Below are 72,089 nucleotides of genomic sequence, written 5' to 3'. Positions count from 1 at the left end.
TAGGTGGCTGTCTCTGGGATTCAGCAAGACTTCTCTGTGAAACCTCTTTTGAGCTTACACACATAGCCCATTCTCTCAGCCAGGTATTTAGCATGTTCACCTCAAGAAATAGTCCATCCTACACCTAGAGATGGGAAACAAGAGCATCAGTATCTCAGATTACCATATAGGTTATGTTTTAACAGATTACATATGGGAGTGCCTGGCAGGGGTCTAAGGAATCCTAAATACCAGACTCATAGACCAAGAAGGAGGGATATTAGAAGGAATATATACCAGAAAATCAGCATGGTTAGGCCCAGGGGCATGTACTTTTGAATCTCAAAGTGCTCTAGTTAGGTATATTGACTCCGGTCTTTGCTGAGATGAATCCTTTGCAGGACCTTTCCTTGAAGCCTTCTGTGCCTGTGGTCATCTCACGTACCTAAGCAAGGTAGGCAGGGTTGTCCTGCATTGCTCTTAAATTCTGCCTAGGAGGCATTTCAGGTGCCTTCTACTGCCTGAGAGGTTAACGTTACAAAGTCTAACTACCTGCTACTACCTGAAGAGTAAGAGCATTCATATGTGAAGCTATTCTGGGGCATCTGGCTGTCCTGTGGTCAGTTATTCATGTGTCCCTTCTCTTCTGTTCCTGGAACGAATAAGGCAGCATTCTTCTAGGCAAAAGTTTTCTTGCTTACAAAGTGCTTTTTCATCCCCTTGGGAGCTCTATTTTCTTAGACAGGAACCCTCTGTGTTCACACAGTTCTGCCTCACTGTCATGCAGAATTTCGCTGTTGCAGGGTTTTCACCTACCTACAACTATTTTCCCACCATTTACCAGCTCCTGACAAGAAATGTCTCCCAGAAATGCTCCCCATGCTAGTTCCTAGTTTCAGTTTTTCACCTGCTCAGTCTCTGCTCCCCATGCAGTATCACATCTAACTTTACCTTTCCCACCTGACCAGATCTGGTGTTTCCTCCTGCACTTGCTGTTTCTGAAGGTCTTCCCTATATCAAAGATCAGGAATATCCTTGTATCACTTCTTCCTATTAGCACTTTCCATTTCGAACCTCCTTTTGACTGCAAAAAAAAAAAATGATACCAGGTCCATCTGTGATAATGATGGCTAGTACCATCACTGGAAACAATGGCCTAATTATGAGAACTATTAAAATGAAAAATTTTATCCTATCCATATCCAACTCAAGTAACGTTCATACTTCAGCGGTATGACAAAACATGGAACAAACAGAGCTAAAAAATTCTGAGTGGACCATGATATTTATCTGGTATGATCAGGCTGCAGAAAGAGGATATAGAATTTGTGACAGAGAACACCAAGGAAATTGCCTTCAGGGTTCAGTAATGGGATTATCACCTTAATCCTTTTGAGATAGATACACTGAGTTCCACGTCATTAACTATATTGTGTAGGTCTTTGGGAAAAAAAAAGAAAACCTGTAAGATGGAGGGTTTGGTTAACATAAACGGCTGCTTACATCTGACCTATATAGCCATAAATTGCAAAGTGCTTCATAAAGCACTTCACCTCAGCTCTTACTGCTGGAAAATCCTTAGCTGCAGTTAGACATCTTCTCAAAAGGTGGTTATTGAATACATTGGGACCATGTAGAAGGAATTGTAACATAAACAGTACTAATATACATTGGGAAGAACAGAGAGAGGCATGTGAACTGTTATTAACCTGCGTACTCTGATGATAGCTATGAGTAAAGTGCTGTAACCTCTCACTTGCCACCAGTTCAGTCCAACTATTTACACTCGCATGTGAATCTGGCCAAATACTGAACCACTTGAGCATAATCAGTGGGAGATGTGGCCATTTACTTTCTCCTGAGACTTTCTCAGGATGTGAAGTTGCTCCTGGAAGTAAATGCTTCACAGCTTTTAAAGGTGTACATAACACAAAATGAATCTTTCCTTGGCTACTATTACAACTGACTTTTTAAATAAATACTTACAACTTTCTTTTCTTTTTTTTTTTTTAATATGAAGATTGTAATGGATTTTTTTAGTTATAAAAGTTTGTCATATGTAGCCAGATAAAAAAACCCTGACAATTTAGTGTCCATATTAAAAAAGAAAAGTGGTTGCTGCTCTAACTACAGTTCCAAGTTAACAGTTCCAGTTAGTTGTTATTTTTGTTAAAGAACAAATGTCTAAAAGCACTAATATGAGTTACTTAAAATGTTTGAATTAACTGTTTAAATATTGCAGGTAATAAAAATTATTCTGACATTTCTGAATGTAGGAAAAGTTACTCCTTTTCCTACATTAAGTTTTCAAGGCAGTTTTCAATAGGTTTTTAGTATACCTAGGAATCATTTATGAAAACGTATGTGTATATGTCTGTGCATATTAAACACAGATACTTTATAGTTGAAAGTGGAATGCTTTGTTGTCTTTGATCTTTCACTGCATAATATCACTCTATAAAGCCTCAAGAGAGAGTTAATATGAAAGACCTAATAATTTCATATGTGTAAGCTGTTAATAGCTGTCCGATAGTGTTTCATTCCAGAAAATATTGTTATGCTAAATTATTACAGGAATTACTTAATACTATTTGCCTATTTTTGCCATTATCCACTTAATATATTATTTGACAATTATTTTCATTATTCAGGAACTCTATAATTAATGAAGTGCTATTACGCAAATGATGCATTTAATGAACAACGTTGGTATTCAGTGGAGAGATTCTTAATGATTTACATGGTGTGTCCAACATTGTTTAATACCAAAACAACACAGCAGATGAAAATGCCCAGTAAACATTATTTTGGGGGCATTCTGGTTCTGAGCCTTTTTGAACAGAAATTGAGGTTGCACTTAAAAGTGTTTTCACAGCAATTCAGAGCTCTAGTTTTTACCTGAGAAGTCCCTAAACCTCTCTTGCATTTTGAGTGATTTAAAGACTTTTGACTGTAAAGATTCAATCGATAGTTCTTTCAAAAGCTTAAGGTTCTGACACTTAGATAAGTTCCTCCTGAAGCCAGAGATAAGACAATCAGACAATTTGGAGTTAACAGCTCCTGACTGGCTTAAAAAATGGACAGCGAATTCCTTCCTTTACACCCAGATGCCTGGCAGGCCTGTTCACGGGCAGAGAAAGAACTGGACCACAGTGCTCTTAAGGCAGAAGTGCATAACTATCACCTTTTCAAAGAGGAAAGGAAGGTGATATGTATTATCCTAAAGGAATGTGAAGTCAGCCTTGGACTGGGGTGCCACTCCTTTCTCATCTAATGTGGGAACGCACTCACACTTTGTTTGTGTGCTGTATGTAGTCAGAGCAGTATGGCCTCATAGTTTTCAATATTTTATAAAGCATGCTCACTGCAATTTCAAAAACAACAACCACAAACACAACCCTTTACTAAAGCTCCTGTGACCACCTGTTGTGTTTTAACCCCAGCCAGCAACTAAGCACCATGCAGCTGCTCACTCACTTCCCCCTGACCCAGTGGGATGGGGGAGAGAATTGGGAAAAGAAGTAAAACTCATGGGTTGAGATAAGAACAGTTTAATAGAACAGAAAAGAAGAAACTAATAATGATAATGATAACACTAATAAAATGACAACAGTAATAATAAAAGGATTGGAATATACAAATTATGCACTGTGTAATTGCTCACCACCCGCCAACCGATGCCCAGTTAGTTCCCGAGCGGTGATCCCCCTGCCCCCACTCCCCCCAGTTTATATACTGGGCATGACATGACATGGTATGAAATACCCCGTTGGCCAGTTTGGGTCAGCTGCCCTGGCTGTGTCCCCTCCCAACTTCTTGTGCCCCTCCAGTCTTCTTGCTGGCTGGGCATCAGAAGCTGAAAAATCCTTGACTTTAGACTAAATATTACTTAGCAACAACTGAAAACATCAGTGTGTTATCAACATTCTTCTCATACCGAACTCAAAACATAGCACTGTACCAGCTACTAGGAAGACAATTAACTCTGTCGCAGCTGAAACCCGGACACCATCACTTTTTCTCTATTCCCGCTCAGTAACCACATTTTCTGCAGTACTAATTTACAAATATTTTTTCCTTAATAACTGTTTTTTGGACTAAAATTTTCTGTATTGTTCAAGAATTTCTTCTCAATTTAATTTATGTCTCTGAGTTTCTTCTCTCTTCTTACTCCCCTTTTACAGAGTTCCTTCCCTTTCCCTCTCCCTCCCTTCTTTCCTATACTACTCTTTCCCATCCAGGTACTTCTCACTTTCTTCAGTGCTTTATCATCTAATGTAATGTAATGTAATGGAATCTAATCTAATCTATTTTGCTCCCTAAGCATTTTTCTTGCTATTACTACCTACTGTCACCTCTCTTTCATCTCCTTGGATGGGATCAGAGCATGAATTCCGTCACTCTTTAAATACAGGGGCTGAGAATCTCAGACAATGAGAATATGTGGATGCTGCTCTCCAAAGAGAGTTAGCTGACAGCTTTGAGTATGCAATGACTAAAACGAGCTTTTTGAAAGTATTCATTGGCATGGTGCTAAGAAAATAGCTAAAAGGAAGACAGATGTATAAAACTTTCCTGGATATGTTTTTTTAAGGTAAAATGTATCCTTTCTAGGTTAAATATGATGTAGGAAAAGTGGTAAGAAATACACATACTAGAGTAGTGTATATCTTGAAGGAACATCTTAAAATCAATTTCAATTTAAAAAAGAAGTGTGTCTATGTGTGTGCATACATATAAATATAAAAATACTAGAGAAACTTCGTTGTTAACAAAAGCCTTCAGGAGATATTTAATGAGATCTTCTTTTCCAAATAATTTTTCAAATTACTTCCTAACTTCTTTGAGGGTTGATTTGCTAAGAAATTATGTCTGAGAACATAAAATAAAAAATGAATATTACTATTTCAGTTAAAGCGATAACACAATTATTCTCTTTCAAGATAGAAAATGTGCAGAACCAGCAGTACTCCAGAGTGTGCCCAAGTAGAAGCACATTAAGAAGACATTAGCAGTATGGAGTCCAGAGCCTCATGCCAAGCATGGGGGGCTCAGGGCTTGTGCTCAGGTGGGCTCAGCTCTGTTCAGACAGCAAAGGGCACATGATTAATTCTGAGAGTATAAAAAGGAAATAGTTCTAAGATTTAAAGTAAAATCCAAAAAGGGGGATGGAAAATAACAGATAAATCAATAGCTCTTCAAAACAGCTTCTCACACATTCCAACAAACAGGGTTTGTTTAGGTGAGGTTACATAAACACACATACTTTACAAATACCAAATTCCTATGGGATACATTTGGGTTCTTTCAGACTGAATAACATTTTTTCAGTGCAAGAGTCACAGATGTCAAACAGTCAGTGGCCTGAACATTGGTTGCTGTCTTACCTGTGTTTATTATAAACTTTCATGGAAATTTAAGCTACAGAATGCTTTCAGTTAGAAGGCACATATTTAAAAACACCTTTACATGAGAAATGAGTCAATTACTTGAAAACAGTGCATAATGGAATTGTTGTGAATAAACATGATTCTCAACACAAACAGGGTTGTTATGTATTTCTCTCAAAAGAATAGTGTTGCTTTAGAATGGAGATGGCAGCACAAAGAATGTGCAAGTCAAAGACCTGAAAACCTAACCTATCCTACCCTATGTAGGTTTATAAATTTATTTCTTAATCTCAAAGTGCCTGAACACTTTCCAGAGAAGTATTCATTACTGTGACTATGCATCTGCCATATACAGTTTGTTGTCCTCTCCTCTTCCAGGGGAACAGCACATGTATAGCAGTAGAAAGTAAGGACTCTTACCTTCCTAGAGTTTTAGCCTTCTCTTCCTTCATTGTTTTTCAAAATGTACATCTTGTGATGTATTTGTTAGAGAGGGCAAGGTACAAGAAATGCACTCTGCACTGGGGGCAGCAGCAGATGAGATTTGTGATGGCACATTTTTCTGGAGGGCGCGGGTAGACGGTAGGGAGAATAGGGAGTGTAGGGACTGCATTTTTGCATCAGCCTCTAAGAAACGCATGCCACCTGCATAGATGAATTTTACTGCGGCAGTAGAATGTTCTGTTATACTGGAAGACTAGGGCTGTCACTGATGCTTTTAGTTTCTGAGCTGTAGATTTTTGTTCTCCTGTTATCTGTCTTGAGCATAGGCCATAAAAAACACTGTAGGGCCAAGACCTTGAACTTGATTATGTATTTTGTAGAATGGGCACCAAACTTATTCTCATCAGGGACCAGATCTGACAGTCTGGCACCTGGTGCATACTCCATTTGGCAAAAGTTATTGAAGCAGATACAGCTACTGCAAAGTATTGGTATTTCTGCGTGGACTTCATCTACACAGTCTGTTGCTACTTATGCACAGAAAGCAGTATAAGGGCAGATCAGTGGGGGAGGCCTGATGTGGAAGGTAAGGCTGTTTCATCCAGATGCTCGGCTGTATGAATATGGTTACACTGCTGCGGTGCCAAAACTGGAGTGTCTGCTGAATGATGTGCTCTACCATGTGGATTTATCAGTTTCAGGGTGTGCTATTCTGTCCACAAACTCTGCTGCAAAGATTCACAGAAAGTCTGTGTCCCATATCATTCTTCTATAGGAACACACTGGAAAATGAGCTTGATGTGCTTATGATGGCCTCTGTTGCTAGGAGATACTTGACTGCATTTGGTGTTACTTGGAGTTTCTTAGGCACGGAAGACATGACATCAAGGTACATCAGTAACCACTGCCCAGCTGAGGATTGTGGAAAGCACTAATAGCCGAGGCCAGGATTTTGCCTGCAATATGGGATGAAGCCTACAGCTCAGTAGCTGAGGAAAGAAAGTTCATAACTCTTCAAAGCCTGCTTTCTGACACCAGTGAGTAATGCAAGAATACTCCTGGAGTGTGGTCTGAACTGGTGACATATAGATGCATCCCTGGTTAAATGATCTTTCCTGAGTGTCATTAGGTGATCTTGTTTAAGCACCAGATCATCTTGCTGTTAGCACTATGTTTGTAGTGAAGGACTGATTCCAACACGCACCATTTTCAAATTAGCGACACTTGGTTCCAAGCCATTTAATCAATTCACCTACTTCATCACTGTTAGAATGTTGGTGATGTAGCATATTGAAAATATGATTAATTAATGTGGGAATTCACAGTGGTAGGGAAGAGAGGGAAAGGTTGGAGTGGAGTTTCTTATCAGGTGCTTCCCTGGAGGACGGATTCAAAGCCCTTGGCATTTTCATGTTGACAATTAGACACAGTCCCAGTCTGAATGGAGAGGCTGTACAATCGCTAGGATGAAATGACTTACATGGGACTGACAAGTGCCTTCAGATGTCTGTACTCAGAGGTAGGGTGGCCATGGCACAGCATGAAGGTAATGCTGGGCTGTGAATCCTAGTTTCACAGACACATACTTCTCAGGGTATTTCTTCAGCAGGCATTTTAGTCTGGCAGAGAGATTGCATTTTTCTTATACCCCTCTCTCCCTAATGTCTGTTTTAGCCAGCCACTCCATATGCCAGGAATTGTGACTGACACTTCTCTCTGTTAACTGTACAGTGCCACAGTTCACAAAACACCTAAAAACCTGAAGTACCAAGCAAGGGGAGATGGGAACATTTATGGGAATTTGCTCATAGAAGCAATGTAGGGAAGTCAAACTGATTTGTTTTGGGAGGGGCCATATCTAAAGTGCCAACATTTTAGGCAAAAAAAAATCCTGAAGTGACTAAATTTGTACATGTTCAGTTTGAATTCAATCTAGACACATATACTGTGTTGAAACACGTGTACCAGAAACAGGCCTCTCTGTTCTTAGGTCCTGCAAGGACTCTGCCAGAGATGCTCTGAGATTTCAGGACTCAGTGTGCTTTAAGTTTCACCTAAAAGGGTGGTGGCTTTGCCAGGAATGTTTGCTTAGTAAGGAAGAGATTTGGGTTCCAGTGCTGCTCTGGGGGAGGAATGAATCTCTAAAAGAGTGCCCAGATGACTGGGTTACAGGCTGGCTCCTGGAACAGATGGCCTTTTATCATGTCATCCGGGTCAGCATGTAGCTAGGACTGCAGGATTCATGAGATCAAAGGGGAAAAATCAAGTGATTACGTTCATATCTTATAATTCAACTTGAGGGGGGGAGTTGAGGTGTTATAAGTAATCCCTGGATTATTTCAATTATTTTTATTCAACAGTTGTCCAATAAAAAATATATTAAGAGTCTAGGTAGCTTTTATTGCAACCAGAAGTATGTGTCCGTATGTGTGCAAATGCATATGCACATAATAGACAAAAAAGATGTGTTTGCAACATTGAAGTACATTTCTGAATTTTCCCCAAATTGATGATATAAACAGTTGTTACATTACATTACTGAAGTATCTTAGTTCTGTGGCAGTCAGTTTTTCTGTAATCATGAATTCTCTTTGTGCTGTTCTTTATTTCGGACTGATGGACTTGGGACTGCAACATTTGCTGTAACAAATGGAAGAAGATGGGCATCTATAAAGTGTGGTCTCATTTACCCTTCACTTTACTAAGGGTGCTTCTAGTGAAAATAATACATTTTACACTCTGTTCTGGTAATGAATGGTGATGCTCTGGATGCTTTCTGATGAGAATAAAAATAACTCAAAAGTTTTATCTGTGTCTTCTTATAGTGTATTCTGACAGAACTCAGTTTTAAAAGGCAAGAAATCCCACTACCAGCAAAAACTGTTGCTTGTTTGATGTTATTGTAATCACATGGATAGAAAGTTATGTACTGACATGGCAAGACAGTGAGATAGGATCTTTCTAAGGTCTACCTGATTTCCTGTTGCAATTGTAAATTGATTGCTTTTCACGGTAAAATTAGCACTGGGGTATTTCCTGGGCAAAGAACAACAGTTATTCTTTCCTGACAGCTTGCAGTTGTCTGGTGTTCATTTCAAGCTCAGCAACAGCAGAATATAAATGGCAAAGCACCAAGCTTATTGTCAGCATGTAGCTAGTAATACATAATAATTATTAGTTCAGATGTATACAATGGGATATACATATTTCTCTAAAAGAAGTTTGCAATACTTGCTTGGCAACTGCTTGTTTTAATTACATCCCTATAGGCCCTATGAAGAAAACTGAAACATTAAAGTGAAATATTTAATGTGTATCTCCATGGAGGCAAAGCAAAACATGTTCCTTGAAATCCTGTCCTTGAAATGTGTATAGGTTTGCAACACTGGCTACTGTTAGGCAGCAGTTTCAGTGTAAGAAAACTATCAAACAGAAATATCTCAAAGTAATTTACTAGCCATCATGGGTCTGATTTTTATTGCTTATCATAAAACTACGCTGCAGCTGTTCAAGAGAAGAATGTACTCAGTTTGTCTATGTAAAGGTATCTGCAAAACTCAATCTTTTGTAGCTGTTCCATGTGTGAAGTAACTGATTAGTCCAGGCTCCTTGTATTCAAAATCAGACACAAATGTTTTGCTGCTGTTAAGAGTTTCTTATTGCTCTGCAGATAAAAGTGCTTATGTCTAGATTGCTATCATAAGAATGGAAGAGGCTTTTGAGGCGGTTGAGTTCAGTTCCCTGCTCTCACAGGCTACGTATACGCTATGGAGTGCCTCTGAATGCCTGGCTCTTGGTGCATGCTCTGGCTGAATGCCGGCACCATGCTGGGACAAGATGCAAATACACACCTCCTGTCAGCTTCTTGCTTTCTTCACAAAGGAAGTTGACTGAAAAGGATTTTTAATGTGCTGTGGCTAACATTTTCAGAATGAACCACTCAAAAAATAAGAAAGTGCCTGTGCAGCTTTTATCCTATATATATCTTAAGAGTCTTTAAGAAGAGAGTCAGCAAATAAATAGTACTGCTATCTGAATTTCTCAGTGACTAGGCCCTGATCCCCTCAAATTCTGCATCGAGAATTACAAGTTTACCTCCTGTTGTTACTTTGCTGTTCACATCACAGCACCTGGTATTTTTCAAAACACTAATGAAGAACTTGTCTTCATAACTTGAAGTGAAGCAGGCAACATTGGCTCTGCTTCATTTGCAAGGAACTGAGACACAGAGGAGTGAAAAACATTTACTTAAGAGTCTAGACTTTATTATAGGTCAGTTGTTCAGATCATGATTCCAGTCAATGCCAAGTGCACCCACAAGCATGCAGCAATTCTGCCCATCCTTGAGGATTTTGTAAAAGAAGAACTTAGAATTACAGTTTGAACACACTCAGATTAAGATATGTATTTAAAGCACGATAGCTGTTCCTGGGTAAATTTACTACAGGAGAAAAGTCATTACCACCTGGTGAATACTGAAGTGATTTGCCTTATGTTAGAGAGGAAATCTGGCAGTGACTGGTCATTACAGACTGTCTTCTTCAAGGTGGCATTCAACTGATTTAAACCTGAAAACAGGTAGGCTGACTACTGAAAGTAAGAGAAATGGCAGGAATAAGATCTCTGGAATTATTGAGAGTAAGAAAGAGAGAAAAGATGTCTTTATCCAGCACTCGTGGCCTACTGCAGGATTTTCAGGGAAAGTCCCATTCTGCACAACATGGCCACACACATCTGCCACCGTCAGGAGCTGGGGTATGCTCAGTATATGCTAAACTTTGCTGTCAAAGTTTTAACAGATTCCTGTATGGTATGTATGAACTGAGACTTCTTGAAAGGCTCATGACTTGGTTAAACAAGAGCTGTTTTTCATGTGAATGGTGAAAATCTGATCTCCATCACTTGATTTTATGGCTCTGTTAGTTTCTGAAAGAGAATAAATAAGCTTAACGACCAGAACGTTAATGTGCAAAAACAATTTTTCCTCATCTCACCTTCAGAATAGGCTGAACTATTTCTTTTGAAGCTTTCCAGCTTATTTCAGTTTGAGCCAGGTACTCATCATGAAAAATGTACTTCTAAAGATTAAGATATAGAGAGAAGCAAGATAAAGCTACTGGGAAAACAGACAGCAAAATTCAGAAAAATTTGTGAAGTGCAACAATATTTTTATAGCTTTCTCTTTCTGGAGAAAAGTACTTAAGCACATTTACTTTGATAGAATCTCCTGGGTTTATTGCCTTATTTACGTGAATATTTTCTATGAACAGTGATGCAGAAACACTGACTTCATTAATGATACATGCAGTTAATTTCGTGGCAAAACATTTCTGACGGAACCCATTGCTAGCATTTAACTTTATGCTAAGAAAATCCTTATGCCAAGGAGAAAAATATATCACAGCAAGAAACAATAGCTCTTCTTGTGCTAACCTCTGGTTGTGCTAACTGTGGCTGGTTAGCCTCCCCATTATTAAAGAAAACATATCTCCTAACTGAGCATTAGCCTGAATACCATCCAGTTTAAAAGCAGGAGCCAAACCCAATGAAAATATTTAGATTGTGTGCCAACAAAATAGCAGCACAAAAATTGGCTTAGCTTCAGTTCTTGAAGCTTGGATTTATGTTCATAATCTAAACTATTTTTATGAGATTTGACAACAGTGTATGAATGTAAGAAACCATCACAATGAATGTGCTATCTGTTCAGGTACCTAATGGCCAGATAACTCGCAAACTTTTACTTTATAAGGAAAGGTCTAGCTAGGTTATATACATAACCCAACCCAAAATTCCAGTGGTGCTTTCTGGAATAATGGCGACATAATATATTCTGTTTATAGATTTCCATCCCCAGAGTATTTACTATATAAGCCTCAAACTTATTTTCTGGTTTCACATTAAATAGGGTATTGTTGTGCCTATATTTCTGTCTCAGGTGAATTTACGTCTCTGAATTCTCAACATTTATCATCAAGAATAACCGTGTCACTTATCCTTCACTGAAAAGCTGTGCTTAAGTCCTTTTCACACAGGACTGTGAAGGGCCATCCCTCAAGTGTAAACGTCAACCTTTTTCAAAAGTGGAACCTTGAAATGGTGTTGCCACCCACCATGTAAAGGGTCTTTCATGTCTTTCCATACAATATTTTGTTCATGGTTGTTAACGCTATTGGAGAATAGAAACCATCCCTGCAATAAGAACTGGCCAAGGAAGTTTTTTTTCTCATACTGCTGCCTGAAAGTCACTGAAAACACAATTCCCTACGAAGAACTGAATTTACAATGAGACAAAGAGATGGATTAAATAATATGTGAATTTCTGTGCCTGTCACCATGCAGTATAAATTTCTAGGATTAGTCAAATAAATTAGACATCGTAATAAAGCAGCCTTCCAACCTATTTCAGAGCCTGCAACTTACAATGTCCTTTTTTCTAATTACTTATCCAGTTCAGATTTCAAGCATTCTATGAATTTCCTTGAAAAGCTGTTCCTGTTCAAATTTTTATCTTTATTGACTTTGAAGCTTACACAAGTGTCTCCAGTATTTGCCCAATGAATTGTGCTAGGGCTGTTTCTACGCAGAGTTTCAGTTTGTGGGAGATCTTGCGTGTTTGATATTCTGATTCTTCTCCCCATGAAGTTCTGTGAAAGCCCTGCAATTAAGGCCAGGAGGAATAGGATCTAATGATAAATGAGGATGTTGGTGGAGTCACTAAAAAATAACTTCTACAGCACTTTGCCTTTGTCAGAGAAATAGATCTCCCTTGGTTTGTGTCCTCCAGCCTTTTTGAGCTCATCACAGGGTCTCACACACACATCAGAAAAACATTCTCTCCATCATTCCTAAAAGACACGTCCTTGAGCTTTACTTGTAAATTATGAGTAAAGCTGGAGAAGATAAGATTACTAAACAAAATGTGACAGGGGAAAATCAACAACTAAAGGGGAGATTGTGGTGGACTGTGCTGAAGGAAACTACAGGCCTTCCATTCTGGTGAAATTCCTTAAGGACTTGACTTAGGTCAAGTTGTATTTAATGCTTTTATTAATGTCCATATAAAGCCATAATGATGTGCTAATAATAGTTGCATATAACATCACATTCAAAAAAATAATTCAATATGTAGTAAGTGTAACAATATCATATAGAAAGAACTTGATAATCTTGAGAACTGGAGATGCAGACAGATGAGAAAAATAACATTATTCAGTACAGGGCAAAGCTGTGAAATTTCCTCTGCTTTCAAGAGCTGATTAGATAGAAGCAGCAGGGGAAAAGAAAGAACTCAGTGTATTAGCTGACTACAAGACATTTTGGAAAATAAGACTATGAAAAAGTCCAGTGTTCAATGCTAATATCTCTTGAAATGCTAGATTTTCTCAGCTAGAAGAAAACTGAAGCCAGAACACATGCCTTCTTCCTTCTTTAGCTGTGTTGCTTGCAGAGGTAATGACCCCTCTTCTTTTCCTAGCTGCTAATCACTTTCTCCTTCACATCATGATGTGAGTGCCTTCTAACTTATTTTAGTCAAAGTAAGCCAGGTTGTCTTAAAGAGTTTCAACTGAAGATGAAAATGAGCTATCCCAGCTTATTTTGCTAGAAATAAAAGAGAATAATCACTTAAGCAGCTTGCCTGGCATAATCTATGTGTTAGTCTGTCAGGCTATCCCTGACAAAAAGCAGAGCATAAAATGGAATGGTAACCTCTGGTTACCAATAGTAACTTTTTAAGGTTACCATAAAAATGGTACACTCTGCACTGAGTGTGATTAGAGGTGGAAGATAAGGTGTAGCCATAGCTAACATGTATAATGTACCAAAACACAGCTGCCTTTGCATTAGAGGGTTATTTCTGAGAAACTGTGGAGCATAGATAAAATGTTGGAAGACTGGAAGAAGAACAAATTTTGTAACTATACATAAAAAAGAGAGAAGCCCCTGAATTATAGAGCTTCTAGCTTAATTTCAATTCCTGAAAAAAAAATTTTGACCAAATAATCAAATCTGTTTCTAAGCACCTAGAAAATAACAGAGATAAATAACAGACAGTACTGATTTGTCAAGAGTAAATCATGTCAAACCTGCTTAATTTCCTTCCATGACAGAACCGCAGGAACTGTGAACAGGGGAAAAGCAGTAGATGTTGTATATTGACTTTCACAGGGCATTTGAAATTGTCTCTTGTGACATTCTCATAAGTGAACCCTGGAATTGTAGTCCAGATGAAAACTACCAGGTGGGTGTCAGACAGCTTTGCTAACAGTACCCACAGAGTCCTTGGCAATATTTCACTGTCAAAAAAGAAGGAAAGGTCAGGTGGGAATATACAGCATTCTGTCATGGGTCTAGTTCTGTTCAATGTTTTTATTAACAAATTGAACTGAAATTGAATTGAAATGGAAAATATGCTTATTAAATTTCCAGATGTCATGAAACTGAGAGACATCACAAGGATGGAGGCAGGAATAAAGTTTGAAATGATCTTGACAAATTGGACAAATGGTCTAAAAATTGGATGAAATACAAGGTACAGCACTTAGGCAGAAATAATCTGCAATATGAAACCAGTAAGGGAACAACAGGCTCACAAACAGGTTTCAAAAGAGTGGTCTGGGAGTTACAGGGGAAAACGGGGCAAAGATTTAATGCCAGTATTTGTATGTTGCACTAAAGGAAAAATGTATATCAACTGGAGAGATTATAGTGGAAAACAAAGAGAATGATCAGGAGTATAGAAATAATGATCTAAGAGAAAAATTGAAAGAAATGGGATTATTTATTTAAACTGCAGCAAAGATATAGAAGGAAAATGGTAACTGCCTTCAGGTATTTTAAGTAATGTTGAAAAGAGAAAAGATCTACAATCCTTGTGAACAAGGAGAGCAGGACAGACTGTGGCTTCAGATGCAGCAAGAAGGACTGACTTAAACATAGAGGGGAAAAATCTAATGATCAGCAGATTAAAGCACAGGAATCCTTTGCCCAGGAAGGCTGTGGATTTCCACTCACATCTTAAGTATAGACCATCTGCCAGGAATGGCACATATAGATGACCTTGCCTTGAGAAGGGTCTTGTCATGCCCACTAAATGCAATTTTTGTGTGATACTATGACTATATAGCACAATAAAGAAATATTCTCAGAATTTTTCTTTCATAAGAACATTTCTTTATGAAAAGTCTAAGTCCTCCACTAAAACCCAGTATGTACTTTGACATATGGAGACATCTCATTACAGAAATAAGTGTAGACACAAGGAATTCTCAGAATTAATTTATTAATACTACTATAATCCGAAACAACATAATGTTAATATGGAGGCCTAAGTTAGTGAAATGAAGGAACTAATTGTAACTAAATACAGTAGACAAGAAGTTTTTCTGCAGCCTTGGGAGATTCTTATGGGTCAAACTTAATGCCACTGTCTAAAATTCTGGAAACAGTAATAAGACAATAACTATTTTCATGCACAACAAAGTCTACTGAAAATACTGGGAGAAAAAACATTCAACTTAACCAAAAGGTTAAATATATCATGAAAGCGGTTTTGCTTAGAGAAACTTTAACTTTCAAACCTTTACTAATGTCAGACAATCTAATGTAAGAGCCTCTTGTTAAGTGGTAATGATCTGATTAAATCTCAAAGCTTTTTTTCCAGTTTATGATATAAATGCCATTAACTGCCTGAAATTCCATGGATTTACTGCAAGCTATGACCAAGAGGTACAAGAGACATGGCTCATGATGTGGGGAAAATGTCATGAAGAAGACAGCATATTATAAAATGGTGAGAATAGATGGTAATTTATTATGTAACAATTTTATTTTTCTCCTTAACAACTATTGTTAATGTGGATTTGATTCTAAGGAAGGCTAAATGAAAGGACAATTAATTAACAATTAAATGTTGATAACATTATTAATAGTTTGAGATTTGTGTATATGTTGTTTTTAGCCTCTTACAGATAAACTTAAATAGTAAGAAAGATTAAAAGATTGTATACATCTAATCTATTTCCTTGAAATGATTTAATCTATTTTTACTCAGCTTTTGAAATTAGAAAAGGGGATTCTACTAGTAATACATTACTTTTTTTTTTTTTTTTTAACTGGATTGGAATCTGTACTTTGCTTATTGCTACGGGAATAAATCTGTCTCTCAATATCAATCCTTAGTACTACATCAGCTAACCTCACCATTTCTGGGCATATGTTATTTAAGAAAAAACACTTAATGTTCTTCTGTTCAAATTTTAGAAATTTTTATTGGAATCTCTACCATTGAACCAACATATATATGTATTTTTTTTGTTCTATGCATCAGCTAATTGGTTTCCAGAATGAACCTGAAATAAAGCCTATTTAATCAGGGGACAAATGTGAAAATTTAACTATTGATGACCACCAGCCACTCTGATCCTAAAATACATACTGGACTGTGGGGCCGCAAAGGAAATCTGCCTCAATCCCATCAAAATTTTCTGGAAAACAGTTATAATCATGATAAAATATTTTTTCTTGTAGGGTCAATGCACTTTTTTTTTTTTTCTTTTACAACAGTGAGAGGTGAAACTATCACAGCAGTGAAGTATTTTGCCATAGAGATTACTATAGTCACAGAATCACAGAATAGTTGAGGTTGGAAGGGACCTCTGGAGGTCATCTTGCACAACCCCACTGCTCAAGCAGGGCCACCTAAAGAATGTTGTCCAGGACTATGTCCAAACTGCTCTTGAATATCTCCAAGGATGGAGACTCCACAACCTCCCTGGGCAACCTGTGCCAGCGCTCAGTTACCCTCACAGTAAAAGGGTGTTTCCTGATGTTCAGATGGACCCTCCCGTGTTTCTGTTTGCACCCGTTGCCTCTTGTCTTGTCACTGGCCACCACTGAGAAGAGTCTGGCTCCATCCTCTTAGCACCCTCCCTTCAGGTATGTATATACATTGATAAGATCCCCCTGAGCCTTCTCTTCTCCAGGCTGAACAGTCCCAGCTCTCTCAGCCTTTCCTTGTAGGAGAGATACTCCAATTTCTTCATCATCTTCATGATCCTTTGCTGGACTCTCCATCTCTCTCTTGTACTGGGGTGCCCAGAACTGGACACAGTACTCCAGGCATAGCCTCATCAGTGCTGAGTAGAGGGGAAAGATCACCTCCCTCAACCAACTGGCAACATTCCTCTTCATGCTGCCTAGGATACCATTTGCCCTCTTTACTGCAAGGACCCAGGCCCATTACTGGCTCATGTTCAACCTTGTGTTCACCAGGACCTTCAGGGCTTTTTCCACCAAGCTCCTTTCCAGCTAGTCAGCTTATAGCATGTACTGGTACATGGGGTCACTCCTTCACATCTGCAGGACTTTGCACTTCCCCTCATTGAACTTCATGGGGTTCCCGTCAGACAATTTGTCCAGCCTGTTGAGGTCCCTCTGGATGGCAGCACTACCCTCTTGTGTATCAGCCACTCCTCCCAGTTTTGTGTCATCTGCAAACTTGCTGAGGGTACACTCTGCCCCACCATCCAGGTCATTAACGAAGATGTTGAACAGGATCAGACCCACTATTGACCTCTGGGGTATACCACTAGTTACTATCCTCCAACTAGACTTAGTGCCACTGATCACCGCCATCTGAGTCATTCAGACAGTTTTCAGTCCACCTCACTGACTTCCTATCTCGGCCATATTTATTATCTTCTCTATGAGAAGCTGAAGAGAGAAGCTATGAGAGAAATGATGAATGAGTGTCAAAAGCCTTACTGAAGTCAAGGTTCACAACATCCACTTCTCTACCCCTGTCTACCAAGCCAGTCAGTTCATTGTAGAAGGTTATCAGGTTGGTCAAACATGACTTCGCCTTAGTGAAACCATGCTGAATGTTCCCAATCACCTTCTCTTTTGTGTGCCTGGAAATTTTTCCCAGGATTAGCTGCTCCATCACCTTCCAACATATCAAGGTGAAGCTGTCTGGCCTGTAGTTCCCTGGGTCCCACTTCTTGAAGATAAGAGGGACTTTTGCTTTCCTCCTGCCCTCAGGCACCTCTCCCAGTCACCATGATCATCCAAATATAATAAAAAAATCCTTGCAATGACATCAGCCAGCTCCCTCAGCATTCGTGGGTGCCTCCCATCAGGGCCCATGGATTTATGTGTGTCCAGTTTGCTTTAGTATTGCCTGACCTGATACTCTTCCACTAATGCTAAGTCTTCATTGCTCCAGACTTTTCCTCCTGATCTCAGGGATCTAGGATTTCTGGTGGCCACTCTTGCTACTAAAAGCTGAGGCAATTATTTACTGTTCATAAAGTTGGTATTATTTAAAATGTATTTGAGAGGGTGAGGTTTTTTTACTGTCTTGTAAGAGAAACATGCTTATTTTGCTCATTCCAGTATTGCGAATACTAGCTCTGGATTTTATCTGAGAAGCTGACAATACCTGTAACAGACATCTGTTGTGGTAGACATCCAGACTGACTCTCCCAAAGGCATTCTGTTGTCTGAGTTGTAGCCAGGAAAATGTTAAAATGTATCTTGGTGAACAAGAAATTCCGTGTTCTCTGGAATGTGAAATTATCATGTATTTGCTGTCTCCTTCAGAAAATTTGGATGGATTTCCATTATGTTTGCATGTTTCAGTCCAATAATTTTGTTTTTTTCTTTCCTTTAAGCAGAGGGATTTTTAGCTTGTACAATGAGGCAGCACAATAATATTTATTTCTTGGTTCAGAAAGCCAGTCCAGGCTTGATGGAGATCAAAACCTGCTTCCCTCGTTTACAGTTTTAAAGGTTTTTGGTCATGCCCTCTCCCAGCATCATTCCATCACCAAACATTCATTCCTGTTCTTGAAATCCTTTCACTTCCATGATCCACCCATAAGAGTGAAAGAGCAACTACTACAACAGTAGATGAACAATTTGTTCCCTTTCAGAAGAGAGGCAGTTCTGTGCTGGGTATAAGTGGTTTTGTAGCCTCCTTTGGTGAAACACATCTCACATAGCTTTAGATATCTATAAAGTAGACATCTATATCTAAGTCAGCTGCTCAGATTCACTTTGTAATTGATAGGGGGAAATAGGTAGTTTACATATAATCCTCCTGACCCATTTTACATACCTACTTTAGGGTGAGACAGTAAAAGTACCTTCCTATCTCCAGTAACTATAAAGAAATCCATATGTGAAGAATCCACCGTCTGTGGAAGGGACTTTCCCAAGGGAGCTGACCCAGTCTTTCAGGTTGCATCTCTAAGGCAGCAGGGAAAAGTCTGTATCCTGGTCCCCAGACGCCAAGGACCAACTCCCTCACGTGCTCTGTGTTGCTCTGCGAACTACTGGACTGATGATTACTCATGGAAATTAGTAAGAATGAAGGATGATAATACAGTATTCTTGAGATAACCCAGATTCTGCCCTTTATTTATTTATTTATTTATTTGCTCAAAGGCTGTCATTGCTAATGGTTAAATTGCAACATAGGTATTCTCACACCAACAGTTAATTGCTGAATTTTAGTAGGGACTCTGAAACTGAGCTGACTGAAAACATGCTATTTGGATATTTTTTTCAGCGTAAAATTTGGGGGAAAAGGTTGAACTACTGAGAGGTACTTGATTAACAAGTGACTAAATTCTTTTTGCCTTTTTGATTTTCAATATGCAAAGTAATGACTTCATATACCACAATCAAAATATTTAGCTTTTATTTTTAAAATGACTTTGCAATATGGATTTGCACTAGTTAAATAGTAAACTACGTGTTTGTAATTGTGCAATCATTTTTCTGTTAATGAAGAAAAATAGGCTGACTTATGAGCCATGCTACTTATCAGGTCTGAAATCCCCAAAGTCTCCTGTTCTACCTGCCTTATGGAATGAGAGGGAAAAAAGAATAGAACTCCATTTATCCTTGACCAGTATCAGCCACTTTTTTTATTTCAAAATTTATGTTCTAACATTCAAATTAGCAAAACATTCTTTATATTTTTGAAAAGTAACCACTTTTCTGGACTAAGAGGATCTGAGATTCCTTTATAACTTTCTCCTCCTCCCGACTTTTAGCATTTATTTAATCAGGTGCTCAGATATGGACACTTTAAATGGGAATTATTATTCTGGAAGCATACACTTGTAGTCATCAAAGTTCAAGGACCAGTTATAAAGTTTTATTCCTTCTAGTGAGCACAAAGTTGAAGCATTTTAATTTACAGAAAGTTGGTTGCTACAGGCTTTCTGGGTAACATTTCTGAGTGATGTAAATGAATTATGCTTCTGAATAAGAAGAAGGAGCTACTATAGCAGATAAAAAATTGTTCTTTACCACAGTGCTAGCAAAAACATTAACAAAGAAATCAAAAATATACTAGAAAAACCAAATGGACATTGACTTGCAGCAGAGTACTTATTCTGTCATGGTGTCATGCGATTATGTATTTCCTTCTTATTTAACAAGGATACTGTGATAGCATCTCTTTTTTGTACAGCTGGGCTGTGCATTAAAAAACATAGAGCTTCTTCTGTCATTAGTAAATAAGGTAAAAGAATAATTTTCATTGACCTCTCCTTGTAAAGCAACCATAGAGAATGTTTTGCTTTTCACCAGCACTCCAGATATCATACCACCATACCATACAATGGGTATGATTCAATAAGGGATATAAGTTGTTATGCATTTTTAATTTTATCTTTTATGGAAAGGGAAAAAACTTTCAATTCAGTGCCATATATTTAAGAGAAAGTGTCTTCATTACACTCATTGAAAGAGCATTCTGGGGAGCTTTTCTAAGTTTTCATGTGAAGAAAAATATTATATATTTCCCTTTTGTTTTTTTATTTTTAGATGCATTCATGGATAATGTTTCTAATCAACCATATGCACAGACACGTTCCTGTCCACTTACTTTTTTCATCATTTAGTAACTTTCTTTTATTGCTTTGTATGGCTTACAATGAAAATCTATATGCAGGTAAGCTTAAATGTGTTTGCAATGTTTTATTGTACTTTTTTTTATCTTAGTGTTGATTCAATGCCTTTCTTACAGTTACTAAATTAAATTTTGTTGCTTTTACTATACAAGCAAACATGAAATCCAGTAACTGTATTAACATTGTCTTAAATTAATTTTATCATAACTGTGATCATCACCTGTATTTGATCATAGGACACAATCTCTTTAACATACATTGGATAAGAATGCAGATCCCTATGTAACGTGAGTAAATGTATTAATAAAAGGATAAAAAACCCAACCAACCAACCAAAACCAACCCCCAAAAACAAACCATGAAACCGTAGCTCATTCTCAGACACCTTGTAGGAAACTGAAGTTTGTAGAATTTGTGGGAGGTTAATAAGGTACTTACTTCTTAGATTGAAGTTAAGGCAGTTCAGAAAAGGAAGACCCCATCAACCAGATTTCCATAGCGGCCATGTTGTCTGTGCCTATTGTGATGTATGTATCCATAATATTGTATATTTTCCAAATCACTATACACCTGTCACGAATTTGCAAAGAAAGTACAAGTTGCATTGTCAGTTAGGCTGCACACGGATGAATGGCAGGTGCAAGGCAATAGTTGATATAATGCTTTGGTTAGAGGAAATTTGATTCAGTTCCCTGAAAAGACAGGCAAATTCTAGTATTGTTTTCATTTCTAATTTTGCATTTATTAGGGATAAAAGCAATATTTTAAACACAGGAGAAATTATAATTACACCTTACAACAAGGCATAATAATTGTTAGATTGCAAATGTTCTGTGTCATAGCATAAACGAAACTATTTAGAATACATTGGCTGATAAATAATTACCCTTCTTTGGCTTGTGTATGCAAAACATTGTTAAACATATTTTCAATACTAAGAAAAAATTATAATGAGTATTGCAAATAGATCAGGGAGTCTGCAGAGAGAAGAATCCTGTCAAGTTCATTGGGAATAAACCCCCCCTTTCTAATGCAAAGTACAACTATAACATTTCATAATTGGAGAAATAAAAACCTCCTATTTCTGCAGACACAACTCAGTTTTTAAAAACTCTCCTATCATCTGAAATGAGTAGATTATTCCTCTAGAATGCACAGAGAATTCAGCTAGCTCAATATACTGAAATATCCCAGAATTATTGCCCAACAGCTTGACAAGACAGACATGCACACACTCGGCTGCTAATGTCCCCACTTGCTGGTGAGAAGCCTGTTTAACCTTTACTAACAAAACTACTTCTTTAGTGTTTTTTTTTTTTTTGTTCAGTACAAGTATTTTTTGTTAACTTTACTATATAATGGCATTTCCACAGCAACATAAGTGATCATAATTTGTTTGAAAAATAGCTTAAATCTTATCCAATAAAATGTCACTGTGGTCTCCGGGAAAAAAAAGTGGCATGGCATTATGTGCTCTAATCACAGGACATGTTTCATGCTCTCAGTGCCACTATGCTCGAACACACAAACAGGTTGTTTAATCACTTACTTTCATTTTTTTTTAACATTTAGTATTTATATTCTCAAAAGACTGGCAATTGTCATTAAAATCCAGCCAAATACTATTTGTAATTAAATAAAGGTACTATGCTCACACCTATGGCCCCAGTAGACCTAGCATGTTCTGTTGCAGACAATGGAAAGAAGATGGAACCTCTGAAGACATCTGGAAGCCACTGTGGGAACCCAAACTATGCCTAATCTCCTTCTGTTGTCTGTATGGGGAATTGAGAGAAAAACAAAGGACACTTCATGCGGGATTCAGGCTGCCTAGCCTGCTGTGGATAGATGCCTAAAGGAGAAAAGGCCGTGATGCCAAAAGTATCCCAAAAGCCTATGATGTTCAGGGTCCTCCTCAGCTTGAGGAAGCTTGACTCCCCCTAACCACACCAAATTACAGGGTGTTTTGTGGGGTGGCAGAGAGAAGAGTCTAGGTCCCTCCTGTTGGAGAAAGCAGACAGCTGGAAGCACAGGTCTCACCTGCACAGAATGAAAAAGGCAGCACTGGTTCAACTCCTGTCCTATGGCACATGTGCATATTTATGGGACAGTATGACTGGAAATGGAATGGAATGGAAATCAAAATGTGAGGTCTCATCCCCTTCCACTGAGCTGCCCTTCTTTCCTTTTTTTCTGGGACATTGCCCTAAGTAAGGTTCAGGTTTTCCTTCTAGCATTTGCAACACTGACAAAGCCCTCTAAATCAACATTAGTACTCTAGCATGAAGATTAGCTCCAGAACTTATCAGGCTAATCTCTCAATGTTCATATTATAAAAAAAAAAAAAGAGTAAGTTAGTATTAGTGTAAGTTAGTTACCTAATTTGTGACTCTGATAATAGGATGGACATCAGTTTTGGGTCTTTATTGGTTTAAAGAACATTCAACAGTTATTTATATTTGACCATGGGACACTATGCTGAGTTATTGTTAAGTAGCCTTTTTTATTGTCCTGTGGTTGCTACTCTGCATTTTTTCTAGTGATTTTAGTATACAAATCATTTATTTCCTTTTTGATTTAAACTTTGATGTCTAGATTTATTTTGATAGTAATAAGATATTTTGAAAGCTTGTGAATTCTCAGTGAGTTTGCCTTTGTTCAGAAGGTCAATACAAAGTCTGTTGCTCACACCATCCCAACCACCACTTTAAATATTTATCATGCCATGCCCAAACACTACGTTAATGCATAACTATTTACGGGTCCATTGATTAAGGACTCCAGTTTGCTAGTTCTCTTGTTTCTGTCTTTACACACAGTTTTGCTTTCAAAGAAGAGCCTCACATTTCCATGTAGCTCAAGAAATGGCATTTACAATATGTATTATTTTGGTGGATTCAGCAGCATTTCTAGAATCTGTTTGTATTTCTTTGTATAATTTTTCTTTTTCTCTCTCATGCTGTTGTGGCCATGGGACTATACTCACCAGCCTACTGTCGTTTTTTTCAGTGTCTCTTAGGCTTAGTCTGTCATAGCAGGGATTTGTTTGTTTTACCCTTTCTAAAATAGAAAAGATCTCCAAACTTAAATGCAGTTATATATATGTAAAAAGGCTTATAGTGGTGGACAATACTGTACTGTCGTGCAGGTTTTACAACATGGTTGTGATGACAAAAAATAATTTCCAAAGTTATCATAGATATTGCAACAAAACTTTCCAATACAAAACTGCTTTTGGATTGAAGTATATATATAGTATTGTAGTCATACTGACCAAGTTAGTGTCTCCATCGTCTGCTTGTTTCAACCTGACTTTGAACAAATGTTCTGCATTGGGCTTTTTTCTTTGTTTTTGAATGATAACAATACTATTATTAATAACATCATTCTGTTTAAAAGGTTAAAAACCCCACTCTACAGCTTGCTAATACCTTTTGTTCTTCTGTTGTTGTCATTCTAGGGTCATTCTGTTGGCTTCATTTGTGCTGTTGGACCAGATGATTGTTCTTTCATGTACATTGAACTAAGTATGAATAATTTTAGGCATGTGTGTGAAATGTATGTGCAAAGAATCACAGCAAAATCTAACATTGTCACACAAGTTCTTTTATTACAAATATTACATTATTGGAGTAAAAGGACTTTTTGCCTCTTTTCTGGATGTACTTTTTTAGAGAGAGATGCTAATATGATCCAAAATAATTTTAAAAGCAAAACATCTGAAAGTGTTTTCAAGGGCAAGAAAGTGACACTGATGGAGAGAATAAAGAATGAGTTTAGCACAAATAATGCTAGTGGTAAGAATATTCAGAAGAGACTGAATCCTGATAGATGAATGCCTACTGAAATATTAAAAATAAACAATTTCAGCCTTTCCTCAGGGCTCTTAACTAGATAAAAAAAAAATAACATAATTCCTGAAAACTGAAAACAAGCTGCAATTAGAAATGATGGGTGATGGGGGCTAAAAATGAAGACATTTTCCTGAGAATAATGGTGGAATCTCTAGCACTTGAAATCAAAACTGAATTATATTCCAGAAGATATTATCTAGCTCAACCAGAAGTCATGTGGTTGATTTGGGAATCACTTGGTAAAAACAATGGCCTATGTTATGCAGGGAATCTGAAAAAATGATTAAAATGGTCCTTTCTAGCCTTAAAATCTATGAAACTGAAACTTTCATCGACAATTTCATTGTGATTTGAAGGCACTCAGCACACAGACATATGAAGGCATATTAAAATAATGAAAAAATGTCAACGCAGTTCCCTGGAAGGTAAAGCAGATAAACAAAATGCTCCCTTTTGGCTTTAAATGATACGCTAGTGAAATTCAGAGCATGGTTAATTTCTAAGGTAGCCATAAGTAGGAGCAAATCAACTTTTCACTGCAGAGACTGCATAGAGTCCTGTTCCTACAGTTGAAAACACTATTTGTAGTCCTCCAGTGAAGTTGATTTTTAAAAATTCCTTAGTTTTTCTTGTCAGTTCCTACTGTTGTCATGTAATGACAAGGCAAACAACTATAAGTCTGGTTGCCTTCAATACTCATTTCTGTACATTTCTGCTCATTTGCCTTCTGTAAATGGGAAAAGTTTAGATTTTATTAAGCTAGACTCTTCAGATTCTAATTGGTGACTTTGGAGATGATGCAATGTTTCTTTAATGTTTTCACTTCCCAATTTCTACCTCTATCCTTGCAATTTTAACTTCATTTTAAAGTAATTTTTTCTAAGTGCAATCCCTTATTTTTACTAATTACTAAAAAAAACCCAGTACACAAAAAATAAACTTGCAGGGGATGCATACATGCAGTGTTTCTAATAAGGACATACATAATACAAATCTGAAAAAAATTCATTTTAACTCAGAATATGATTCACTGCTACTCTAGACCAATGCAAAACCTCTGCAGCATTGAGGCTTCACAATGACCACTGTCAGATACCAGCCAAAGCTTACTTTTGAAACTGCCCACTTGCAGTGAATACCTTTGTATAAAGGGTTGTGGTATTAAGACCAAGATTGTCTGAAAGGCCAGTCCTCAAATCATGTTATCTCTGCTTTATGGACTTTTATTTTGATCCTGCCTCCTATGCATCTTAGCTTCCATCTGCCTGTTAAGTTCTGGATATGACTGTCTGAATATATTCACATTAGTATTATTTAAGGTTTATTTGAGTTATTGTCCTTGTCTTTTTTCTAGTGGGCTATACAGTTATAACGATTTAAAAAAAACCAATGGCAGTTGTAACTAATACTTACTGCACAGGATTTCTTCATTAGTTCTAAGTGAGATTGGGAGAATCCCTTCTATTTTATTCTTGTAATCATTTGTGAAAATAAAAAATTACTTGGGTAATAAATTTCATCAATGACCCATTTAACAACAACTTCACTTGTAAAAAATATCAGCTGTGAAACGTCACCCTCGGAAAATTCATCAGGTTCTCAAAAGAACTGGAAAGTTTGACAAGTGGGCATGTTATCTTTTCCAACATCCTGAATCTATACTTTAAGTGAAAGCTGAATTTTAATATTACAGTTTAGTGGAACCTCTATCACAAAATGGCCTCAGAGTCTCCAAATATGTCATTGCCTTTTGCATTGTTCTTTAAACTATAAGATATTCAAGGCAGTGACTTTTTACTTTTAAAATGTTATACTTTGTCAAAAGCTCTGCTTGTATTCAGGTAGTGTTAATAAACCGTGATTTCACAAATCTTGTCTCATACCATGCATTTACTTCTGTTTCTGATTAGAAATGACTGTAGTATTAATAAGAAAGTGTTAAAATGGAAAACCATGCTGGTTTAAATGTGAAGGCAACAAAGCTTAACGCTTTTGCATGATGCATGTGTACTGCATGTATTTCCTAAAGGTGATTAAATATTCACAGCACAGCCTTTGAATGTTGCATAGATTTTGAAAATTTAAGAAGTGTTAAGCCTCACCTACAGTTCACCTTCTTTTGCTGATTCCTATTACAGTAAATGGCATTTTCACACATCTCAGTAATTTTCAAAGGTCATTTTATTGGCTCAAAATACATGCATTATAGAAATACATTATGTAATCCATTTACATTTGTTCTCTAGTTAATAACAGTCCCAGTTACTTACACTTTACTTAAAATGCATATGTATGGCGTAGCAAATGATTAGGCCAAGATCTTCAATTAAACATGTATGAAATATGGCTCATTGCCAAATTCTATTAGGAATTTTTGGGACAGCTTGTTGAATGGTGACAGAAAGATGAAAAATGTGGCAGCTACAACACTGAGAACAAAAAATAAATAATTTGTAACACATTTTCTTTTTTTATATAGGTGAAATATCATGAAATGGTCTGCAATTTCCAGCTACTGATTCACAGCAGAATTAGTCCTTTCATTAAAGCATTCCACTTTAAGGTTTTGGGCTTAATAAATACTAAAATAGACATTTAAAATAAAATAATTTTAAGGAAAAGTATATATATGATAGGAATCTAAGGGTATTTTTTTAGAAAAAGGACACTTATGTTTAAACCCCTAATAAAATGGCAAGAGCAATGAGAATGAAAAAAAATAGCTAACATTTTTCTTCTTTGTTTTGCAAACTTTTCCCTGTTAGAGGGCTTGGCTTTTCATTTACTAAGTGGCTTTTACATTCATTATCTATTACTATAAAATCTCAGTAGAAAAACACTAGATACTTGGTGCCAGTTGTCATTTATTGATGTAGCAAAATAATAGTGGGTAAAACCCCCATGGCTTATAGTAAATGAAAGCAGATACAGGAGGAACATTAAATTCTTGTTCTTTGTGTAGGACAGTGACGATTGTCCTTTGTGTAAATATTCCTTAAGAGTCAGGTTTTACTTAAAGAGTTCATCTTTTGATTCATAGAAGCTCTTAAGCAGAGATTTAATTTCTTTTTTCTTGCAGTACTCCGTTGTTGTCTACAGGTAGATATAAGCATATGCTCAAGTGGTGTAATGTACTGGAATCATACTTGCTGTTTTTCGTGCTGCTAAGTGGAAGAAATCACATGAGATTTGTGGATGTAGCTGACTAATGCTCAAATTGTAATAGACATTTTTTAATGGGAAGTTGAGCTGGAACATTATTTCCTTTGCTTCAAGATGCTTTTCAAACTCTCGGAGGATTACTTGTTGCTGGCATTCTTTATTTGTATTGTACTTCTAGTGGCTACCAAAAGCACTTTGACTCCTTTTGTGTCTTTTCCTTGAACAGGTTTTTTACACTACTGGAATAGAAAATGCAAAATAAGCCAGAGATTTCAGTAAGTTCTGGCTGAGCTCTGTACTTTATTTTCATTCTATCTTAAAAAAAAAAAAAAAAAAAATACTCTTGTTAATGTATAATAGCTGCATATTTTTTTAAGTGCCCACTGGGAAAGTTCAGAAACTAGCAACATAACAAGTCCAGCTTGGACTCATTCATGTTTAATGGGACTAACTTCAGAAGGGTCGATGAAGCGTTTATGTAAACCCCTCAGGCAAATCATAATTGGCTATGTTAAATGAATCTGAATGTATTTTGAAGAGACAATAAATACCCAATGCCTTGAAAAAATCTGGCTGAACTTGTAAAAAATCACAAGGGTATTTCTAGAAGTTTGTGTTGCTGCAGTATGATTACTATAAAACCTTAGCATAATTATAGTGAAAATCACTGCTATGAACAGTGGAACTCATTTAGCTGAGCTACAAGCTGTGTGGAAGTGAGCTGAGACCTATACAAGAAGTTATTGGCATTGACTATATGTTGCTTCCTGAACTGTCTAAATGTTTTTATTTAGAAAATAGTATTAAAATATCAATAATCAAGGGAGGAGGGACCAGAATCTAAGATTTCTCCCTGATGAATACCTAATCAGTAGATTAAATTTGTGTTTCTTGCTCTTTGCTGTTGAGTGCCCAATCAGTACGCTAAATCATGCTTCCCTTTACATCTACATTTCTTGCACTCCTGCCTACCTAACTGGGCAGCTTCAACAGGAGGAGAAAAGGCATGTCTGCCAAAGCCTGCAGCATGGTGGCTACAGCTCCTGCCCAAGATATAATGGCCAAGGCAGAGCATGCTAATCATTAGGCTACAAAACATTGTCGGTCCTCATCTCTTGAAAAATAAAAGGCGTTGCCCATTGGGTTGTCAACCCACAGAACAGGGCTCTCAGGTCTGCAGCTCAAGGAGAAGGAAACACTCAGTGTGTGTTTCATCTTAACTGTATATTGTACGTATGTATTTTTAAATGAATGTTTTGTATAGCCAGTAAGGAAAGATATTCACTAAAGCATTAACCAATATTATTTGAAAATGACTGCAAAATTGAAGTATAAATTAGCAAAAACAGTGGTTCAACAAGCATATTAGAAGGGTAATACTTCAGAGCATGGTATATATTGAGGCCAGGCTGTCTTCTTAATTGGGCCAGGTAAACAAGGTCTGAGCATGGAACTAGACAGAAAGCCGCTGACACATTTTGCTCTGTCCAAGTACTTAATTTTAATATTATCCATAGAAGAACATAGGGCATTTGTCAGATTCTGCTGAAGTAAACCTCCAGCTTCCTGCAATAATTTCAGAGTGACTGGAAACAGTCAAACCCAGCCAGCGCCAGGCATGTTGAACAGGCCTTATCTAAAAATCAACACAGGCCCAGCATTTCAGGGAAATACCACACATTTCTGTTTATGGTCCTTGCTGCAGGGAAAGAATACTCCATTTATGTAGTTTAAAACAAATCAAGATCAAAGTGCTTTATTGATTTATAAACGACACAAAATTAACCAGCAATCAGTGAACTACAGATTCAGGATCAGTATCAGTAACATAACAGATAGACCCAGAATATGAATCACGAATGTTAACAAACACATACAAATTTTTGAATGTGCTTGTGTAACTAACCCCAAACACAGCTAGCACATGTACGTGTACATCCACACATCCACACACGCGCACACCCCCCCCCCCCAGAGTCATCCCATGCACCCGGCTCTCCCCATCCCCTCCCTGGCCGTGCAGGTGCCCCCCCCCCCCCCGCCCCTGGGGGGGCAGCGCTGCCCGGCCCCCCCAGAGTGGGCAGCACCCACCCGCCTGCCCACTCCGCTTCCCCCCACCCGGGGGGGTCTCTCCCCCGTTACAGGTCTTCACACCTTCATGCTGCTTTTCAAGCCTGTTCCTTTGTTTCAAATTCTCTTCGTAATCTCCTGGTAACTGCTAAATCCATTTGATGATTATCATCATCTTCCTCTTTAGCATTATCAGTCTGGGACAAATGCCATCGAAAACATTTTGGCTGTCCCATTCCAACATTCCTATGCATGTTAATTTGTAATGTTAATACATGATCAACTGTTGCTATCCAGGCCATTTTGCCAAGGGTGGTCTGTAGGAGCATCCCGCAGCCCTGGTCTGTGCTCATTGCAGGTAGAAAGCATCACCAAGAATTGGCCTAGTAGCAATACAGTATATGCACTGCCAGGACTAGTTCCTTAGCCAGGCAGTAGGTTTTAAAGAGCAATAAGCCTTTCTGAATCATAGATGCTAGGGCTGGATAAAAACTAGTAAATATTCTAGGCTGTTCCTCTGCTAGCACTGAAATGTTCCCCAGAGTGCACTATGCTGTATTTTCTAAGACTTTGTCCAGTACAGCTTTACATGCATCATGCAGTGTGCCTTTTTGCCCATATTTGTTTATTTTTTATATCTGGTTTGTATTCAGGTACGAATATGAAATGAAGACAATAGCCATTTTCTGAAAATTCCTGGTAAAGCCTATTCTCAGGTGTCCCTTTGACATGAAAACAAAACACAATGCAATCGTAAAACAAATGCCATTGAATAATGTTTCATCTAGTGTGCAACCCTGGCATAAGATGAAGGAAACTGCCTGCTGGCAATACACTGTTAGTACAGGGACAGCATCTGAACAAACCTGAACAGAATACCTGTAGCAGTTATATATTTCCCCAGTATGATACATGCAAAAACAATTCTAATACTACCATTTAGAATTATCTACCTGAAAGAAGCTGAGGGATGAATACAGAAATAAATAAAATAGCAGTTGACAAGTAAAAATAAAAACATTGAAGAAATTATGCTTATGATTGCATGTACAGCTCTTCTAACTGCATGTAAAATGTGGATAGCTGCCCAGACAGAACTGTTCTGTGTACTCTGAGCCTCCTCCAGGCACTGCTTTACCTTTGGACAAGCAGACTGTGGCTTTTTGTTCCTCATTGGCACCTGCTGCACAATGAAATATTCCAAACTTGAGCTAGTGTATTGGGTCTGCGTGGCAAGGTTTTGGTACTGGAGGGCTACAGGAGTGGCTTCTTTGAGAAGCTGCTAGAAGCTTCCCCTGTGTCTGACAGAGCCAATGCCAGCCGGCTCTGAGACGGACCTGCCGCTGGGCAAAGCCGAGCCCGTCAGCGATGGTGGTAGTACCTCTGGGATAATGTATTTAAGAAGGAGGGAAAAAACTGCTGCAAAACAGCAGCCGGAGAGAGGAGTGAGAACATGTGAGAGGAACAGCCCTCCAGACACCCAGGTCAGTGAAGAAGGAGGGGGAGGAGGTGCTCCAGACGCCGGAGCAGAGATTCCCCTGCAGCCCGTGGGGAAGACCATGGTGAGGCAGGCTGTCCCCGTGCAGCCCAGGGAGGTCTACGGTGGAGCAGATATCCACCTGCAGCCTGTGGAGGACCCCACACTGGAGCAGGTGGATGCCCAAAGGAGGCTTTGACCCTATGGGAAGCCCGTGCTGGAGCAGGTTTTCTGTCAGGACTTGTGACCCCGTGGGGGACCCACGCTGGAGCAGTCTGTGCCTGAACAACTGCAGCCCATGGAAAAGGACCCATGCTGGAGCAGTTCGTGAAGAACTGCAGCCTGTGGGAAGGACCCACGTTGGAGAAGTTCATGGAAGACTGTCTCATGTGGGAAGGACCCCAAGGTGGAGCAGGGGAAGAGTGTGAGGAGTCCTGCCCCTGAAGAAGATGAAGTGGCAGAGATAATGTGTGCTGAACTGACCATAAACCCCATTCCCCGTCCCCCTGCGCTGCTGGGGGGGTAGGTAGAGAATCCGGGAGTGAAGTTGTGCCCAGGAAGAAGGGAGGAGTGGAGGGAAGGTGTTTTGAGATTTGGTTTTATTTCTCATTACCCTGCTCTGGTCGATTGGTAATAAATTACTTTAATTTTCCCCAAGTCAAGCCTGTTTTGCCCGTCATGGTAATTAGTGAGTGATTTCTCCCTGTCCTTATTTTGACTCACGAGCCTTTTGTTATATTTTCTCTCCCCTGTCCAACTGAGGAGGGGAGAGTGATCGAGCGGCTTTAGTGAGCACCTGGTGTCCAGCCAGGGTCAACCCACCATAGCTAGGATAGCTTCAAATCATAAGACTCTGCTCCAACTGAAGCTAGTAGATCAGCTTTGGATTTCAAAGGCAGCAGGGTAAGTTCAGAAAAAGTTGAAAGACTTGAGTGTATAGAATTTTGGCATAATATCTGCTGATCTATGATGAGATTTGGTGCCACTTGAGCTTTAGGATATATTACAGAGGACAAACCAGTATAAATGGAAAGTTCTGCAAACTACTTACTTTTTTTTTTCTTCTGGAAAGTAAATGCTTATCCTATTATGGTTTTTTTATTCATAAGGAGTGTTTTTAGTTCCCTCCTCTATTAAAAAATCAGCAGGGAGTCACTACAACTTCTGAGCTGATTCATACATAAATGTTGTTTTTCTGTGAGGAAAGGCATATTCTGAGTATTTGTCTTGGGATTATGTTAAAAAGTGAAATAAAATGAAAAGCCAGTGTAATTCTTTGTTTCTTTCTTTGTTTTTCTTTTTCTTTTTCTTTTTTCCTTTTTCTTTTTCTTTTTCTTTTTTCTTTTCTTTATCTTTTAAAAACTGCTGCTTTTCTAACCTCTTAGACATAGTCCATTTCTTTCAAAAAACCCCCAGCCCAAAATCCAAATGAAGCATACTCAAATCCCCCCTCTCCCCCTTGCCCGAAAACCCCTCACCAAACCTCAGAGGAAGGCACAAAGGGTGCAGGCAGTACTGCAGTAAATTTTTTCTTGGTCTTTATCAATTGACAAAACCAAAGTACAGTAGAAATAAAAGTGGAACTGTCCCCTTGGACACATACCATGATCTCTTGAATATTTTGTACTTGTTCAGCATGTGGAATTTCAGGTGACATGGGTAGAATGAGTCAAATCTCTACACCACAGATTCAAAGTGAAAACTGAAGAGGATGATTTTCCACCTTATGTAAACTCCCCAGCTGCTTAGAAATTCAGAAGTAAGATTCTGCTTTTCAACTCCAAACTTCCTACACTGCTTTGTATCATATTTGGGGGACTAAAATAGGAGTAAAGTTAAGTCCAATAAATCGGAACTGCAAATAACATGAAATGTTCTGTGATAGGAATGATACTGAAAGTAAGTTTAAATACCCAAAGTTGGAAACCAAAATTACAGCATAAATAATGATAATGCTGTAGTGTAAACACAAAGAAATTAGTTAACATGAATAATACAATCCTTACTTTTTATTTATGTAAAGATTTTGTGTTTGATACTGGTAGGCTTCCTTCTGTCTTTCTCTGCTCAGAAGAGCAATGCAGTTCTGCAGTCTGAGACCCAGCTGTGCAGGGTCAGACCACAGGTTTCTCTAGCCCAATAACTAGGTTATAGCAGTAGTAACCAGAAAAACCTTATAGAAAGATTAAGGGAAAATGGAAAATATTATAAAGCAATTTTCCTTTTATATTCTATCAGTTTCTGACCATCATGAGGATTAAGAACTTCTGAGCTGCAGGTTAGGCACAAGACTCATTTTTAATAGCTGCTGATGGACTTTTCCCCATATGACAAATTAATCCTTTTTTCAATTGAACAAAATATTTTGTGACATTCTTTTGTCTGAGTTGAGCCTGTTGTCAAATAGTTTCACTGGTTATGGCCAAGTTTCTGTGGCATGGGAAATAGTGAATAATCATACACCATTCTTCTTTCTTACCCACACATGAGACATTGACACCCTGTCTTAATTGTCTCTTTTCCAAAAAGGAGACATAATCTATTCAGTCTTTCCTATATGGAAATATTTTTTGAATCTCTGTTCTTGGTCATTTTCTAGTTTTCCTATATTTCTTCTAAGATGGGAAGGTTAAAACCATGTGCAGTTTTCAAGGGGTAGAATTAATCTTTCCTAGGGAAGACGGTGTACTTGTTTACAAGTTAGGTGTTTAGTCACAGTTCATCATCTGGGCTCTTCTTTAATCCATGGAGACACACTGACATCTCTAAAATTGTATCACTTGGACTTTTTTGGGTGAGGTGACTTATTATATTTACTTTGAACTTTTTCTTTTTTGTGGCAATAGTTGAGCAAACTAAATTACATTCTAGAGCACATGTACAATATATTTACACAACTAACATGATGAATAATTTCTGGTTTGTTTTCAGTGGTTTTATTAATACTATCTACATTTGTCTTGTCTTTTGACAGCTACTGAGTGTTGAGCAATTTCCAGCAGAATGAGTTACAAAGGTGTGTTAATTTCTGTAATTTATTCTTTTTGAGATTTTGTTTGGTTCACCTGAAAAAAACCCAACAAAGGAGTGCAGTGTCAGATATAATTACATGTCTGTAACTGTAAGCTGAAAGCAAGATCAGTAAATCCATCAGAAAAACCTTATCAAAATCACCAAATGTATTCTATAATATTTTTATGACACTAAATACTCCTGACAATATTACTGTGTACATTTTTGTGTATATTCCTTAGAATATTTTATTTCTGTACTGAATTTCATATCAGTAATTATTTGCTTTTGTTGAGTATTTAGCAGTTCTAAAAGTATCCAGTTTACTATAATTATGTAACACAAAACAGTAGCAGCAACAATCAAGGAAAGAAGCTGTATTCTCTCTTATATTGTCACATCAAAATTCATATAAAACCCTTATCAGGAAAATGTTATTTCTTTCCTATTAAAGATATTTTTAAGGATTTTTCATGGGCTGCTGGCCAGCAGGTCTGCAGCCTTAAGTCATTTGTTTGTAGAGTAAGTAAGTGAGCAGTGTCTTAGTTCTGAGGGACAATTTCTGGAAGCACAAGAGGACTTAATGGTCTATACCTCTCAAACTTAAGACTGTGCTTATGTGGAGACATTTCTCTTTTCTCTACATCGATTTAAGGAAAAGCAACTGAAGAGTAATGCTTTTCAATTATACTCTAAGTGGTCTTTGGATAATATAGGACTCCATAACTTTGTTCCATTCCATTATCATCTAGTCCTCTGAACTGAAGTCAGTGTGAGTTTGCTACTGATTTTTATGGGGAAGGGATGCTCAGGAGAAGGGAAGCATTATTGCTTCTCACATATAATTTGGTTTTGGGGAGTAGAATCTTGGACAAAAATAGCATGTGGAATTTATGAAAACTTTTGGATTGATTTGAATTATAGTCAAACTTCCAATGGATTACCTTTTAGGTCTTAGTTCTCAGAATTTATCTTTATAAATTAATGTGATTTTATGGGCAGGAAGGATTAGAGATGAGGGAGGCTAGACCAGAAGTACACAACTGACATAATTTTATTGTCAATATCATTGTTTTAAAGGGAAAGTACAAGAATGACATTGAATGTTTATGAAAGAAATGAGGGACACAAATGAAACAAAAATGAATTATGATGTATTAATGAAAATAAATGCTTTTTGCATTTTTTATTTTCAAGTTTCTGTATATAGAAGTTGTAAGATGACATTTTTTTTTTTTCAGTATCGTTCTGTCATGATTTAACCCCAGCCGGCAACATAGCACAACCCAGCCACTTGATCACTCCCCTCTGCTGGGATGGAGGAGAGAATTGGAAGAGTAAAAATAAGAAAGCTTATGGGTAGAGATAAAGACAGTTTAATAGGTAAAGCAAAAGCCACGCACACAAGCAAAGCAAACCAAGGAATTCATTCACCACTGCCCATGGGCAGGCAGGTGTTCAGCCATCTCCAGGAAAGCAGGGCTCCATCACGCTAAGTAACAGTGACTTGGGAAGACAAATGACATCACTCTGAACGTCCCCCCCTTCCTTCTTCTCCCCCCAGCTTTATATGCTGAGCATGACATCATATGGTCTGGAATATCCCTTGGGTCAGTTGGGGTCAGCTGTCCCGGCTGTGTCCCCTCCCAACTCCTTGTGCCCCCCCCAGCCTCCTCCCTGGTGGGGTGGGGTGAGGAGCAGAAAAGCCCTTGACTCTGGGTAAGCACTGCTCAGCAGTAATGAAAACATCCCTGTGTTATCAACACTGTTCCCAGCACAAATCCAAAACATAGCCCCATACTAGCTACTGTGAAGAAAATTAACTCTATCCCAGCCAAAATCAGCACACATTTTAACCACAGTGGGTTAAAAGGAGATTTTGATTTTCATAACTTTATTTCTGACAAAGCTATTTCTGAAGAGACCATGTTGCAGTTGTAAAATAATCAAGGAAAAAAACATTATAGAAACTCAAAGGGAGGACTACACCTCTTATGAAATGAGAAGAGAGTCATTAGTTTGAGAATTTACAATGACTCAGACACAATTTTCCTCTTCTATAGGAGACTGGACTCCAGCATAGTCCTTTCTCAACATTGGAGTGTTCAATGAATGAAGGAACTAAGATATTATGAAAAGAGTATATTATATCTTTAAAGGCAGATGAACACCATTTCTCATCTTTGGGTATGAACTGGAGAAGAACAGCTTATTTATTTCCAATCTGCAAGATGTTTTATGAAGTAAAAAAGTTGAAATATCCCCAAAGAAGACAGTGTCACAATCAAAAGCCAGGGACATGTCAAACAGACACTTTCCAAAAGACAAGACAGATTGTATTTAAAGAAAAAATTAGAATGAGTGAAGTTTTAAAGGACTATGAAAAGATCTGTACAGGCTTAAGCTATTTTCTTAAACACTTGTCATTTATTCAATAGGATGCAAAATAACATTTTCCTCTTTTAGTCTAGGGATCCCCCATTTCACACTTGGAATTTTTTCACATTATCATACAAATACTGTATCAAACGTCTACCTGTAATCATATGTCATCTTCTCATGCCCTCCTTGATCACTTTTTTGGAGTTGCTGATGCAGAAATGCTTACCTAATTTTGTAAGTGAGGGGTGACATCCATGGCATTTTAAGTTGCAAGCAGTAACTGGGCAAAACCACCCACTCATTGTCAATGTGATCTTTTTCAATGTTTCTGAAGCTGTTTTGAATGGTTGTTTATGGTTTTGATCATGAACTGAAGTCAATTGGAGTGGATCATCTTGGCAGAACTCCAGACTGCTTGAAACATTTCAATAGCCATGAGCAATTGCTTATTTGTGGCAAGGAATACAAATCTCTTAGCCTCTTTTCTATGATTTTCTCACTTATCTGACTAGAGATATGCTTATAACACTCTTATCTCATGCTAAATATGGCAGCATTGTTTGTCATAAGCATTTCTTAATACTGAGTTCCCTACAACTCTACATAAAGATTCAGTTACTGAAAAATGGTGTCTTTGCATTGCTGAATTGGAAAAATAAAATTTAAGGGGTGGGGGGTTTTTTGTGTGTGTTTTTTGTTTGTTTGTTTTTTTGTAGCTATTAACAGTAAAGGCAACTGCCTTTATAAAGTGAATACTACAGACACCAGGAGAGAGAGATCATTTATATAGCTATGGAATAGTCTACAGAAGAAAACTACTACATAATGACTCCACATTTTACAGACGAGCATGGAGTGTTATATTTATTTACTGGTAGTAAAGTGCTGGAGAATAGAAAGTTTTGTTTCTAAGTGTTAAATCTGTACTTCAGTGTTCTGGGTTTTTGTTTGTTTGTTTTTTTGGTTTAGGGTTTGGGTTTTTTTCCCTGTTTGGTTTGGTTTGGTTTTCTCTGCTTCATAGAATACTTTATTTAATGGGTTGATATGAAATAACTCAGCTATCTATTGACCACCTTTGAGACTCTTTCACAACACATAGTCCAGAGTTATAAAAATGGCTTTAGTATTTGGGGTAAAGCACATAAAGCTAATGACTCATAAAGCTGTTGACTAAGAACCTACTCTTGCTTCTTCTGGAGTCAACATATTGGTATGTATATACCACCTAGCTTTGGGTTCTTATACAGAGTATGATACCTCTTATCTGGATAATACTGAAAATAAGTACATATCATATCTGAGGTCTGGATTCAAGAAAAAAGAAGCGTACCTGACAACACTCAAGACACTACTGCTACACTAAGTGCAGAATAAATAAATTAACACATATATTAGATATATTGATAGGATTACAACATTTGTCAGACATCCTTGTATCTTGTATAATTATTGTGAGAAATTGAAATTTCTGTAGTAGTCTGCTGGGACAAGAGAAAACAAACAGAACAGTGCTGTAGTAAACATGAATGAATCACTGTAGTCTGTTATGTTTGTCACTACCTAACACACTCAAGCAAGATTTATTCAACAAAGTAATTTGAGTTTAAGATGTTCTCAAATATGCTTATAGTCCTAAAAAACAGTAAAAATGGGTCAGTACTGAACTGCATCCATGTATTTACAATACACAAACCAATCCCACAGAGATCTGCTGCATGGTTATCTAGATCAGTTAGACACCTGGGCTTCCTCTGTCATTAACAGAGAGGAAGAAACACTTTAAGACTACAGCCTATCCAACCTATTTTAGAAGTTTACTTTAAGAAGAGATGAAGTTAATTGTATACAGGTCTATTTGATTTCACTGACTACAAGGGAACTAGCTTAGCTCCAGACATCTACATGGTAGAAGTCCAGGTTTAGTTAACTGAATGCCATTGTGGTTTTTTTTTTAATTCTACACATTTATTATGTTATTAAATAAAATATTTTGTTTGTTCAGATTCTTTTTCATAATTTATTTCTCAGTCTTCCAATAAGCTGAAAATGTTTATATTCTAATCACATTTCCAGCTGACAGTTTCATACGTTTTAAGAATATAGGAGTTCATTGTGATTATGTATTTTAGAAAGGGTATATTCCAGCCAGGTTTTTGAGAGTTTTTCCCAGTAACTCCCATGTCAAGCTCATACTTCTCATTAACTCCAGGAAATTGGGGGCATGGAGGGAGAGGGCACAGGGGGAGAGTTAGAAAGAGTGCAACCCATACCTCCCAGTTCCCTCATAAATTGTTCAGATGATTAACTGCTATCACTGTTATATACATTTCACTTAATTTCAGGTCTGAATTTACCTAGCTTCAGTTTCTTCCCTTTGGAGATTTTCTTTTTCCTTTTCATAGCACAATCCTATTGCAAAACACTTGATATGCAGTAGTTGCAGTTATTATAGATTATGTCTGAAGGTTTCAGTGAATCTTAGTCTTGAAGCAGTAAGTTCTAGCTACAGTCATAATCAAAATTAGTTTTACACAATTTAAAATTCTTATATTGAAAAGAGAATTGGGTTTACTTATTATTCTGCTAGTAATCTAGATCATATAGCTATTGCACAGAAAGATAAAACATGTTTTAAAAACATTTTAAACTTCCAACATCATAAAATATTTCTCATATGTTAAAAAGTGGAGATTATAGAGGATAAAAACACATGATATTTATATTTTTGTCCTTTAAGAAATGCTAATGATGAAATTTAAATGTTTTTGGATTCAGGAATAGAACACAAATTATTCTTCCTGTCTGGATAATTAAGCATTTTAATAGAACTATGAGAAACATGAGAGAGGTAAAATTATATTCTCAGATATCTTTTTAAAAATTTTATTCTTGTATATCTAGCAGAACCTTAACTGTGTCTCTCGCACCATTTATTGAAGCAATACGGGGCAGGCAATTTGGATATGACTAGAAATCAATAAAATGCTGTGCTAGTTTACTTAATCAAGAACACAATACACAATAAAAATATTTCAAAGTGAATTCTGTATCAGACATTGGAATATGCATGCAGATAAGTATCCAACCCCTATTGCTTTCTTGGAAAAAAACCCTTATGAACATTGTTGATTTAAAAAGGAACCAAACTCAATATACTTATACATGTGCTCGCATGCGCGCGCACACACACACACTTATCATGTCTATATGAAGTAGGGATTAGGATTTCACTTGTGGTGGCCTGATCACATCTCTCTGCTTCTCCTGATCATTAGATCTTATTCAAAGCAGGGAATTTGACTTTGTCTCCTTCGTGCCAGTAGACTTTCTTAAGGATTAGGCATAAAGAAGGCCTTTCATAAGTCTGTTTGATGAAAGTGTTCTTCTTTGGGAACAATTAGTCCACTTACATAAGAGTGTATCTCTGTGTGTGAGAGAGAAAGAAAGAAAAAAAGATACGTACTCTGGCTGTTTAAGGTACTTTGCTTAAACATTGAACACTTTACCTGGTTAGCTTCAGGAAGTAGTTGATTGCTTTATCTTTTTTTTAACCTTGGATCTAAGAAACTTCTCCTAATGAAAGTTACATTAAAAGTAGCTTGTTTGAATAAAAGATTTTATTTCTAAGTCTGTATTTCCTGTTTAAACAATGAATTGGAAATGTTTTGTCCAGCTGGGTATCTAACTTCTAGTAAAAGGTATTTGCCTATACAGACTTTGTTGAATTACACTGAATTTACTGTGCATTCTCAAACTGAGTTTATCTGTTTACTTCAGTCACAGCTAATCAAGAGAGTTGTTGTGGTTTAACCCCAGCCAGCAACTAAGTACCACACAGCCGCTTTCTCACTTCCCCCCACACCCAGTGGGATAGGGGAGAGAATCAGGAAAAAAAAAGTAAAACTTGTGGGTTGAGATAAGAACTGTTTAATAGAATAGAAAGGAAGAAACTAATAATGATAGTAATAACAATAATAAAATGACAATAATAATAAAAGGATTGGAATATACAAAACAAGTGATGCACAATGCAATTGCTCACCTCGCTGACCAATACCCAGTTAGTTCCCGAGCAGCGATCCCCCCAGTCCCACTCCCCCCAGTTTATACGCTAGGCATGACATCACATAGTATGGAATACCTCTTTGGCCAGTTTGGGTCAGCTGCCCTGGCTGTGTCCCCTCCCAAATTCTTGTGCCCCTCCAGCCTTCTTGCTGGCTGGGCATCAGAAGCTGAAAAATCCCTGACTTTAGACTAAATATTACTTAGCAACAACTGAAAACATCACTGTGTTATCAACATTCTTCTCCTACCAAACTCGAAAACGTAACACTATACCAGCTACTAGGAAGGAAATTAACTCTATCCCAGCCAAAACCAGGACAAGAGTATAGAATTATCACTAGGATCTCTCATCTAGTTGACTGCTGAAGTGTAGGAACTAGGACCAATGTTTGTTTTCTACTTTTGAGTATTGAAGTAAATGAAGAACCTGGATTTACAATCTAGCACTAGGAAGGTCAGCAAAAATTAAGAAGGTTTCAGTGTTCTTAGAATTATTAAAATATAACATAAGTTTTAATACTGGATGCAGCAGAAGGAATGGCAACATGGAAAAAGTTGAAAGAAATGAGGCGATATTAATTTAAAACACCTCTTTAACAGTTGTACCAAATGTTGTAAGACTCCCATATACGGAAATGACATTGGGGTTGCTTAGACAAAAATCCTAAAGTGTTTAAAGTGAACATAAATCAGCCATTGGTAGAGGGAAGGTAACTGTTGATCAGCACAGAGAAAGCTCATTAATTTTCACACCACTGATTTGCCAGCCTGTGTCACTTTGCTTTCTTGCAGAGATTTAATAGCAGATCAAGGCAGCAGGGAGCCTCATATTACTAATGCTTCATTATTTAAATCTCATTTGTGAACATAATGAAAAGTATTATCTTAAACACTTAAAAGTAAACTAGAGGTGTCAGACTAAAAAGACTACATTTTTCTTGTGCTGTTTCCTGATTTCTTTTTTCCCTCATGTCTGTATTTGGTTTTAAACTGGCTCTACCTCTTTACTACAGCCAAGCTTAAGGTTTTTCTCCTCCTCTTTAAATTAGCTACAGCCTTTCATTCCTAGTTGCTCTCCTCCCCTTGTATCCCATAATGCCCATATGCAGTTACACCAGTGTGAAATTGGAGCTAAACAGCAGTCATTGAGACTCTGTGTCTCCTTTACAAGGATGCTGTGCATGGTAATTTTGTACTGGAATTTGTCAGATGTGGTAATCTGTAAAATAACTATCTGTCGCCAGAAAACCCCACACTCTTAATAGTGCATTGTACACCACAGCTAACTGGGTCTTTCATCCCTAACTCTCTTACTTTTGCTGCAGTGTTTTATCACCTTTCCTCTTCAAAGCTTTCTTGTGTTTTAAGCCTGTTTTCATGTACTTCACTTAGATAAATCAAGAATTAATTCTTACTAGCTATCAGTTAAAATATTGAGGGAAAGCTACATAGTTTCAGTACTTACTTGTCTACTTGAATTTTAAATGTTTTAGTGCTAATTCTGGTGATATTCAAGGGGAGTTGTTTTATATCTTTTTGCTGACAGAGACAATTTATAATGATTAATGTACATAATTACAGGATAAGCCAGATCAGGCTATGCTTTTATTGTGTTAAGCCAAAATATATCAGGTACATTATAAGGGAAGAGGAGAGTTTTTGTTACCTAGGTAGATTTTAAGGGTTGGATTTAATTTAATGTGCATTTTAATAAAAGTAAATTGTGTTAACTCTTTTCCATGTGTGGAAGCCACATTAACTCTAAAGAGAAAGCATTGGTAATAAATTGCTACCAGGAAATCTTGACAATTCAGACCACTAAATCTGACAGGTAGCAGTAGGTGATAACAATCCTGTTCTCCCTATCATCTTGTACAATCCAAAGTGATTGAAACACTGCAAAGTATAAGATACCCCACTTTTATACTCCATATGCAAAATTTTTAAAAAATAAGCCAATCGCATTCAAATAGAATGAAAATCCAGACTAGTTCTATATATGGCTTCACAGAAAAAGGGTTTTGGCCTGTTCTCACTGTTTTTGAAAATTCTCCTTCAGTAACAATCCTATTCTAAACAGAGGGAAACCTTATTTATGAAGATAGAGAGAAAAGTGAGAGACTGAGAAATTCACTGGGCATGTTGTTGCAAGGGTCCCACTTTTTTGTTTGAGGCAAATATATATATATATATTTAATTGTTTTAAATACATGTGGATATAAAAAGCCTACACTGGATCTGAAGACAAGGACACACCATTGAATTTGTTTATAGAGTGAAACATGAAGCCTTAGAGAACCTGATGCTGAAACTGTCAGTACCGTGAATCACTGGTGCATAGGATAATGCATTATTTTTTATCTGCTTCTCCTTGAATAAAAACGACAACAAATAAAGAGAACAACTTAGCAGAATATAGAGGACAACACCCAAACCCGAAACATTTTGCTGCCTTTTCTGAGGTCTGCTACTTTGTAAAATATTCAGATTTGAAAGACATTAACTCACAAAAGCATATTCTTATTTTTGTTGCAGTTGATAATTTTAATTTTTTTTTGCCAGAATTCCTTTGGATTGACGCAAGGTATGACAGTCTGTTTTAATTATGTGCTCAATTAATAGATCACAATGTATGAAGAATGCTATTTCTCAGTCACAAAGCAGCTCAGTGATTTTTAATTCATATAAACCAGGCTGCTGAACAGGAGCAATGAGCTAGATTGCTACCCTGCACAAATGCATAACATATTTTTTTCCACTGGATAGTTCTTCTATGAAATCGTAATAATAAAGCTGTTCCAGAAGGTAGAGATATTGCATATAATGTTTTTCACTCTCCTGTGGGGTTTTGACCATCGCTGTTGCTGTGGTGTTCTCTGTTTCACCTGTGTAAGTGATTGTCTTCTGATAGCTATACTTCCCCTCTTGTACCTTTTGTTTAACCTTTCAAGTGAGTAACTCAGTAAATCAAGTCCATTTGAGGTAATCTCTGAGCTGTCTAATTGTACAATGCTCCATTGTTGGGGCTCACTGCCTCATTTAATAGTTCTTCTCTGTGGATTTGAAATACACAATGCAGAAATAACATACATTATTTCTAAATATATCTTCCATTTAACTATAATTTTCTGAGTCAATATGATTATTAGTACTCTCATGAGTGAAAACTAAATGCTCCCTTAATCCTAATAAATTAACAAACAGTATTTGTTTCACCATTTATTACAATGTGTTTTTAGCCTAATGGCAATGTACTGTAGGTGATACTTACAATTTTTAGAGCAGTTTGAGTATTTCAAGTAGTGCCCCTGTGACCTGGTGAGTGGTACTCTCACTGCAGGAGGTGCCTGGAGCTCTTTCTGCTTTGCTTTTAAGGACAGCTCCGTTTTACACTATTAACACATTTTCAAGGCCACAGCTATTTACCATTAAGTTGTGGTAAACTGAGATACTCACAGATGAACATAAGGAAAATATAAATTAATGTCAAAATTAGACGTGACGAACTCCTGTCTCCCAGATTTCTGTCCGGTCCATGACAGCAAGTTTCCCTTTGGAGCACTACACTTCTGAAAAGAATTCAGTAGCATATGTATGTCAGGAGTTTGCTGTTTGTCAGGAGAGGACGAAGGAGGCATGGAAGTGTGTGAGATATTTGAGAACTGAGTATTAGGCAGGCAAATGTTTCACGGAGCAGTGAAGCAGTGCTCGGTGTCATTACTAGTGGCTCTGTGGACTGTCCTCATGATCACTGGGTGAATTGCTTTACTAGTAATTGCTGTCAATGGACATCAAACAGTTTGGGGCAACTGGCATTTTCAGAAGAGACAGGTAATATGTATAGGCTGAGCAGTGTGTTGAGAAAACAATGAGAGCGATTCTATAAATATGTCTTATTACATTCACATTATATGTTTAAATAAGGTCTACCCTTGCAGCTATTAACAGGAGTAAGATTAAAACAAAGATTTTCTCAGATAGGTAGTCTATAGGCATTAAATATTTAGCTCATACTGATTTGATTTAACTAAGCATTAAAAAAGAGGGCATTTGATAGTGAGAGGAAGGTGGTGTAACAGTGAGTAGACAGAAGGGATCTGCTGACAAAGTCTGCTCTTTGTTCATCTGTTCTGAAACTAAGAATATTTCTGAAACTTTGAAAATGAGATGGCCCACAAAACTTGAAAAATAATGCATGCAGGAATCGAAAATCTCCATGAACATAATGGTGGGTATTTGGATCATCACAATGATTACCATGACTATAGCAATGAAACTGGTTATTATAACACATTTCTAGTTTCAAAGCTTTGGCCTTTTTACAATTACGCTGAAAGCTTATGACAACCTTGCCTAACATGAGAAGGATTTCAAAGCTGTGTTTAACCTTTCAAGACTGTGTTTGAGCAATTTACTAGAATGTTTAACTTTCAAAGAGAGTGCCCATTAAAAGCACTAGTGGGGCAATGTATGCTAACATTGATTTATCAGCTCAAATCCAAGGCTTAAGTGAAACTCAGGGAAAAAAGAGGTGGAATATTTCAAACTGCAATCAAAATGTAAGTAAGCTACATTTTTATATTTTTAAAGTGTAAAATCACCACTTTGTCATATCTGATCACTTTTGTCAGTTTAAGACAACTTAAACATAACTCACTGTGGAGTTGATATCCACATACTCAACTCACCAGCAGATAATGAACAGCAGCCAGTAGCATGTTTAGTGATAGCTTTCAAACTAAATTATTGCTCAAATAGACACAGAAAGCAGTATAAATCCTCTCAAAGTAGGAAGATGAATAGGCAAGTTCACAATTACTAAGTAGATTAATCCACTCTTTAGCAGAAGTATCATGTATAACAATTAACTTCTGAATGAAGATAATTTAAAAGGAAAATCAACATATTTCAGGATTTCTTGTAAAGTGATAGATCAGATTTCTGCTTTTCCCGGCATTAGTAGTTTGATCTAAATATATCCAAAGTAAACTCGCAGTCTTAATTTCCTCTTCTGTACTGGCGGACATATTTTTCTTCCCTTTATTCCAGACTACAACTTGGGATTTTTAGTTTTTTAACATTCTCCCATTTGTTATAAAACTTCTTTCTTAACACCTATAATTTCATTTTTGCTCCTACCTAGTTCAATCTCTCAGTTAGCCTAAATCTCGTTATGTTCTACCTTTACCACTGGATCATCCTAGTCATGCCTCTCCCATCCATAAAAGGCCTTACGCTAAAAGGCACCTTAGCCTGTCCTTGTGACAACATCCCTCCCTCTCCGCATCCCTGCAGGGGTTCACTGTCTGTGACTCCACCAAGTACAGCGTTCAAAGGGCTGCTGCACTCTGCTACTCCCTGTTGCTATGAGATACCTGCCTTCACTTCAACACCTTTATTTTCCCCTAAATGTTTTTTTCATTCAGTTTTGCACAATTCCTATGAAATAATTCCTTCTTTTCCCCATTTTCTCTAATTAAACTGCGGCTTTTTTGGACAGGGACTATTTCTAATAACGTGCATACACAGTGCCCAGTTCAATAAGGTTCTTATCGCAGTCAGAACCTCTCCGTTTTATGTACTTACGAGCCTAGATAACCCATCTAGTAAAGGCATACCAGGCTACAATGCAAAGCCACATAAAAAAATGAAGTAGTCAGCACCTGTGCTATTGCCTCTGAGTCTCCAGTGCGAATAACCAGATAGCCCCTTGTTACGGATGCACGACTAACCAAATCCAACAGGTGTTAAAACTCAGATTTATTCTTCAGCAAAAGTTAGTTAGAAGTCCGGTAATATTTTCTAAAACCACAGGCTCAATGATGTAAAGAGAATTAATACTACATGGCCGACTTAAGAATCCCCAAGATTTAAAGTGATGGCTCAAAACGCGCGTATCACTCACCTAAAAGCTGAGGGCTCTCTCCCTCGAGGGGGAATGTACTGCCACACCCCTCACGGCTGAGCTGCCTCCTGATGGGCTTTGGCACAATGCCAGAGCAAGACCTGAACTCTGAGCTCTGGATCTACGACAAAATTGCTTATCAGCTCAGCTGACACGCCTATCCATAAAGCTGTTGTAAAACAAGTAATAAATAAAATTTCCAATAATTAATTATTCCTGGAACTGTATTCTCTGGATAAGGATAGTTCCTGGAATGGTACTGTTGTGTAAGTTGGACTGCTCTCTATTTTCTGGCTGATGCAGAAAGGAGGAATCTATAGCCAAGCACTTTCTACAGGCTTTGAATTTCTGTCAGTATAAAGAACACCCCTTACCCTTAAGTCTAGTGAGGGCAAGAAAAGGGATCTGAATGTTCCTGCTTCAGGCATGAAAGGAAACACAAGAAGGAAGACTTTGTGATGTTTTTTGGCCCTACTTTGCAGCTGATCTTCTGTGCATTTGAACTTCATCTTTGCTTTTCCCTACTGGGTGTGTGGCAGCAGCTCTTCAGGTGCCCTAGAGAGGAAAGACAAAAAAATTACATACCTAAATACTTATCTCAAGAAAAAAGTCTAAAGATGTTGGTAAGGAAATGAATATGAAGATGAATTTGTAGGTACCTCAGACTATTTCTGGTCAGAAATAATGGGCTTTGCAAGCCCTTGCAACCAGTTCCTCTCCACTCACTTATGTGTAAGAAAGAGACCTCCTTAATTCGTTTGGTTTTAAGGCATTATAAAAGCTCCTTGGTAAAACAGAGCTAAAAATGGAATTTGTTATCTAATAAAAGTCACTTAACTATTAGCAGTATCTTGGCACTCTCTCTAGGTTGGGAATCTATTTGGACTAACTTACTGAAGCCCAATTATTGAGGTATTAATCATATCAGATTTCCAGCCATGTCTGTCAACTGCTCAAAATAAGTGTAACATTATTCTTTTTCACATACAACGTCTCCAACTTTCCAATTGTCAGATAAGAAAGAAAAGATTGATGCTGCACTCATTTGGAATTCAAATCTAATATCACATTTATTCCCAATCTAGTACATTTAACACATTGTGAACCTGATTCTCTGTGGGTGTAAATTACTGCAGCTTCACTTATGTAGCAGGCTCCTGATTGACGTCAACTGACAAAGCCCTACAGGGTACACACAAGTAACAATGACAAATATGGAGAAAAGTAGAACCCTTTCACCTCTTTGCCTTCATTTGTGAGCTGCAGGTTAGAGGTCCTTGGCACTCTAACACTGATTCTTTTTTTAATGAAATTAAAATCTTGTACTTATCTCATAAAGGATAAAAAAAGTGAAAAGAGGAAGACAATGAAACACTTTATAAACATAATTGCAAATAGAAAGAAAATATGTAAACATAAGTAAATTTTCTAGGTAAGAGAAGCCAATAATTTCTGGAAGTTGTTCATATAGTGAGAGATTTTCTACAACTATTTTTTTTTCCAATTAAAAAGAAATCAGGTTAGAAACATTGAATTTTTATTTGAATATCTTCTTTTCTAGCATAGGAGTTTCTCTCTTTTCCTTCAAGATGTTTCAGAAAACACTTCAGAACAGAAAAAATTCAGCTCTCAGGTCTGCAGATGGTAGAGATGCACTCAAGTCATAACATTCAGATTTCAGTTATGAGTGCTCCTAAAATTTAGGAACACACTAATTGACATATAGTAATATTTTTTGAACTGCCAAAATATTTTCTGCTCTTTGACTCCTTCATAACTGGTATTATCTATCCCACAAAATTTCTTTCACTGTCTGCCATTTGCAGAAACTCTCTGAAAAGGACCACAGCCCTTTCCACAAATAAATAAATTACTTGACCTCCCACCTGCTTGCTTTTTTTCCCATAGATCACACTCATCTCTAAATCTGATGATTGCTATTGTTAGTGTAGTCCACTCACACTCAGCATAGCACTGGATAACATACCGGTCATGTGGTATCTATTTACATAGCCTGATGCGTCTGCTCATTTTGTTTATGAGGGTGCAAAAGCCTGGAGTAGAAGCTCCAGACTTGTGTCCTGTTGGTGCTGCCTATGCAAGCTTGCTGTTATGTGGTACTTTCCCATCACCACACGTTAAAGTACTCAGGCCCTAGCATGGGGCAGTGTCTCAGAGGTTTTCCTCATTGAACTAAGATGAAAAACTTTTTTTGTCTTCCAGAAAAAATTTGTCTCTTCTTCTACTACACTTTTTCTCCAGGAGACAGAAGGTAGCTTTTGTACAACTCATTTCTGCAGGATTTACTTCAACCCAGATCGTTACATGCCAAAATTGTTTTACTACATGAGGCAGCTCTACTTCTACTCCATTATCACTCAACTTCCTCACTCCTCATACAAAAGATAAAATTCTTGGTTAAAGGTTGCTGTTAGGATAAGCAGCCATTTTCAGGCCTGAAGTCACCTGTGTGCCTGAGGTTGTATTGACAATGTGTGTCTGAGCTGACCCCAGCTTTCTGAACCAAATACGATCTCATCAGCCAGCTACCTAGCTTTGATTCACACTTTGTCAGGTCTTCCTAGCAGGCAGACACCTATAGCTCATAGCTGGATCATCAGCACCCAGGTATGTGACATCATCACATGTATCCAGTATCCCTGATTAGATGGCAAAAGAGGATTCACTTGTTATAATTTCCCTGGCTATTCAGGGCCACAAATCACGTCTGTATAATGATGCTCACCTGAAAGGATCTATGGCTGTGAAGATATATACAGCTATCACTACATCCTACACCTGGTGAGCAACTTTGTACAATTTTGTAGGTGCATATATAGAGTACGTAGTGCATTACTGTAGACCCACCTGGCCTGTCCTTTCTGCAGGCAGGAAGAGGAAAGAGAGTTTATGTGAATATACATAAACTTGCAGCAAGATGCATCATACACATTAAGTTCCAACTCTGTAGGCTGGACTTCCATAGCTACAAACACCATTGCCCACTGCATTTTCCTCATCCACATTCTCCCCTTCCCTCTCCCACCGTCGATCACTCCTTTCTTTCCTCTCCCTCTTTTCATTCAACCAGTGGTTCCTCCAATTTTCTTCAGCCTCCTGCCTCCCCTCCATTTTGTGCTAAGTATGTCCTGCAGTGCAGGGGCTCTCTTATTTTCTGGGATCAGGTTTATCCTGGAGAATTCAGTTTTTAATCCTAAAAATAGCATTTATCTTCTGTGTTACAGTTCTTTTCCCTTTTAGTCCTCCCCCTTCCCTCCTCTTTAATAAGCACTTACCATCTACCTCTGGGAAGTATTTTATGTTGCCTATACAGTCTTCCTTGTCTGACTACAGTACCCTGCCATTCTTCCTCTTCAGGGAGCTTACCATGCTGCCATACTGAAAGCTTCAACAAGGTGAATGTGCTCATTTTTTTCAGAAACAGTGCAAAAAAAAAAAAGAATAAGGAAATCCAGATGCTGCTGTCACATCACACACCACCTGGAAAAGTAGCAACAGCAAGATATGGCTAATATAGGTTGGCCAAGTCTGAGGGAGAATGGGCAAGTCCTGCTGCACCAGTCAACTGCTTGTTGCATCCAGACAGCCTATAGAGTTGGGACTCGAACATGAGGCATCCTCTGCTGCTGTCCCTTGACAGCATATCTGTCTGAGGATCCAGCCACTTTATTCTGCAGTCAAGCAAAAGTGTGAGCCAACAAGCAGTCATTCTGGACAACTGGGAGATTTGGGCTTGAGCAGGAACTTGAAAGTGAGCTAATATGGCAGCAGAAGGCACCTGATGAGGGAAGTTTCTGAAGGGACATATGTATTGCAGTTCTCTTCAGTTAATCTTGATAGGAGTCGTACTGTAACAAGTCCAGCTGTGAAAATGGTAAGACTTTACAATTCTTATTTTTCCTCCCAAATACTAGAAAATACATCAAAAGTCAAGCCAATATAAATGAATCATAGAATGGGTGAGCTTGGTATCACTTTTCAATCAGAAAATTTTGTACCTTCCAAATATAGTAACATGACAACCTTCATTTGTATATAAAAGCAAAATCATCTGTTAAGCTATGCATAAGTCTGAAATTCAGAAAGACACTGAAAATGAAAAGTATTGAACATAAAAACAAAAGGATGGAAAAAGGAGAATTGCTTATTAATATTTTGATTGCCCATCTTAACGTTTCTTACATTTCTATTGTGAATGTAGAATTTTGTCTTAGAACACGTATTATTTTAAAATGCTGTTATTGAGTAATTATGCAGTAATCTTTGTCATCAATGAGTAAAAAAATCATGTATGTTATAAGAAAAGAGCAGCTAGACTGATAAGGAGGAAAATGATTTATTCTATATTAGAAGTTATAAAGTGGTGTTTATTTAGTTTTCTGTTTTTCACTTCTACAACTTAGTGTATGTATGTAACATACAACTGTATAATCTGTCTACAAGTGGATTGGTGGTTTGTTAATTATCTCAATGGATACATATGAATGCAGTGCTTCTAAAAGACGACATTTACTCCTGCCGTCTTACTAAAATTTCTCTCTTTCATTTGACTAATTTTTATTGAACATAAAAAGAATGACCTCTGTCATTCTCAATACTCCTAGCTTTTATCTAAACAGCTGAGTACTTTGTTCCTGTTTTCTGTTTCCATTATACCTGGTAATCTCATTTTAAAAAATACAGCATGTTTTAATTAGAGAACTGTGTGCATTTATGCAAGGGAAGATAATAATATCTGCATTACAGTAGAACCTTGTTAATTTGCATTAATGATAGGGAGAGCTATGGTGAATTAAAGAATTTTGCAAATTAGCATCAAAGTGCATACATAATGAAAACCAGAGGGTAGTTAATCCACAAATGTTTCATTAATTCATTTTAACAGTTGTAGTTTGGCTATAATTATCTGTGATTTTGTTATTCTTTAGTTAAGTGCTAGCAAAACATCTGATGTATGCTATGATGCTAAAAATTATTTCTGCCCTGAGAAGTTTACAATCGAGGACACCTACAGAAAAAAAAAAAGGACAATACTGGGAAACACACAGGTGAGCATAACCTGTCATTCTTCCTCATCATCATCCACGTCTCTTTGTTGGGATGTTCCAGCAGTGAGTATGATAGTGTTCATATGCATACTGGAACACAGCCTATAAAAATGAAGCCTTTTTATTATGACAACTACTTGCAATTTTATATATTCAGTCTTTAAAGAAGAGACTGGAAGAAGCTGAAGGGAGTTTTGGGCCACTCATACAATGCACAAGTAAGTGAAATGCAGATTAGTGAGGTTTTGATGTATGATAACATCAAAGTGAAACATATCAAAGAATAATTTCCCCCATTAGCTTAAACTGCAGGGAAATTTAGACAGGATTTGAACAGGATTTGGTAGTATATGAATTCACCTTTAAATACTTCTGCAAATAGGGCCTGAGATCTTAAGACTGTAGCAGTTTGTGTTTTGACTACCAAAGGTGATAATGCATGCTGCCTTTTAAGCACAATAATCACAGAGAGGGGAAAGTGACAGGATTGATTTTGGTTTTATCAGAATGTAAAAATTATGGCAGTAACACTGCAACAAATTCCCTCTTATGCTGCTTCAGTTATATTGGCAGTGGACATTCAGTCACGAGCTTGCTTGTATCTGCCCCCGAAATGACAGGTACATTTTCTAGTTGTCTGCACGATGTGTCTAAACTAGAAGTGATTGAGGTTTTTTTCACTTTTGGTGAAAATTCTGACCCAGATATTGTGCTGGGTCACAGCGGGTCACAGTAGTACAGATGGTGTTGACCACACTGGCATACAAATAATGTTGTAAGCAGCCCTACCTTGCTTTCAGCTTGCCAAGTGCTCAGGCTACCACTGTCCTGCAACTGCCAACTGTTTCATTAAACCTTCTTCTGCCCAATTGTGGATTGTCAGGGCATAGTTTAATTGAAAAGAAGCATGGAGGATGTGAGGAAGGCACAGACATCTCTTTAGGTGCACCCCTATTCTGCTAAATGATCTAGCTCTGGATTCATTCCCAGGCCTAGTCTCCTGGTCATCTACTTTGCATATGTGTTAGGTAAGACCCAGGCTCTCCTGAGCTAGCTATGTCCTTCTGAGAAAAAAAAATCATGGAATACTTCAAGGGGTAGTTCACTCAAGAGTTCTGCTCCCATAGATAGGATGGTCAAGACCATTGCTAACACTCTTTCTGGGGAAACAGATCTTAACTAATTACTTCATAGCTATGAAGTAATTGGTAACCTTTATAATTGATGTGGGGGGTTTTTTTGGCATTTGCCAGAAAAACATGGGCACATGTACACCATAAAAGTCCTCAAGGTGCTTCAAGTCTGCATTATCTCAATGCTAGCTACTATTTCAGCCAACTTTGTTACATTTGAATAAACCGCAGTGCTCAGTGAAGTGCAAAATTTCACTACAGTGCTGTTAGGTACTTCACCAGTTGGCGGCATACTGGTTACTCATGCAGCTATGGAAATCCACCCTGTCAACTTTTTAGTGATAAATATAACCCATTTCACTTGGATTTGGGCTTGTCTGTCCTAGTTTGGAAGGCAGATGAACTCTTCCATGAGTTCTATGAGCATGTACTCACTCCCACACGCACAGGTTCTGTTGATATAACTGACCTTCATTTGTTTGGATAGTGACATGGTCCTTCTTCATTGCCGTAACTAGTGGGCACCAGAACTGCAGGTTGGTGAATGAGGAACGCATGAGACTGTGTGTGCTCCAGCAGCTTCTGCTCTGCCATCCACTACACAGAATGGTTCAGGGCACTTCCACTGTAACATGTGAACGAGTTCAAGCAAGTAACAAACTAAGGACCCTGAGGACAGATTATTAAAAATCCAGAGTCACACCTAAGTAATCACAATATCGATTTGGTTGCAACAATATGGATTGGTAGTATATTTGGCTTTGCAATATGCTGGAACATTCTGGAGTATGCGTGCAAGTCTGCAGCAGTTGGGGAGAAACAGCACCTGTGAAGGAACAGTACCCGCACTAATATTGGACTTACCTGAAAATCGATCAGTTGAACAGCACAGATCATGGAAATGGGATAGTACAAAAGTGAGTGCTTGGGAAGAGTGAGGGAATAATCAGAAAATGAAAAATACCTGTAATGCAAGAACAGGAATCAGATATACAAAGGCATATTCAGGCTCCAGGTGTATAGGTATGAAAGGCAGAGCATGACGGAATTTATTCTAGGTGGGTTCGGTTCAAGGAGCAATTCCTCTAGTAAGATGTTCATTTCAGAAGAATTCAAGAATTTCAGTCTCTTGTTAAACCAAACAGCAGCTAGAAAATATAGCAGATGCAGTAAACCATTAAAAATGGACATTCATATGATATGGATTTCTCTTGCTACTTTAGTGTGCCACTTAATAAAAACCTTAATGTGGGAAACACTATAAATATGTCACTCATCATAAAGCTGCTTTAAACAATGACAATGTAGCGACATAGCAGGATGAGTGTAGCCACTAAAATAACATACACAGTAATTCTGCTCTCTCACCCAAGAGCTGAAGAAAATGAAGTGGTAGTAAGATTACAATAGCTGCAATCACTTTTATTTTATTCTTGTTCCACTGAAGTTTGATGCACATGCTGCTGCCTGTACTACATATCTGTGTTAGATAAAAGGCAGTATTTTAGTAATGGGGATAGATATATGTGAACTCAGGATTAAAACTCCCTTTCTTCTCTCAACGCTATTTATATTTAAAACCTTCTCATGTATATTCATGCCATAGCATGATGTAGCTCTCATTTTAGTAATTGTGTTTTTCACTGTCAGCTTGCTTGATTTTTCAGTGCACTTTCATAATTTTTTGTCTTTGATGTCTTATTTCAATTTGTTTATCCCAACACTTCAGCTCAGTTCTTTTCATTTGACTCTCCGACATGGAGCTCTTTCCTTTCTTCACATCCTTTCACTTTACTCTTCCCTTTCTACTATTTTCTTTCTGTGTCTCTTATCTTCTTTTCCTCATTCTTCTCTACTGTTCTTTTTCAGTCCCCTTTTCCCCTTCTTTTCCTCCCTCTCAGCTCTTTATCTATAGTTCTCCTTTTCCTTATTGAACCCTTAATTTTTTTCTCTCTTGACTCATCTCCTTTTTTTTTTTTTTTTAGTAGTTCTTCAGCCTGACTTTTCTTATTTGTGGTTTTTTTTCAGCATCCTCATTTGTTTGGTTTTTTTTACCTATTGATGTATCCTCAAGTGTACCAGAATGGCTGCACCTGTGGTGTTGTGTCAGTTAAAGAAACTGGTGAAGGGGAACTAGTCTAATATGGAAACTAGTAAAAAAACCAAACCTGGATGGACAGGTTAACAGGGACAGCCAAATGTTCTTCTAAATTTAGAGTCTCTGGCACAGGATGCTTCTGTGATACAAAGATCTTATTTCTGTCTCCCTTTCTGATGACTCCTGACTCCTTTGGAGGAGAAATCATAAGAAAATGCTAGGGAACTAGATAACTGAGAAAGGGACAAAGGGTGAAGCATGGAATAGGAAAACGTGAAGGAAAGATGGTCTGTTTGCTGTCTGAAAGGTGTTGTTCATCACATACTATAGGAATTACCATAGCTTCCTTCCTGAGAATGAAGTCTGGGTCTTACGTGTGGTGGAGGTGGATGGCTGTACCTGAGAAGAGGGGCACAATGTTGCTGTTTCTGCAAGCTCTGTGACAAAGCTCCGTGACAAAGAGGACACATTTGATTTTCCTATTTTTATTCTTAAGCTGTCCATAATAACTCTGAATTTTCTTCTTAAATACTTTCCTTTCTGCAGCTCAGTGTTGTGAGCAAATACAGCATCTGTTGGCATTTTGTCAAAATGTCGTTCTGGAAGCTACTTTGGTGGATAGTAAGATTCTGTTAAATCTGGCGTGGTATCATCCAGGTTGTCTTATTAATAAACACTTTTGCAAGTTTTGCATAGACTGTGCATATAATACCATATAATAATGATCTCATACAGCATGGCATTTCAGAAGCTGGTACAACAGCTAAGTAAGGCCCAATTAGTGCAGTAACTTGTGTAACAGTAGAATCACTGTAGAAATCTCTGATGGAATTCCTGTGAGGGTGAGCAAGGGCAAGTAAGCAGGCATAATGTATTGCTATTAATCAGTAAACATTATGATGCTAATATAACATCTCAAGTAGCCCTAGTGCAACATATGCTGCATTAGTAGCAGATGCCACAAATTCTGAAGCCTTACATAACATGTGCTGTCTCTAAAAAAAAATAAAAATCACTTGCATGTGGAAAATATCTCTATATCTTAGAATGTTCTCTGTTATTATTAGGAAACTTTTATCACTGGTATTGTATTTTATTGTGGAGACAGTCTCCAGTTCTGGCCAAGAACATAGTTTAAGTTTAAGGTAGATAATAGATCCAATGTATCACATTGTGTAGGAAACATTTTTTCTGTACGCATCAGTTTTACATTGTGGAGCAATGTGTTTAGGTGGGAGGAAGAGACAATACAGACAGTGACTAGATGGGAGATTTGAGGATAATGGTGACCATATACATTATAGTATTCTCTTCACAGTAGATGCTAAAAGTGTTGTTCTTCTCTGGAGAAATATTATCATTATCATTGTGTCTAAAAAGATTCTGTTTTTAGCTTGTGTTAATGAAATCTAGCTGGATAATGTGGTTAAAGTCAGGTTTCCTTTATGATACCACTTCTTCAGTACCTGAGGAAAAAACAGATGAGAAGTTGTCAGTGTTTACACTGTGACTGTTCAGCTGTTTGAAGCTATATGATTAATTTTTTGTTTTGGGTTGATTTTCAGGTTAAGAACCTGACATATGTGCATTTTGTAATTAGCTGTAGTCACTTAAGGTGTTCCTATCCTTTAAATGTTTCGGTTTGGTTTTTTTTTTAATTTATGGTCTAAATAACAAGACTGACAGGAGGGAAGCATATGAGAACTGGATTTCAGAGAAATAAAAATGCACTGGAGCATATTGGATAAAACTGGTATGGTGACATTACCTCTTTAAACAGCATTACTGAAATCTGTACTGGAACATACATAGTCAAGGTAAATATTTAGGTCTTGCAAATATGTTTGGAAAGCTTGGAAAAAAATTAGAAAAATAATTACAAGCATGAGATGAGCTGGTAAACCTCCCACCCCTTCCACCCTAGTGAATGTTAGAGACTATAGAAGCTTAATGCATTTAGTAAAATTAAGATGATAAGCACGTAGACTTGCTCTCGTATTTCTCCCCTGAAAGACAGTAAACTTTACTTTGTATTACTGTAGGATAAGACTGTCAAAATAAATAGTTGCCTTCTTACAAAAATGTATCTGTTCATAGCCAGAGTAAAATGTAAGAAAGAGACTGATCATAGTTTATAAACACGCTCATGGCCAGCAAATTTCTGATACCAGAGAAGTTCTCCATCTAGTTCAGGAATGCAAAATGTAGATTTTGCTCCAGGTGAAAGAAATCCAGACAATAAAATATTTTAAAAGTTAAAAGAATTGAATCCTGTTCTCTCTCTAGAGCCACAAACATCACCTCTAGCTGACTTGACTTCCATACGTTGCAGTTGTGTTTACCTATAGTTCTGCTTACTGAGATTTACTCATTCACCTGGTGTATTGGCTTTGTGTGGCAAGGTTTTGGTAGCGGGGGAGTTACAGAGGTGGCTTCAGTGAAAAACTGCTGGAAGTTTCCCCTGTGTCTGACAGAGCCAATACCAGCCGGCTCTAAGACGGACCCACCGCTGGCCAAGGCCGAGCCAATCAGTGATAGTGGTAACGCCTCTGTGATAACATTTTTAAGAAGGAAAAAAAGTTGCTGGGACAGACAGAAACTGCAGCCAGAGAGAGGAGTGAGAACATGTGAGAGAAACAGCCCTGTAGACACCCAGGTCAGTGCAGAAGAAGGGGGAGGAGGTGCTCCAGGTGCTGGAGCAGAGATTCCCCTGCAGCCCGTGGGGAAGACCATGGTGAGGCAGGCTGTCCCCCTGCAGCCCATGGAGGTCCACGGTGGAGCAGATATCCACCTGCAGCCCGGGGAGGACCCCACACAGCAGCAGGTGGGTCCCCGAAGGAGGCTGTGACCCCGTGGGAAGCCCCCGCCAGAGCAGGGTCCTGGCAGGACCTGCAGATTTGTGGAGAGAGGAGCCCATGGAGCAGGTCTTCCGGCAGGACTTGTGACCCTGCGGGAGACCCACGCTGGAGCAGTGTGCTCCTGAAGGACTGCATGTCGTGGAAGGGACCCATGCTGGAGCAGTTCATGAAGAACTGCAGCCTGTGGGAAGGACCCACGTTGGAGAAGTTCATGGAGGACTGTCTCCCGTGGGAAGGACCCCATGGTGGAGCAGGGGAAGAGTGTGAGGAGTCCTCCCCCTGAAGAGGATGAAGCGGCAGAGATAACGTGTGATGAACTGACCGTAAACCCAATTCCCTGTCCCCCTGTGCCTCTGAGGGGGGGTAGGTAGAGAATCCGGGAGTGAAGTTGTGCCCAGGAAGAAGGGAGGAGTGGAGGGAAGGTGTTCTGAGATCTGGTTTTATTTCTCATTACCCTAGTCTGGTTGATTTGTAATAAATTGAGTTAATTTTCCCCAAGTTGAGTCTGTTTTGCCCGTGACAGTAATTGGTGAGTGATCTCTCCTGTCCTTATCTCAACCCACAAGCCCTTTGTTATATTTTTCTCTCCCCTGTCCAGCTGAGGAGGGGGGAGTGATAGAATGACTTTGGTGGGCACCTGGCATCCAGCCAGGGTCAACCCCCCACACCTGGAAAAAGGTTTGAATATATAAATGGTGGGTATCACTATGCTTATAATAAAGCCACAGGTACTGTGAAGAATATATCATGGAGTGAGTGAGCCCCCTTAAACTCACCAGTAGAATCATTTGAACTATGAGTGAAAGGAGAGGTTCAGCTGCAGCAGACAGAAGAGCTTCGCCTAAGCCACCTGGACCTGCCCAAGGGCTCTATTTTCCTTTGGGATCTCCAATGCAAGATTGTGCACTCTGTATGGTGAGCATCTAGACTGCAACAGAGCAGCAGCAGACGACTGCTTCTGACTACCTGGGATGCTCACTGGAATAGTGAGCAGAACTTCAGAGGAGTGGATGTTATGCTGAACTGAAGTGAGACTTTGGGCCATTAGCTAACTAGACAGCTGTTATTTGGAATTTCTTTGGAATGTTGTTATTCGTATCAAGAGAGGTTTTGCTCCTTCTTTGATTTGTTTTTTTCCTTTTCTTTAGGCAAAAATATACTTGGCGTTCATAGGGCAGCGAGTGCTACTGATTCAGCAAAGACTTTCTGAATATTGCTGGAGAAGAAGGTATTTTTAGGAAGTAGGATAATGTGTTGATGTGCTGAGCCACAGTTAAATTTATTTGCAAAAATTGGACTCTTTAACTAAGGAACTGCATATAAAACTCTGATCCCAATTCTTCCTTCTGCCAATATTATACACATCCTGCTGCAAAGTTAAAATATGTTTCCATTCAGCAGTAACTGTGGAGAAAGCTAATCATCATCTCCTAAATTGAAATATGTTTAAATGTGAAAAAAAACAAAATTCAGATGTTTTTCAAAAGTTTGCTAAAAAGCCCCCTGAGTCACTGCTTTTACTTTTTAACCAGTCTTAGGATGAAAGAACAGCTAGAGAAGATTGGAAAAAATATTGTGACAATATTGATAGTGAAAAACTGCAAGATTCAAATGTCAATAGGTCAGTACCTCTGACATCACTCCTGGACACAGCCTCCTGTTGGGTTGTGCAGAATTCCCTTATGTAAATACAAAAGAGTGATAAAATGATGACATTAATATCAATTAACTTTGTTCAAGTATAGTTTATTTAAGAATTGAACTTAAAACCTATGCAGACAAAGAAAATTGCATTGGTAAAAGAATCTCTTGAGAGACATGTGGTTTTGTAGCTCTGTGATTCATGTTTAAAAATAATACTATACAAAATCAATGAGATATGTACTAAATGAGACAGGCTACGCTATGCATGTCAAAAGCTATGGCTACTGGAAAATCTTCTGAATCAAATGAATATTTTCTTCCATATGGGTTAATGCAGGTTATTTGTCTTGGCCTACTGCCATTCAGTCTTTTTACCAATGTCCTAGAAAAAAAGTGAAAAATACGTACCAGCCAAATATTCCAACTGTGAATTTTGAAAACAAAAGTGGTCAGGGCAACTGTTCTGGCAAGCCATGTACATTCAAACAATGCATAGTTTAACACATCCAAATTCAAAGTCTTTGATCTAAGTCCAAAGAATGTTCACTGATGTACAGTGTACTTCTTTCCTTGCATGATTTTATAACTATTCTGGAAAAGTTGAGACCTTTCAAACACTATAGAAAGAAAAAATTAGTGCATTCTTACTCTGCACCCATCTCTCCTACCTTATTAAGTCATGTAAAGCATGCAGACTTCAAGTAATGTCAATATCTTTTGATGACTGGTGATGACAAGAAGTGTTTTTGTTAAAGAAAGATAGTAGGAAGCAAACACAAGCCTTATGGATCGGGAAGGATTTTGTCATACTCGTTAATCTTGATCTTCCCATCTAATTATGCATGTCCTCTTTGCACTTTTCTACTGAAATGTGAGAATTCTTTGTGTCTGAAGGGGTCCAGCTTCTTTCAAAATAACTTTAAAAATCAACTTCCACAAATCCATCACCTTCAAAGGAAGTGTTACAATTAGATTATTAAGTGCTGAAATTGTCTTCTTCCCTGTGAGAGAGACAGAAGAAAACAAGGTCCTGCCACCTGCATCTTACTGTCAAGAAACCTACTCCAACAATTCATTTGGCACCTTCTGTTAGGTTTTGAACTTCCAGCTGTCTGAGACTTCCATGAGTTATTTCACAGCATCCTGAAGTGAAGAGAACTCTAGGGGGGAGAAACATTATTTGTGATGTACTTAGCTAAAGAGCATCAGCTGCATTTTATTTAGTAGTTTCTTTCTGCTTAAGAAATCAGTCAATGTCTTCCCATATAATCCTGTAGAATCAAAATCCAATGAATAAAATATTGCACTCCATCATAAAATGTGATATTTATTAAATACACATAAAAGAAATTACTGGATACATGCAGAGCTTGCTGTGAATACCTGAAATGCTATTAGGTAGGACTGGATTAATCTGCCTGATTCTAGTAGAGTTTATTTGTAGAACATATCTTATTACACTGGCATAAGATATGCTATACTGGCACCTCATCCCAGGATTTTATTGTGACGGTTACAGCTTTCAGTAGTCAAGTGAGGAACTCCATAAAAGTACTCTGAAATTGCGTTTTTGAAATTCCACCCCTGCCTACAACTATAAACTCAGAAGAACTGAAATTTCAATAAAATAACTCAGGAGTATTTAATTTTCCTCTACTCTGGATCTGCTACCTTATTATATCTATTCTGTCAGCTATTAAATGTTCAGTCCTGTAAAGCCTGCACATGATCTTCAGAATGTGCAGAGACGCCAAGCTATAAATGACTAGAGAAAGCACGAAAGAGCAGAGGTACAGAATGCTACTGACTTTGTTGTGGTAGTTAGAACAATGAGAATGCACGATCCTACTCTCTTTCTGTGTCTACAGTAAGGGGAGGGAGAGATGAAGGAATGGAGATTATTTAATTGTGCAGCTGTAAATAAATTTTCGGGCTAGAACAAAGGAGCCATTGCATAAACACTAGACCATTTTCTGGTACAACCAGCCATGTAGAGAAGGGGCTCATCATTGCATTGTGACGTAAAATCAATATCTTGTAAAAGTCAGAAATGAGATCATGAAAGAGCAAGGTGGTGTATCTACAAAGGTTACATATATCCAGTTTGGTCTTTAGGATATCAGACTTAGCAAAGAAAAAAAAAGGCAAAAATCTTTCTCATTCAGATGTGTGTAAACTGTGTGACAAAACAGGCTATTTAGTAGGCTTCTGTTTATGTGCTTATCAAGATGGATTTGGATGGGTTTGAAGATCTGTACTCTCTGCAATAATCACTCCAATAAAGTGCTTAGAAAATCATGTTTTAGCAATATTTCTGTTAAGACAGTAATTGGCAAAATGAAGAAAATCTGAAGAATGCTTATAGATATTTACAAGGCAATATTTTTTGCATTTCAAAAACATTTTCTAGGGTATTACCTGCACAACCCTGACCCTGTGAAAGGAGACATGGTGATCAGCTCCCTTGGACTACTGGGGAAACCTCCCCTCCATCTTAGTGATTATTTATTTGTTGCAACTTTTGGAAGATTTGTGACATGATAACTTAAACTGGTAAAAAAGTATTGATGCAACAGGGAATTTACTGTATTATGCCATGGGAATGGCATAATAAAAACCTCATTGAATCAGATGTTTGCACAGTGTAGTGGATTTTTTGCATATAGATTTTTATTGCATATGTCAGACCTTTACTTAATAATATTAATGTAACCCATCTGCATTCAGGTCATCTGCACTGGTGTAACTCAAGGTGAAATTTGGCCATGCAGGACTGGTTGACATGGGAATTGCTTCATTTTAGAACACTGGCTATTGGAAGCAGACTCGATCCCATTACATTCTTCCAAATGAAATCTACTTCTATGGCCATTCTACCCGTAAGGCACCTCTTCTTCTTCATTTCTAACTAACCACCTCACATAACATAACAGTGTACAAAAAATTAGGTTTCCTTTTCTCAGAACATTCATATTCCATGTTAGGATGAAACCAGGACTTTTAAAAGCAGAGAACTGCACCTGAATAACAGTGATGAGGAGGTTGGATCCTTGTCTGAGATGATGGAGCAAGGGTTTGAACATGTCCCAGATGAATGTTGTAATCACTGAAATACTGTCTATTCAGAAGACGAGTACAGAGCTCTTGTTCTCACTCTGGTTTGATCAATTCTTTCCTGGACCTGAGAAACCTTTACTGTCAAAATTCCTTCTTTAAGGGAGTTAACATTTTGAATGAAAATTTCCTGATTAGTGCAAGTACATAACCAATGATATGGGGGATGCTCTCAGTTCCAAATCTAGGAGCTATTGTATTGTTTTCCTACTACAGTATTATTATTATTATGTACACTTAAGGATTATTTTAATCAGTCTGTTTTGATTTGGAACATTGACTCTCAATTTAGCTTTACAATGAGAATGGGAGAAAATATAATGGCTTCTTTAACATTGATTTTCATTGGAAAAAATATGTGGTATGCATGTTTAATGGAATAAGGGTATGCACTAGGCGCTGTATATGTATACCTAAAAAGTGGCTTTAAAAATCCTATTCATAACAAGAACACTGTGATAGCATTCCAAGAAAATGGAGATGCTTGTGTGGAAGACACAATAAAATGAGCTGAAACTGTATTTATTGAAACTACTACCAAAATATATCTACAATGTAAAATAAAAGAAAACAGAAAAACAAAAGACAAAAAAAAAAGGATGGTACAGGGACAAATTTGTAGGCATCCACTTTGTATCACAATCTGTTGTTAAAGTGTTGTAATTCAGCAGCAAGTCATCAAATGAGAATTCCCCCTGGAGAGAATGGTTCCTCTTGCTGCACTCGGTCGCAGCAGAAAGCATGTGTGTCTGTATTGAAGAGCACTGCTACAATATACAAATTTTCATCTGGTCTGGATCTATTCACAGATACTGCTGAACCAGATCTAAAATAAATATATATACAAGTGAGATTAAAGCTACAGTGTGAATTTGTGCATGTCATACAACGCTGAGAACATATGCATAAGCAGTACAGAGGGGACAAAGAGTAGCTAAAATCCCTAAATCTCCATGAGGTGTATAGACTTCTATGTAAAACATTCCAGTACATTTTTATTACAATTATTGAAATCTATGCTTCTGCCTGTCCTCCCAGCAACAAAAGTTTCATTGACTTTTATTGTCCAACTGACTTCTTTCTGTCAACTTCCTTTTGACTGCTAATATCACTAAGAATTTCAAAATCAATGCCTGTAAATAGAATAAGTTTATAGAAAAAAAAAAATTAAAAATTCTGATCCAAGTCATAAGATGAGTCATTGAAAAAAAGTGATAAATGAAACAGGGAGCTGTGAAATCAGAAAGTCTTGCTAAGAAGAAGTAAAAACCCACTATTACTAGATTTAAAGTAGTGGTGGGCAATACGCTTATATCATAACAGCACTGCAATTGAAACTGAATGCAGCATCATTAGGGTTAGATCCTGCTGTAGTACACTGCATGTGACACAGCTCTGCTCTGCTCCCTGCGCCACTGTGCTCCTGCCTGCCTCAGGGCCCTTACTCCTTACAGTTTTGAAGCAAAGTTGCCCTGGGACACATTTGGATCAGAGGCAATGTGGCTTCAACAGAAGCTATAAATAATTTATTCCTATTTTGTTGTCGGTCTTGGGGTTTAAGGTTTTTTGTTCATATCTTGACTAGTAGATTTCTCATTTAAGATGACATTCTGTGTTTTATAATTACCTCTGAATTACTATATTAGAATGAAAGGCTTGCAGAAGCAGCTTCTAATATTGGTAATAGAGATCTGCAAAATGTTCACCCAAGCTGAAACTGTCCTTTGCTGAAAAAGACTGGCAAAAGCCTTCCCTCCTTCATGCTTCCTGCGCTTGGATGATGTCGGTGAGAGGTGAGTGATTCCACTGAAAGACGGCTATTCCCAGGTGCACGACACAAAGAATTCTCTTTATCTTAAAACTGCTATGTGTAAGGTAGGGGAGAAGGGGAAAAGTACAAACAGCATAGTTTTTCTGAAGCTACAAATCTATGACTTCCAGTGTCTGGCAAAGGGCTGGTAGTATAACTTTTTTTCTGTTGCATAATAACAGCTTTAAAATCTGAGAATATGATATGCCTTGCTTTTCCTTTAACATTTGTGCTTATTTATAGATGTAGCCACTGAATCTGTATGACAGTTTGAAAGTTGTTATTTTTTTCTTTTTATTTAAAAAGTGTATCAGAAGGAAACTAAAGCCCCACACTGAGGAGCAGAAGACAGTCACAAGACATCCAAAATGTTGTGAGAATGGCATGCTGATAGTGAGAGAATATAACTTTATGTCTACCTCATGTGGAATCTTTTGCCTAGTGCCAGTAACAGTGTAATATTGGATTAGACAGACGACATATACTGCTGAGAGTAATAGTACCTATATTCCTCCTTAGTTTATTACTGACATTATTCTTGAAGCATTGATCACTGATGTTTGCCACTGATTTCAGGTTGTCCTGTTATTGCCTCCTCCAGGACTATGACAGCAGGTAAAGATTAAGGACATCAGACTCCTGGATGACCAAACTCTCTTCAGACCTCCCAAGTTAGCTGGTTCTCACATGAAAACCCAGACATCTATACCATGTCTTTTTAGTCTTTTATAAGCTCCCTCACTTTTCCCCGTTTTGTACACTAATGATGCATCATGTGAGAGAACTTAATATGCTGTGTTGAAAACAATGGTTGCTTTTGAAAACACTTTGGAAATCTGCTGCCACTAAAGCTTTATGGGAGGATAAAGGTTTGGGTGTGAAAATGGTCTGGTGAGAGAAAGTAAACAAATAGTGAAATTGCATGATGCAAAGTCTGAGAGGTAGGATCTTTTTTAAGAAATGACAACCCTTACTGAAAAAGACTTCTGTCAGTAACCCATCTCTTGCCAGTCTCTTCACTTCTGTACTTCCTTACTCTGCTCACCTTGTGCCACAACTTTCGAGTTTGATGTTTAGGAACTTGCAGGTGATATTATGTAATAATTTGTAGGAAGAACTTGAGCAGTAATAATGTTGGATTGCTGGTTTTGGCTGTCCTTAACGATCATGAAGTGATCATCTTTTACTGACACTCCCTAATCTGGCACAGAGATAGAGAGAGGTAAGGGGAACAATATCTCTGTTTGTCTTTTGGCTTCATTTCATTATCATAACACACAACCTCATAATATTTAAATACTGTCCATTGTCTCAGATAAGACTTTGCATTAGCTAACCTCAATATTTGCAATGTTCAGGTTATTTTTACTATGTGCCTATGGAAATACAAGGCAAGGTATATGCAGATAAAGCAAAGTAAACATTTCAATCCATCATCTTCATTAAAATTGACAGTGTTTACAATATAATTTTTGTCCTGAGGTGTAAACAACTTGTGAACTAAAAAACCAGCACAAAACTTCAACAAAAAATATTTAGATTTGGAAATTACCAGAAAGCATTTATTAATAAATCTTTCTTTCTCAAAGGTAATGAATTGATAGTACATTTGGAAATGATAGATCAGATGATGAACACAAATCTAAAGTCTACTTTTCCGCATGTGGGGTTTCGTTCTCTGTTTCGTGCATATAATATTTTTTAAAACTAAACTCAAGTGCAATAGTGGTCATTTTGAGAAAGCTTATGGTATAGATGAGGAATGGAGAATGAGTGTGTATGTTCAGTTAAGTTTAGACTACAAGCTTTAGATTTTGTTCAACCTTTGTACTGAACTTATTTTTGTACTTGGAAATTTTCTCAAATGACGACCTTATGTGCAGAGTCACGTAGATGACCTATTTCATAATTCTGTCATTTTTAGCAATAAGCTCCAGTTCTAAATAACGATACCCCCAAATCCATTTCAAATTATTTGATCAAGCCAGATATTCTTCATTAGAATTAATTACAATTTGAAATGATAAAGGCACTCTCAAACCATGATGACAATGCATTTTTACTGTTACTTTATGCATTTTGATTTAAAAGTTGAAATTAAATGTTTGCTTAAATGTGTTGTCTGCAGTATATATGAATTCTCTGAGCTGTAGTGAGCTGTAGTAAATTCTTGTGTGATTAACAAATAGCAAGAAAATGAAAGGATGTGAAGGCAAAATAATTTTGCAGTTTCCCAAAGAAAAGAGACTGTGCAAGATGGTTTTTATACCATAGTTCTCAGGATTTAAACATCTGTTTGTCTTCTGTATCACAACAAAAACCCCCAACCTTTCTGACCATTTTCAGGAAATGGAACTGTATCAAATAGGTCAAGTTTTTAATATCTCTCTTTCCATCCCTGTTCCTCACTGCAAGCAACAAAAGAGTCTGCCTTGGATCCAGAAACCTTTTGTTAAAATCAACACAAGTCCATTAAAAGCTTCAGCTTTATCAGTAAGTCATATTGAAAACAAGAGCTAAAAATACTTCTACCAGTTTCAATGCCTATGTTGTACCTCCAGATCTGTCTTTCCATTATGGTCCCAAATGTATGCGTGAAATAAAATGCATACAGCTTTAAGCAAGTATATGTAGTGAGGAGTATTTGACCTTTATGAAAAAACAAAGCATATAGGCCTATAGACAGCACTACAGCAATGTCTTCAAACATCTGAGAGTCAGGAAATATCTTTTATCCATTAGGAGATTAGTTTGTCTTTGTGACACTGTGAAAGTGAAATGTTCAGATAAAGTAAGCAGTACCGTATTTTTTGAGTGGTGGCATGTCATTTTTCAAAAACATTATCAGTCAAGATACATGAGGAGAAGCTTTTATGAAATTCATATATATATATATAAAAATATACACACACATACAAACATTCATGTGCAGATTGCACTGTTACACATATAGTATTTGTGAACTCTGGAAGAAATGTTTTGAAACCAGGTAGACAGCTCTAGTGTATGTGACAAGTATTTGAACAACCAACAGTGGAACCATAAGGTACCTGACTACTGGTACTTGCAAACAAAATTAATTCAACTGTTATAATTTTACACAAGTGCCACAGGGGTTTTGGAAGTTACTTTTTCTTGTTATTGTGTTTTAATTAATTCAGCACTTCTAAGTAGATGATGTGAATGCAGATACTACTACAAGTAGCATATAAGAAAATTAAATACAATCCAAATAAGTGTAAATCCACCTTCATATACCTAATACAACCTTTTGTCATTCTCACTACAAAAACCAGTGTGGTTAACCATGTGAAAATATTGGTGCTTTCTCCTAGGAAGTGTGACAGGAACCTTAATTGCATAGAAATTGGATGGTAAAAAATGCCATTTCTTCAGCATCAGACTTTAACTGGTTCTGCAATTGGATGCAGAATACGGTTTTGTGTTTGCTGTAAGGATGCTTTTGTCATAGTTTACTTAATTTTTTTCAGTTGAGGAAAAGATTTAACTATGTAAACATTAAACCTAGTTTATATTTTGTCTTTATCTCTCTGGCTCCTCTATGCTGCCTTCCATCCTAATAACTATATGCAGGTATGCAGGACAGATTTTTAGAAAATACAACTGACAGAAAATATAAGACATACAATTGTTTCAAACAATATCTATCATGACTCTAAGTAGCCCTATTTTGAATGTTTCCTTGAGATCTATGGTGCAGGCCAAGCTTAGTTCAGACCACTATAGTTTTGAGTTTTTATAGCAGAAAATTTACTGTAGTCTTGCATAATCTAAGACTTCCACGTCTGCAAATGGCTCCTCTCATATGCAGTCAGAATTGCTTGCAAATACTTGCCATTGTTTTCAGGAACTGGTCACAGAACACAGCACACTGAGGCTTTAAGGGCTACTTCTTGAGTCAGAACACCAAACGAATATGGGGAATAATTGGTTAAAGACAGTCATTGTAGGATTTTCTTATATCTTGAAGCATTCTGTGCCTTGTCTATCTGAAGAACTGGAAGCTAGAAAAGGCAAAATGAATGGAAATGCAACTGATGGGAGAGTTTGGGTTGGAATCAGGTGCCCAGAGACAGACAGCAGCTGGCTAATGAGGTTACTGCTGGACCCTGGGAAGAACAGAACTGGCTAGAATATGGAAGAAATGACTAATGAAATGGGACAGGAAGATAAAGATGCATGGCACATAAATTTGATGAGGAGTTAAAGCATGTGGAGAAGCAGAATACCTAGAGAAATGGACTGAGCCAAGGAATTGGGGAAGAAGAGTGAGCAAAACTACAAATTAGAAGCAGGTGAGGCAAATTTCAGGAGAAGGAAAGCAATGAATGTGGAAAGTAAGAGAGGACATAGAGACAAACTTGAAATGATTGACCAAAGAGACTGAATAAAAAGCTGATTGCAAGTGGAATGGTGGGAGGGGAGGAAGCTGGGACTGGAATGGGAGCTTAAACCAGCAAAAATAGAATTTTCTGGACAAAGGTACTTGGATTGTGATGAGAAGCCTGTGAAAGCATGCTCATGCAACAGTGAGGTGAGCAGGCAGGCCTTGGAGGGGACAAAAGAGAGGACCAGAACTAAAAAATGTACTGGAAAAATCAAACCTGGCATCAAGCCAAAGCAGAGTCTGTAGCCTGGAGTGATTCTGTTTTCTGTCTATCAGCTAATATTTGTGAAACCTGGCTGTCAGGTGTCCCACAGCTGATCAATATAGGGCCATACAGAGGTTAATAATCTACTGCCTTAGTTACTCTGTTAGAAAAGGTGTCAAAAATATGCATGGGTGAGCTAAAATTTTCAAAATTGCAAGTAGAATATGCAGAGGGGGAGGAAATTCACTTTAATTTTGTAAATAACTAATATATTGCAAAGGTTTTCTTCTTCTTAGATATAAGTTAATTTGAATTTAAGTAAAAAAAATATGAATAGTGCAAACTTCAGCATGTAAAAGGAAAGGAATGCCATAATGCATCACATTGCTGTGCAACCTCAACCAAGTTTCTTTCTAACATGTTTTTTCTTTCCATGAATGAATGACACTTTTGCATCAGATCCTTTCTCCTTTTTATATAAGGCTATCTCTGTGGATGACCTGAGTACAAATGTACTGTTGCCAGTTTGGTAAACAGAATATCAATCTAATCAGAAAATTTACATATACAAAACCAAATGTAATAGTGGGCAAGGAATGAAAACTACTGAAAATTTTTTCATGGACCTTGCCTTCCTGCTCATGGGGCAGTCACCTGTCTCCCTATTAGTTGGGACCACCAACTAAATGATTGTTATGTTTCCTCTCATACTTTTCAATTTCTAGTCTGGCTTGTGAGGAGGACAGCTGGGATGCTGGGTCTCCAAACAGCTGGTCTCTGTGGAAGCTCAGCAGCCCAGAAAGGTAAGTGTCCAGGAAGTCAAGGCAGCTGGAAAATCCAGAGCCAACCAGCCTGAGGAAATGGGCAATATGGCCATTTACCAGCTGGGCAGCCTGTGAAGAATAGGAGATGTACCAGGAAACTGTCCAAGCAGGAAACACAGGCATCCTGCCAACACAGTGAGCCTGTGAATCTGAGAGCCTTAAGGAATCAGATGGCAATGTACGTGATACCATGGCAGAAAGCTTGATGATTTGGCTGTCCCTCCTGGATTAGTCATTTCTGTTGAAAACTGTGACCAGCCTTTGGGATTTGTTTCATAATCATATCGAGGGCCTTGTGGACAGTCTCATCAGCTACTCTGAGATCTGTCAAACATGTGGCAGGATCAAAGTGCTTAGGTCAATGTAGTTCTTGATAATGTTGCAAAAAGTAGAGTTTCCCTGGGAAGCTGAACCAGAATTTTGCTAGCCAGAAGACAGGATTAGAATGATAGAAAAGTGGAGAAATAAGGCAAATAAAGAAAACAATTCAGGAAGGAAGGAATAACAACAGGAACCCAGTTCTAACAGGTGGTGTTATGTAGAAATTAGCGAAATCTCATCAAATATTTTATTTTTCCAGCCTAGTCCACCCAGGATGCATGATAAGATATGGAGAGCAAAGCTCAAATACAGATATGCACAACCCTAAAATCATAGGAAGTGGTGGTCTGGAAAAAGTAGACGTGAAATCAACACTAACTAAGGAGTGACATTCCACTCTCATGAACATCAGTAAATCAAACACTTTTTGGAAATATTGCTATAAACATCTCTTCCAGAGGTATTTCAGCTTCTTCCTTTACTGTGTGGTGTTCTGACAAGGAGCCTGCAAGTCAGCTTACTGCAATTCTTTCAATCTGAGCAATCTATTTTGCATGTATATGTTTTTTTATCTCAGTTTTTTGCTGATCTTATAGACAATTTTATGTAACAGGCTGAACTAGCACTGAGATTGTGAGCTGGCATTTGTTACTTTGGACAACTTAGCACACAGCCTTTTGCGCAATCTATAGAAGGAGAATGAACTTTTTAAGTGCATCATCTGTAACAACTGATATGTGGGCAAGTGATCAAGTAGATGACTCCAGAGCAGTGACAGTTCACTGAGCATCTTTCATTCCTTCTGCAGACTCATCCAAGTCATCTCCTTCCCTATCACTCCCCCATAATGTCCCAGTCCCACAGACATTTTTATAGACAGGTTGCCCTTTCCAGCACTTATTTGAGAAAAACAAAATATGGCAAAACAAACAAACAAAAGCCTTTTGGAATTTTAGGGGGAAAGAAATAGCTCACCTCAGATAGCTTTTTTTTTTTTTTTTTTTTTTTTTATTGTAGGTTAATTCCCATACCATGGGACTGCCAGTCTGGAAGTTCAAAATGGAGGATGTACTATGTTTTGAATATTCAGACCAAATATAACTGAATGATTAATCCTGAACAAACACTGTCTAGCATGAAACAGAACAACAAATATGTTTTCTTTCTCCATCTCACCTTTCCAGTTGTGATTTCTGTCTCTTAGCTGAGGTGGTATGTTTCTGAAACTTGCAGCAACATGATCCTGCTCTGTCCATGAGCTGTTTCAAAATAATGTTTTCTGCTTTAATGACTAGATTTTCCATTTCAGTGCTATGTGTCTGCTCGTGTATTTGTCCTTTCTGTGCATGCCTTGTCAGTGTAATTAAACATTACAAATGTCCATTACAGTATATGCTGGATGAGAGTACTCCCAGCAGCAGTGCCAGATGCAATCCTCCAGCTCACATCACTGTAGTTAACGCACAGACCTTTCAGCAACTGGCGCAAGTGAATGTATTGCTGCTTTCATTCAACATGCCGTATCCAAATATTTTGTTTCCTTTGGCCAGGTTTGATGCTCTTTCTTTTCACATGTATCTTGTTTTTCAATAGCAAGTCCTACTTGGTCCTTTTCCCTTTCTGGCTGACATCAGATCAGATGTCCAGAAACAGTCCTCTCAGTTAAAGGCAGTTAGCAACTTATGGAAATGAATGAGGTGCAAACACAGAAGTACCCAGACAGTAGGGAGACTGAGATATCAAGAAGGTGGGAAATGGAAATGGTCACTTGTGTTGGACTAGGCAGGAATTTCTCTTTGCTCATTTAAAACTCTGCTTGGACAATGATTAGATTTTCATCGTGGTGCAATTTTGTTTTCCCTTTTAGAAGACTGAAGTATCTTCAGTAGCTTTTGAGGAGCTTCTAGGTATGGCAGCCCCTAGGCTGTCCATGAACAT

This window comes from Harpia harpyja, chromosome 6 (assembly GCF_026419915.1).
Source record: "Harpia harpyja isolate bHarHar1 chromosome 6, bHarHar1 primary haplotype, whole genome shotgun sequence".
NCBI classification, from domain to species: Eukaryota; Metazoa; Chordata; class Aves; order Accipitriformes; family Accipitridae; genus Harpia; species Harpia harpyja.
Note: the sequence above shows the minus strand (reverse complement) of the source record.